At 43.7% G+C, this 71,943-nt stretch overlaps 4 protein-coding genes and 2 pseudogenes across 7 annotated transcripts; 1 reads left to right on the top strand and 5 right to left on the bottom strand.

Moving 5' to 3' along the window:
* Positions 1-2,685: 2,685 nt before the first annotated feature.
* On the bottom strand, positions 2,686-4,113 carry LOC136460184 (UDP-glucuronate 4-epimerase 6-like; annotated as a pseudogene).
* A 14,006-nt stretch (positions 4,114-18,119) lies between these two features.
* LOC136537570 (F-box/kelch-repeat protein SKIP11-like) lies at positions 18,120-23,349 on the top strand. Of its 3 annotated transcripts, none has more exons than XM_066529514.1 (3): positions 18,120-18,333; positions 18,545-20,057; positions 22,581-23,349. In XM_066529514.1, the coding sequence occupies exon 2, from the start codon at positions 18,685-18,687 to the stop codon at positions 20,011-20,013; it is 1,329 nt and encodes a 442-aa protein (XP_066385611.1). In that variant the 5' UTR covers positions 18,120-18,333; positions 18,545-18,684; the 3' UTR covers positions 20,014-20,057; positions 22,581-23,349. The 3 variants fall into 3 exon arrangements, with proteins under 3 accessions (XP_066385611.1, XP_066385603.1, XP_066385599.1); XM_066529506.1 differs by lacking the exon at positions 22,581-23,349 and adding an exon at positions 20,233-20,542; XM_066529502.1 differs by lacking the exon at positions 22,581-23,349 and having other exon boundaries at positions 18,545-20,542.
* A 17,822-nt stretch (positions 23,350-41,171) lies between these two features.
* Positions 41,172-42,845, bottom strand: LOC136460176 (uncharacterized oxidoreductase At4g09670-like; annotated as a pseudogene).
* Positions 42,846-49,533: 6,688 nt separating this feature from the next.
* On the bottom strand, positions 49,534-50,136 carry LOC136460167 (uncharacterized oxidoreductase At4g09670-like). The gene is made up of 2 exons (XM_066459981.1): positions 49,863-50,136; positions 49,534-49,664 (listed from the first exon to the last, which is right to left on the bottom strand). Exons 1-2 carry the CDS (start codon positions 50,134-50,136, stop codon positions 49,534-49,536), a joined length of 405 nt encoding a protein of 134 aa, XP_066316078.1.
* A 427-nt stretch (positions 50,137-50,563) lies between these two features.
* On the bottom strand, positions 50,564-51,115 carry LOC136460157 (U-box domain-containing protein 41-like). The gene has a single exon (XM_066459974.1). It carries the CDS (start codon positions 51,113-51,115, stop codon positions 50,564-50,566), a length of 552 nt encoding a protein of 183 aa, XP_066316071.1.
* A 1,217-nt stretch (positions 51,116-52,332) lies between these two features.
* On the bottom strand, positions 52,333-55,724 carry LOC136489328 (uncharacterized oxidoreductase At4g09670-like). Of its 2 annotated transcripts, XR_010767418.1 has the most exons (3): positions 55,236-55,724; positions 52,476-53,143; positions 52,333-52,389 (listed from the first exon to the last, which is right to left on the bottom strand). XR_010767418.1 is itself a non-coding variant. In XM_066486007.1 (2 exons), the coding sequence occupies exons 1-2, from the start codon at positions 55,722-55,724 to the stop codon at positions 52,526-52,528; spliced, it is 1,107 nt and encodes a 368-aa protein (XP_066342104.1). In that variant the 3' UTR covers positions 52,380-52,525. The 2 variants fall into 2 exon arrangements, 1 of the variants encoding a protein (XP_066342104.1); XM_066486007.1 differs by having other exon boundaries at positions 52,380-53,143.
* Between the last annotated feature and the right edge of the window lie 16,219 nt (positions 55,725-71,943).

The raw sequence follows: 71,943 nt of genomic DNA, 5'->3' as shown, positions 1-71,943 counted from the left end.
TACACGTGATTTCATTTTGGTAGTCACTTTATATCTAGATTCATAGTATGAACTTTGAAACCTCAGACCATGACACGCCATAGTTGTTTGCTCGCATGTTGGCTCCCGGCCCCCTCCCTCGCTTTACCTCTATTCAACCCTCCTTCCCTTGCATAATTTTTCACTGCATGTGAGATTTGGAGGGTGAATCTTGGTCAAAGGAGGCAAATGAACAAGGGAAGTTCAGTTTCAGCCTAGATCTATTTTTGTCCCCATGTCTTACCAGCTTGCATGCTACTCGTAACCACCAGTTTTTGAGCACACACTCATAACCACTATTGTTCTATAGAGAAAAATGCCACCGCGTGGAGAGAGAGAGACCAAGTGAGCTGACATGATGTGATGGCCATGAGTCCCTACACAAAGCAACATGCAACTTACCACCTTGCCGACCATGCTGCATGCACCCATACTACAACAGAGGCAGATGCTGCCACAAGCAGACAAGCACTCGTAACCACCATTTTTTGAGCACACACTCATAACCACTGTTGTTCTATAGAGAAAAGTGCCGCCGTGTGGAGAGAGAGACCAAGTATCAGCAGTGCACCCGCACACATAAACAGATAGCTCATGCATACATGCAAAGCAAGCAAGGCCCCAGCAACATGCACGCATGCGTATTCGCATGCGTGCCGACCACCATGCTAATTAGGGACCGACCATGCATGCCGAGAATCCACCATCCCCTGCTACGCGCCACCGTCCATTTACGTGCCGCATACAATCACCAAGGGAATGTGTCCACTTGCTGAGATGATAGACGTGCAATGCCTCATGGCAGTTATTGTCGCGTACCTATGTTTCAGGTGATAGAAGCAACATGGGAATTATATTAGGACTTTAAGGTTGCCTGCAAGATGATAAACACCACAGGACTTTGTGTCATTTATTGATTACTTTTTGCTTCTGTCCGTCAAGAAAATCACCTAATTTCTGATCCCTTTGACATCTAATTCCATCACTGCATTTAGTATCTAATTGAATGATCAACAGGTGGGTTAACACTAATATGGTCTTGGTTTGTCTAGGATTCTCTGCCTCTAGCTTTTAGGTAATTACTACCAACAGTCAATGTCTTATCTACATTAACTGTCCCCACAACACTAAATAGTAGCTTGGGACAACTGTTGGTGATATCCACAACCACACACCATGTGCAAACCTAGTAAGAGCTGACTTCCGGGCACATGCATTCATGCTTGGGTATTGAGATCGGTAGCTTCAATTTTGATTAATTATCTAGAATTTTGCATTGCTTAGTCCATTGGTGAATCACATGTCATTAAAGTCTAGAGCTGACAAGAACCACTCGGATGGATGCAATGGATCCACTACAATACGCACTCCTTTGGCCAACTTGTAGGTACGGGACATTGTTAACTTTGAAGGCACTGGCCAGTCGTCACCAACCCCAAGTTTTCATAAGCAGATGGGCGCACATCAGGGTAGTCGCTTGAGACACGCTATTTGGAGTGCAATAGATGTACAAACATTGTAGTTGATGATGAGTTATTGACACTTATCATGCCTATGTTACCAGCGAAGCTCTAATTTTTTATGTCCCACTAAATGGTTTGTGAAGGGACGGAGCAGCACAATGCATAGTTGCTAGGATCTGATGGATCAAGCTAACGATGGAGAGAGACAGCTTACTTCTATGTTGCCGCGGATCCATGAGTGGCCTTCTTTGCTCAAATATTAAAACATTAGAATAGATTTCAGTGGCCAATGCTATGGTACACTACACCCATTACCTAGTAAGAGGTAATACTTCAAAGCAATCTAAGCCAATGATTTATTGGATTTTTTTAAATTCAACAAATAAACAAATATGTAAGAAAATAAAGAAAAATTTACCAACATCCTGTAATCAGGGGAACCCTCCCCCTCTGTGATTTACACAAAGTGGGGCCCATCCCTTTCTATGTTTGTGTGTCATGCAAGTACAAGGCACGAAAAGTTGGCACGCCACTTTGTCGTGCTTACACGGCTCAATTTTTATACAGAAAAAGGTTATTCTAGATATTTTAATTTATTTCGGAGCTAACTATTTAGGTAACTATTCAAGTAATTTTGGCCATTTCCAATTACGAATAATTAATCTACACCAATTGTAAATCAAATTTACACCAAAACTAGAATAGTAAAGTATGATATACTAAGATGTAATATGCTTTGCAAATATAGGAGCAAGCTGACATGATGTGATGGCCATGAGGCCCTACACAAAGCAACATGCGCCTGACCACGTTGCCGAGCATGCTGCATGCACCCATACTGCAGTAGAGGCAGATGCTGCAGCAAGCAGACAAGCACTCGTAACCACCTTTTTTGACTTGCAGCAGCATGCACATGAATACATGATCCCGCACAGGGGCCTGACCGAGACACCCTGCCACCCTAGGCCCCGCGACCATCCTATCTGTTGTAGGGCTGGATCTGACGGCCGCAAAATCGAGTGACCGACAGCCGAATAATGGTCGGGTGAGGTATAGATTAATCGTTTTTCCATAAGCAATTAAGCCTAAGTTATCTATGGATCCTTTTCCATGGCACTAAGCACTACTATGGTAGCATCATGAAGAAGCAAAAGCAGCAAGGCTTAAACAATAGGCACCTTGCAAAGTTATAGTACACTGCTAGCTAGCTAGCCTCCAAGGACAATCGAATGCACACTTGGTGGTGGACGGCCACTGGCGAGGTTCTACCGAGGCTGTACATGCGAAGCAGCACGGGCATGTGCTTCCTGCTAGACTTGGAGACCATGCTCTTGTCGGTCGTGTTGAGAGCGCTGAGGCAGCCCCTAATGACATCGTCAATGTAGGTGAAGTTGCGGCGCACGTCAGCGTCGTCTGCGGTGCGGAACAATGTGATGGGCTCACCGGCGACGATGCTGCAGGCGAATGAGAAGTAGGCCATGTTGGAGCATCCCCATAGGCCATAGACGGTGAAGAATCATAGGCTAGTGATTTAGAGCCCATAGATGTGGTTGCACGCGTGCGCAATGGCCTCGCCGGCCTTGTTGGTGGCCACGTACAGCGACGCGGGGCGGCCCGTGCAGTGGTCCTCGGAGAAAGGTGGCTCGGTGTTGAGCCCGTACTCCGATGACGACAACGCCCACAAGACCACCGGCTATGGGTCAGCGTGCCTTGCTGTGGCCTTAAAGAGCACGACAAGGCCAGCGACATTGGAGGCCACATATGCCTACGGCGCTCGCATCGCGTGGTGCACGCCCACATGGGCCGCGAGGTGCAGCACGTGCGTGAATGGCACCATGGACAGGAGCCGCTCCAGCAGCGCGGCATCATTGATGTCAGTGTCTAGCACCACCATGCCACGGGACACCAACAGACACTATCGTGCGCGCTTCAAGGATGGGTCATAGCAGGCATTGAAGTTGTCGAGGCCGAGCACGCCATCGCCGTGAGCGCGGAGCGCCAGCGAGCAGTGCGAGCCCACAAAGCCTGTGGCGCCTGTGATGACCACGAATAGTGCCCCATCCTACCGTGGCCTCACACTCCGCCGCACCTCCCACTCCCACGCCACGCCCCACCCATACGACAATGATGTCCTTGAGCCTAGCAGCCTCCGGTGCGAGTGCCGAGGCCGCGGCGAGGAGGAAGAGGAGGAGCTAGAGCCGAACGTGAGCAACGTAGAGAGGCTAAAGGAGTGGGAGAGAAGGGACGAGTAGTGCATGACAAAGAGCACGACGAGCACGAGCGTGGCAAGCATGGTGGCATGGAAGAGTAGGTATGATGATGCCGACATGAGCTGCTTGGCGCCGGCCGCGTGCCGCAGCAGCAACGCCGCCCCGCCTCCATGTGGGATCCCACCATTGTTGAGGCCATGATACCAGGACACCACGCTGTTGTGCCACCACGCCCGCCACGTGCTCCCCCCCCCCCCCCCCGCACCTCCGCGCCACCTCCGTGTGGGGCCCGCCCTAGGTGAGGATGCACGTCGACAGCGTGAGCGAGGCTTCGCCCGCATTGGGGGCCTCCTGTGCCAGTGGCCGTGGCATTGGACCCACCGCGGCACGGCGTCACCACGCCCGCTGCGCGCTCCCCCCATGCCTCCACGCCACCTCCGTGTGTGGCCCGCCCTAGGTGAGGACGCACGCCGGCAGCGTGAGTGAGGCCCCGCCCGTGCTGGGAGCCTCCTATGCCAGTGGCCACTATGCCAGGCCCACCTGCCCACGCTAAAGCTACTGCGCCGCTACTGAGAGTGAGGGAGAGTGAGGGAGGGACTAGAGGAGCAAACAGCTGCTGCCGCCGGCCATTTACACGAGAGAGAGGGGAAGGAGCACCATTTTACATGAGAGGACCATGGTGGAGCCTAGCTCTGTTGATGCCTCTGTATCCTCCAGCATGCAAAGTACACTATCCTTGCATGCATGGCCATTTAATTTTTCATCTACCATGCATGCATGCAAAGCAAGCAAGGCCCCAGCAGCATGTATGCATGCGTACTAGCATGCGCACCAACCACCATGCTAATTAGGCACCGACCATGCATGTCGAGAATCCACCATCCCCTGCTACGCACCACCATCCATTTGCGTGCCGCGTACAATCACCAAGGCATCTATCTACTACCAAATGCATGGAGGAAGGCCGGTTGTGACGTGCTTCATCTAAACCGTGGAATTTCTATCTAACGCACCAACTAAACAGAACATACGTGGACACCCTGGGAGGCCACTGATTCAGCGTGCTTTCATATCTTTAATATCCTTTACATATATGCACCTTCACTGTCGGTTCTACTTACAAACCGATAGTGATATTAACTTTCACTGTCGGTTCTACTTAAAAATTGGCAGTGATGTCCATGCCCCCCTTTATAAAATAAACTGCCGACCACATACATTGATCCCACCCACCGACGAACTCTCACACTCTCATTTCTCATGTTTCACTCTCACTTCTCAAGAAATCCACTCTCTCTACGTGATTTGGTCATGGCTCCTGCATTTTTCAATGCTATTGATATGTTGTCTTCTCCTCTGTTGATCTATATTTATATTCATGTTTCTTTGCATTCTACATTTATATATATTCTTATTTATATTCTTATCTATATTTATTTGATCTATATTTATATTCATGTTTCTTTGCATTCTACATTTATATATATTCTTATTCCTTGCATTCGATCTATATTTAATTATGTTGCCACATTTTACTTGGAAGAATTTTTTTGCATATATTTTATGTTCATATTTTTTGGCATTTTATCGATCAGGGGGTATAAACAACGGATCTCCCCCACCACAAGAACCAGGTTTCCACCTTGGTGATGAGCCATTTGCTCCTAATGTGGCTATTCTACGGTTCTCTATTCCAGCTATTGTATGAAATATTTTCCAACATCTTTTGTTTTTTGATGCTAACAAATAAGTGTAATTAGTTTAATATCATTGTTGCATACATATAAGTCGCAGACTATATCCCCAATAGATTGGCTGTGGACAACACTTAGCTGGTTCTTTATCTCGAACATCATCGAGAACACGGCATCTAATGCAAGTGGTCAGTTATGGACGTGTGAACTCAGTTTTTCTATCCCTTTGAGGGGTGCAAATCATCGGAACTATATCCACGAGACGGGAAGACAGAGTCCGGATGTGATAAGCGCCCAATTCAGTGTCGTGTGCATCTGTTTAGAGGTACTTTTGACGTGTTTGCTATGATGTGCCTGATTTCTCGCACTTCAAGGCACTTGCTTTGAATGTTGGTGATATCCCCGTCCCGCAAGCAAGCGAATGGTTTGTGAGCTACAACCGTGCGGATATGGTAAAATGGTCACTATACCTGAGTCGTGGTTATTTGTTGTTTATTATTGTAATAACATTCTCTAATTTTTTTTCTTTTTCTCCGCATGCAGATTGTGCTCTAGGACCTTACCTATGCTGCATGTGGCTTGTGGGCTGTTCTAGACCAAGCTACAGAGCAACTCAGGTATGATTGAGACTTATGCAATGGTAACCATAGCCAGCTCACTATAGAAAGACGCCAGTACTACATAAGGATTACTAACAGGGACAGTGGTCGTTCAGTAGGTTACATCTATGGCCGACCATTCTTTCGGTGTTGTGAGTCACGAGAGAGTGCACTCATACGGGTATTGGACTTCATCATACAAGCAGATACATAATCCGTGACATTAATTACCATATATCACTACATAGGCATGTTAGTGTGCGTGGCCCGGTCGAACCCAGTAGTGATTCTGATAGTAATTAATATTTATTAGGTTGTTTCAAGGTCGTAGTTTAATTGGGTTCTAATTTTAATTTGTACGGCTTTGTGTGTTTAATTATTGTCATGCATGTAATTCGTGTAATATTTGTTGGGCAACTTGAAATATATATTCCGGTATAGTATTTGTCTCAAACTTTTTTTAGGCTTGCACATGCCACGTGTGAAGGAAACACCTAGTTTGGGATTTTTCGGAGATGGTTTGCTACTTTATGAGGTTTAATTGAATTTCCGCGCGACGACACCGTTTAATTATAGGTTAAACTGAGTCTACCCACGAAAACATCCGGAAGGGTGCTAAACTTTTACACAGGCTCTAATGTGCCCTAGAGATAAGAATTTTGTGGAGGTGGATAACAAAATCTATTGGGTCCAAGATGAAATTCATCCTCTTTTGTCTCATTCGGTACAGAGAAAAATATAATAAATAAAAAAACTAATCAAAAAAACCTTAGATCCTGTGTTGGGTCTTAATTTGGGTGTATATGCTTGCTAAAAAAATTTCATGCCATTTTGACATAGGCGGAGTATACATGCTTCACAGAGGTACATGTGCCCTTTCATCGAACCATGACTATAGACATAGGTTATTAAGGTTTCTATGGTTCATATGCATTCTAGTGTCGTATTAGTCTCAAACTTTTTCTTAGGCTTGTATGTGCCACGTGTGAAGGAAACACCAAGTTTGGGATTTTTCTGGAGATGGTTTGCTACTTTCTGAGGTTTAATTAAATTTCCATGCGACGAGACCGTTTAATTATAGGTTGAACTGAGTCTACCCACGAAAAGATCTGGAATGGTGCCAAACTTTTACACAGGCTCTAATGTGCTCTAGGGATAAGAATTTTGTGGAGGTGGATGACAAAATCTATTGGGTTCAAGATGAAATTCACCCTCTTTTGTCTCATTCGGCACAAAAAATATAATAAATAAAAAAACTTATCAGAAAACCTCAGATCCTGTGTGGGGTCTTTAATTTGGGTGTATATGCTTGCCAAAAAAATTTTAAGCTATTTTGACATAGGCGGAGTATACATGCTTCACAGAGGTACATATACCCTTTCATCAAACCATGACTATACACATAGGTTATCAAGATTTATTTGGTTCATACGCATTCCGATGTCGTATTGATCTCAAACTATTTCTTATGCTTGCACGTGCCACATGTGAACGAAACACCAAGTTTGCGATTTTTCGGAGATGGTTTGCTATTTTCTGAGGTTTAATTGAATTTTCGGACGACGAGACCATTTAATTATAGGTTGAACTGAGTCTACCCACAAAAAGATCTAAAATAGTGCCAAACTTTTACATGGGCTCTAATGTGCCTTAGGGATAAGAATTTTGTGGAGGTGGATGACAAAATCTATTGGGTCCAAAATGAAATTCACCCTCTTTTGTCTCATTCGGCACACAAAAAAATATAATAAATAAAAAACTGATCAGAAAAACCTAAGATCCTATGTGGGGTCTTAATTTGGGTGTACAAGCTTGCCAAAAAATTTCAAGCCATTTCGACATAGGAATACATATGCTTCTATTTATTCAGTATATAAAAGAAATTTGTTAATATATATAAACATCACTATCAGTTTCAAAAAACCGGCATTGATGAAAATAAACCGACAGTGATACTGGTTATCACTGTCGGTTTATTTTAAAAACTAGCAGTGATATTTAAAAAATTAAAAAAAATTTGTGCCAGCCCTCGGGTTCAAACTCGGGTCTCGGGCGACAGAGTTCAGAGACTTAACCGTTGCGCTAGTATAGGATGTGTGCTTAGGGTTATTTACTTTTTTCTTTTGACCTTAAGGCCGCTTAATAAATTATAAAATAGAACAAAAAAATTTGGGTCGCCTGGGACTCGAACACGGGTCTCGGGGGTTAAGTTGAGGAGTGTTAACCGCTGCGCCAGTAGGAGTTCGAAACAAAATGAAAAGTTATCCTACTTAACACCTAACTGCTACACCACATCACTACTGGTTTGGGGAATGACCCAGCAGTGATGTACCCCATCACTGTCGGTTTACAATTAAAACCTGCAGTGATGAGCTATTTCCCAAAGTAAATTAATAATTTATAAAAAAAAATTTGGGCCGCCTGGGACTCAAACACGGGTCTCGGGGGCTTGGTTGAAGGGTCTTAACCGTTGAGACAGTCGAAGGAGTTCGAAACAAAATGAAAAGTTATAATACTTAAGACCTAACTACTAAACCACATCACTGTCGGTTTGGAAAATGACCCGGCAGTGATGTACACCATCACTGTCGGTTTAGGGAGTTACCCAGCAGTGATATACCCCCATCATTGTTGGTTTTGACTTACAATCGGTAGTGATGAGATACTGGTATAAAAGAGGCATGGGTTGAAATTATCCAAATTCATTTCAACCCCACGCCAACCCCTCCCCTGCGCCGCCGAAGCTCCACCCCACGCCGTCCACCGCCCCACACCGGAGCACCACCCCATGCCGGAGCACCGCCCTAGGGGCACTGCCCCATGCCGTCCACTGCCCCAAGCTAGAGCACCGCACCGTCCTTGCCCTCGTTCGTCATCCACAACGCCGACCATGCCCCTCTTCCTTCCCGGTGAGTGCGTTCAGGAGCACTCCCACCGCCGAGGCCTTCAGGAGCGTGCGGACAGCTGCTTTTCCTCCCCCACGATGAGTGCATGGCTCACTACCCACTGTGTGTTTGATGAAATGTCCCACGGTGTTAGCGCCTCATAGTAGCGCTCATTCCTCCTGGTTCCTACCTTCCACCACCTATGGCTAGTAACATTGCTAATTTTTTTGTATCACCCACATCACAAATATAATCATGGTCATCTCAACTCCATCTTCCATGAGTATTAGTGGTCTCCTTAGACCACGTAGGCTCAGATGCCAGGTAAAGGAAAAAAAGCAGGGACCTCGGTGGCTTCGTGGATTGCTAGATAGAGCATGGGATGAGTAAAGTGACCGAGTCACAAGATGGCATAACATGGAGTGGTTGGGACAAGAAGAAAGTGACAAATATACACTGTGTTAGGAAAAATTAGTGTATGGGGAGCCCAGATCGATAATATATTGTATTGGGAGGAATGTACGGCACGTCGAGGATGGGAGCTTTAGCTCCACAAATGAACCCATGAGTGAACTCATCTAGAGGATCTCCTAGGTAACTGAGGAGGTGAGGCAAGGGACTCATCCTTCTAATAGGGAGAAAGATGTGCTCACCCAAGTACTCAGAACCAAGGAGCACCCTGGTCGCACTAGAGGAATCGGTGTTGTTCCTTGACTAGCATTCTCCCAAGAATCTAACACTTACAGAAGCCACTCGAGGGGTAGAATGGAACAGGAGGCAGAGTATTTGAGGCAACTAAAAGAGATGGAAGATAGAATGGAAGCACGGATTCAGGCGACTATTGAAGCGTGAGTCGAGCAAATTTTATTGTCCAAGGGCTTAGGAGTACCACAAAACCCTACTTCTACTACCTTTAGCCCACAGTTTAGGGGTCGCAGCAGCTACGGATCGACCCCGCTCGACGAAGAAGAGACGAATGTGTCTCATCTGGTGGACGGCATCACTGAACCTGTCAATGTCAAGTTGTACATCCGTCAGGAATGGACAAAGGACAAGGTGGCGCTTGGCCAGGCCTAGCCTATGGGAGACAGGACAATTAATGGCCGCCCAATTCCACAGAGGTATGCTCACATCACCATTGATAGAATACTTGATAAGAAGTATAACAAGATACCCATTGAGTACCCCGTAGCGAAAGACAGGCCAAAACTTGGTCAAAACAAGGGTTCTCAAGTGGCCCGGCGCAAGCACTTCATTAAGCTTGACCATCAATTGTCCTCTAATGATGAGGATGACTGTGAGTCTTCGCCCACCCGTGATGATCACTCACCATCTCCCAATAGAGATCACTCCCCTCCTCATCCGGAGCCATCACCCCCAAGAAGACAGACATCTCCTTCTATTCCTCCTCGTCCGACTCCATCTTCATTAGCTCTAAGAAAAGAGACTCCTCGTCCTCCTCCATCTTCATTAGTGCCAGGAAAATAGAATTCTTGTCGTCATCCTCCTCCTCCTCCTCCTCCACCTCAGCCCAAAACAAGATCAAGGATATCCTTGCAGTCGCAGAAAAGATCCTTGGATTCAGTCACTAATGCTCCCAAAGTGGACCAACAAAAAAGACAAAAGGTCGTTCAGTCACAGCGTTACCACCTTGATGAAAGAAAAATTTATAGCACACATCTCGAAGGAAGATTGTGTTAGTTTGTTCAATCTCTATGCCTCACTGCCTTCGTATTTGTTGAAGTTCGAATTCAAAAGGCAAACACAGAATAAATACGCTACAACAAGAGAAGAAGAAATACACAATAAAGATTTAAGAAACATATAGAAGTATGTCGAAGACAACCCAGGATTAACCATGGAAGAGCCCGCGAACATCTATTATGATGTACAAGGGACGGGAACACCGGCAATGAAGTATGAAAGGGGCAATCTTTTGATTCCCGATCATGAGTATAAAAATCTGACAACATATATGCGTCAGTTACATGAATATTACATGGCTCAAGCAATAGAGACAGACGACTTTGGTTTTGAGCTTATTATCTATTTGCCACATGTTTTCCATTATCCTGAAGAAGAGAAGTTTGATGTCGAGTGGGAGTGCTTGTTCCAGCTATACAAAAAAACGTTCTCTCGATGTTCAAATGTTTGACGCTATGGACTATGTAAGTACCCTACACGCACGATATTACAATTAACTACTCTCTCGAGACACAAATTGTTAACTTTTGAGCACTTAACATGATTTTATGTAGGTGTATAGCAAAATTTTGCATTCTAAAGAGCAAATGGGATTACATAGGCTTCTTGGACCCCTTGCGAGTCAATGAGAGGACATGTCTAGGCCTCCATGGATGTGACGTGGAAGACCTGAAACAGAGATTGATTGTTGTTTTCGATGAATTCGCGATGAAGAACAAAACCCACATACTTCTAGCCTACAACTGCGAGTATGTGTTCTCGGCTTTTAATTTTATGCTTCTTTTTTCATTAAGATTATTCGATAATTAGGATTCTATGATTGCAGCAACCATTTCGTCTATATTTGTATCAATCTTGCTAAAAATCTGATTGAGGTGTGGGACACAAAGAAAAAACCATTTCATCATTTGGATGCACTGGTGGCAATGCTGAATTAGTAAGCGATCCTAATAACATATTATTTTCTGATCACACATACCGCTTTCTAATGTTTCTCCCTTTAATGTTGCTTAGTGTCCGAAGAAGACATATCGGTGGGACGTAGGTCCCATTCAAGGTTGTCGAAATAGAGAGGAAGTACCTATCACAGCCGGTAGGAAACAATGAATGTAATGTGAGCAATGCTTCGCTACATCGGTGAGAAATCGAAAGAAGTCAATAAGTTGGTATGTATAATCCCCATTTCATTTATGTCTGTTAATAATTCAACAAAATGATTTATTGTTCCTCTTTGGATATCATCTTTTTTGAACGATAGCGCAAGAAATATAACCACAAAAGGCTGTTAGACATGGAGATCGTCGCACTGCAATCGGAGCTGGCAAAATTTATCTTAGCCGAGGTATTGGAAAAAGATGGAGTATTTTCCATTGCACAATCCGTGAAGTATAAGGACCAATATGGCCCAGAGTGGCTTGCTAGATTATTGTAAGAAGTCCGAGAAGCATTACACAATCTGTGAAGTCCGAAAACATTTTTTTTATTTTGAGAGATCAAGATCTGGATAAGAACATTTGAATTGTAACCGTAACATTTGTAATGTTTAATATTGATGGACATGTCGTCTACGTAGTGTTTATAAAGCAAAACCCAATTCCACAGAAAAATATAAATTAAAATAAATTATAAAACAATAAAATACGAACGGGCCCTCACTACCGATTAGCAATAAACTGACAGTGTTGTCATAACCATCACTGCCGGTTAGCAACAAACCGGCATTGTTATCGTAACCATCACTGCCGGTTAGCAACAAATCGATAGTGTTGGCTTGCTCAACACTGCCGGCTTGAGCCATGAACCAACAGTAATGGTTACGACAACACTGCTGGTTTGAGCCATGAACCAACAGTGTAGGCTTGTTCAACACTGTTGGCTTGAGCCAAGAACCGACACTCTTGATGCAACATTCACTATCGGTTGGGACTACAAACCGACAGTGTTATTTAACTGGACACTGTCGGATGGACCCAGGAACCAATACTGTGCCTGTAGATCAATGTCGGTTTTTAAGAACCGACAGTGATGTCAACCCCCATCACTGTTGGTATGCCACTTCAGTTCAAAATTCGATAGTGAAAGGGGTTTTTAACCGACAGTGATGTCCATATCTAAGGTAGTGAGGAGTGGCCCTTATTCCTCCTCTCAACTATAAATACCCCTCACTCTAGGCTTGTTTGGTTCTCTAGTCTATGGACTAAAGTTTTAGTCCACTTTAGTCCATAAACTAAAAGTGGACTAAAATGGTGTTTGATTTCTTGAACTAAAATAGACTAAAGTCATTAAATGATGTGGAACAAAAGACCCTTTTATCCACTCTTTTACCCTGGGAGAGAGAGGACAATAAATGAGGGGCATGGGTATCCCTAACACCTTTTAGTCTATTTTAGTCCAATTTTGTTGACTAAATGACTAAAGGACTTTAGTCCACTTTTAGTCCAAATGTTTGGCTGTTTAGTCCAACTAAAGTGCAGATTTTAGTCCAAAATGCTTTAGTCCATGGGAGCCAAACAACCCTTCTCTCTCATTCAAGACACTCACACACAAGAGCTTCATTTCTCCATCCTATATTTTGTAGTTGTGTCCCTCTAGGTGTCTCCCACCTAGTTGTAGTATAGAAAAGAGGGAGAGAGGCAAGCCGAGAGCCGAGGAGGAGCCGGGTCTGTCGGATTCTCCTTGACTTTGTACCTCGGCGGTTGTAGCTAATCTTCTAGCTACATCCGGAATACTACTCTGGTATTTCAGGTTTATCTAATTAAATGAGATTAGTTTTTATCTCAAGATTATTCCTCGGATTCCCGCTTGCATCAAGTGCTCTAGTCTTTGCAAAACTAGAGTACTACTCTATAGATTAGGTGTGGTGCTTAGTCTTACGGATTACCTAGAGTTGCACCCAGCCCCGCGGATAGCTGTGGTAGCCCTAGGTGGTGACAGCCCTAACGGCCGACGTAGTCCACCACATTTGGATTGGTGTTTGTAGGACCGTAGTCGGAGCTTCATAGCCCCCTTCACATTCCCGTCCGTGGCTAGTGTTCTGATGTCCCGAAGAGAGTAACCTTAAAATAATCTGATCCTTGATTCTTTAGATTGGTTAGGAAATCTTAGGAAATTCCTCTCTACCCACAAAAACACATTTTCTTTGGACGACCTTGATTCTTGATTAGTACACTTCACGTTCCCCGTGAAAATCTATACCTAGAAATACTCTCGGGTGAAAGCTATAGCGGTATCCGTGCGCTTGCAGATTTATCTGTTGGCGTTAACAAATACCAATAATCATGATTTTGAGAGTTTATGCTAAAGAATTAAAGAAACTACTTTCAGCCACAGAATCACTTCTCTCATAGAATCAACTTCTATAGAGAATCAAAATCAGATGGAGCTCTCCCAAACAAGGCTATATTGTACTCTTGGTAGACATAGCGGCTTCTTGCAAAACTAAAGGCTAGAAACCCAAGGGTAGCCAATTGGATGCAAAGCAAATATTTTAAACTACTTGATCATTAGTATTAGTTTAGTTAGATGCCACTTTTGTTTGCAAACAAGTGGACTGCTCGAGTCCTCCGGCAACAAAATATCATTTTTTTCCTTTACTTTTTCTCTAAGTAAATCTCAGAATGAGCAAAATAGTTTCATATATGGCTCTTAAGCTACATTTTTTTGAGACGAAAGAAAAATTATATTAGATTATAGCTGAGTATATCATCACATTATAAACACTCTGGAATACACTAGGGGTCCGTTTGGTTCGCACCCAAACTTTGCCGCACCGCACCTTCCGCGCCGTAAGTTTGGCGTGTGTTTGGTTTGCTGCGGCAGTTGCGGCATTCCGCGGCCTCGCCATCGCGTGCCAGGGCATTTTTGCTGCCAAAACATGCTGCAAGTGCGGCGAACAAAATTGGTGACGCAAGTTTGGTGCCGCTGCAGCTCTGGCGTGGCATGCACTTGCTGCGAACCAAACGGACCCTTGGTATATCTAGAAACTGGCGCTCGGGGGTGGGTGTGCGGCGGCCGCTCGACGCTCACGCTCATGGACTCAGCGCGTTGCCACTTGCTCGTCGCAACGAGACCGGGGGCAGGTTGCTCACGTGAATCGCGAAGATGCGCTCAGCCTTGAGGCTGGGCAACCGGGAGGAGTTAGAAGAAGTGGAGAACTGTTGCTTGTTTGCTAGGCCAGATTTTGTATGGGATAATGCTGAGTACTGAAAAATTTTGAACCAGATTTTAGGGTAGTTTAGGTCTGCCCGGACTATCCATTAGGCTCGCCCCTGTCCATCATGCTCTTGAACTAAACACCATTAAAAGCTGGATCATCTTCTCCCACCCAACACTTTGTCCAACCAACCAAACACACCTTAAGTATACTTAAAAGTAAAATTTGTTGAAAAAAATCACAAAATAAGTTTTTAACTAAGATTATTTTTGATAGATCACATAGAAGAGAATATTCTGAAACTCCAATAATTCACGGTTAGCACTTCCAATATATCAAAAAACCTCCCCCGACTCTTCGTCTTTCCACTACACAAACACCCTCCCAATCCTCAAGTTGCTGTTGAAAATCGGTTCATTACGCATCTTAGGGCATGTTTGATGCACATGGCAAGTTACTAGTTGAGACTAATAATTAGCCTAAATTAGCTATAGTTAGGGAGCAACTAGTTGAAGACATTAGTTTACTTATTAGCTTTCTTGGTTGAATACACTTAGTTAATTTAGGCTATTGTAGCTAGCCAGCGATTAGCCCGCGTGCCCTTATTATTGTCGTCCTCTAGCTTCCTGGTTCATCACGCATCTTTTCTTTTTTTTTGCCGAAAGTCACTTTCTGGTTTTCCACCGCGTATAGGTCCGCTGGCAGGCTGGCTTCCTGTTACTAGATCGACAGAAGTATCCAGTCGTGTGACAATGAAAAAACTGGAACAAATCAGGGATGACCGAATCAATGGTGATGTGGCAACCAATTCATTTTTGAGAACACAATATTGGAAAAATCGTTGGCGGAAGATAAATATTTTGCTCCTAACTCATTTTAACTGGTTGCTAAACTCAAGGTTTTAGCAACTCTTATTTGAAGAAGCTCTGCGATGGTCCTAAACTTAATTCCCCTATATAATAGTATACTCCCTATGTCCTAAATTATCTGTCACTTTTAGTTTCCGTATCACAAGTTTAACTCGATTTGTATAAAATACGTGCAACATTTATGTCTCCAAATAAGTTTATTAAAAAAAACTAGATTCAAAGATCTTTTCAATGATACCAATTATATACCATAAATATTAATATTTTAATATATATTTTGTCAAAATTATTTCTCAGAAAACGAAAACGACAAATATTTTGGGATGGAGGGAGTATGGTGTATCCTAATAACCAACCTCCCCCTAAATATTTATCTCCTCTAACGGTTCCCTATCTTAAATAACATATACTCTCTGTCTTGCAATATAATTGATGCTAGAGCATCTCCAATATAAAATGTTAAATATAGAATGTGAGAGCATCTCCAATAGTTTAAAAAACCAATTGATAAATCAATAAATATTTTAAGCCACTAAAAAAGTAGGGACTTTGTTGGTTTTCTTAATTATTTCTAATATCTTGCTCCTAAAATATAGAGGTAGAAGACTCATTTAGGTACTTTCACTATCGTCAAGGGCTTAGTTTCATCCCTGAAGTTTCAAAATGATTAAATTTTTCTTTTGGACTTAGTTTCATCCCAAAACTATCAAATTGACCATTTGAGTACTTAAACTTTGTATTTCTCCAGCACTATCCACGATTTGAGATGGACAATCATGGTTACTACCATTGTTTTGTGGCGTGGTCCTAGCTATCGAATCAGATAGCACACTTTCAATATTTAAATCTATATTTTAAAATAAATATAAATATAGATCTAAATCCTCAAATATGAATTATTTTTTAGCTTATGGACAAGAACATATTACTTTTATCCTCTAAAGACTTTTTAAACCATCCACTAATGATGGTTTTATTTGAATATTATTTTTTATCTCCAACCAACTGTGCTATTGGAGCTGACTAGGTTGTGTGACGTTCTACATAGGATGAGGGAAGAAGTTGAGCTCAAAAAAGAAAAAGTATGAGGGTTGAAATGAACTTCGGTACTTTTATGATAAAATTGAGCCCAAAATGTAAATTTGAGAACTCAAATGGCCACTTTGATAACTCTAGGATGAAGCCAAACCCAAAAGTAAAGTTTGAGAACTAAAACAACTATTTTGAAAGTCCAGGGATGAAATGAGCCTTAGACAATAGTTAAAGGACCAAAATGACTATTCCTTTAGGATAGATTGTAATTTTGTCTTAGGAATCTCTCTAAATCACCCCAGCCAATTGTATACTTTCTTTCTCTCTTGTAAATTTTCATTGGACTCATATCCATTCTCCTTATTCTTCTACACGTCCTTCCATCTCCACATCGCCCGATTGGATATGCATGTGTATCTTTTCACGTGATTAGATCGATTTTCCCAAGTGTAGAAAGATTGAGACTTGAGATAAGGAGTTGTTGAGAGAGTTTTTTTAAACCTTGCTAACAAAATCAAGATTTTTTTAGACGCTAAGAAAATCAATATTGTGGGTGTGTTTTGGAAATAATTGGAGATGCTCTTATATAGGGAGAATGTTGGAACTTTGGAGGGTGATGTTTGTTGGATACATCAACCCTTAATTTTGACTAAAAGATTACTCCCTCCATCCCTAAATATTGTTGTTCTCGGTTCCCGAGAAATAACTTTGACTAATTTTATATAAAAAGATATTAATATTTATGGTACATAATTAATATTTCATGATAAATTTATTTAGAGATATAAATATTGCACATATTTTCTATAAATCTAGTCCAACTACGGCACGAAAACAAAAAACGATGATTATTTAGGGACGTGGGCAGTAGAATGGAAGGATGCTTAAAGGTATCAAAATGGGAATAAAAAAAGGAAAGTCAAGTTATTTCAAGGACCAAGGAACAGAATGCACACCAAGACTTTATAAAAAGGAAGGTGAATAAGAAAAGCAGGTATATAGAAAACAGAACCAAAATAAATTTTAAAGCAGGGCAAAAAAGAGAGGAGAAAACGAATTAGAATAAATAAAAGAGAAGAATCCCAAGTACACATTTTAGCTACCTGCACACCGCATCGCAGAGGCGAGAGAGAGAGAGAGAGCGCGCGCGCGCTGCGGCGGCGGCACAGCAGGGTAAGGCTGTGTTTACTCTGCGAAATTTGGGAATTTAGCTATCGTATTATTTTTGTTTTTATTTGATAATTATTATTTAATCTTGAATTAATTAGGTTTAAAATATTTATCTCGCAATTTTCAATTAAATTGTGTAATTAGTTTTTTCTGTCTATATTTAATGTTCTATATACATATTGTGAGATTGGATATGATGGCTCCTCTGACACTTTTTGAGAAGTAAACACAGCCTAACCATCAGACGCCGCAGACCCGCAGTAGAAGAGGAGGGCGAGACCAGGCCACCTATATATAGCTATCTCTTTCTCTATCCATCATCTTCTACATATATACGCAGTTATAATATTTGGCCAATTAGACAGAGATTAGAGAGGAGGGAAATTTTGTACAGGGAAGAGAGAGAGGGTAGTTCATGGGAAGGGTTTGATGTGATTGCGCTTTCTTTTCTCTTTGCTTCCTGGATCCAGCCGCCGCCGCCGCGTCCTCTCGTCGTTGATTCGGTGTTCTTGGATCGGATGCCTTCATCTGCCTAGGTACGTGCGCCGTTCCTTGCGTCGGGGGATTCATTTCTCGGATGGGTTCGGGGTTGGGGTTCTTGGATTGGCGAAGGGGAGGGGGATTCGTGTTACTGGCCTACTGGGTGGATGGGTTCATGAGGGGCTTATCAGATCTCAGCTCCTTGATCTGTTCTTCTTCGCGATTTCTCGCTCAATTCGTTTACCTCCTCCTGTTTTCTGCCCGCAGATCGGAGCAAGAGCAAGGCGCGCCGTGTAAATCCCGAGAGGAGGAGGAGTTGGAGGAGGAGGAGGAGGAGAGGGGATCGAGGCCGCTCCCGCCTTGCTTGTTCTTGCCGCGTACGGTTCTTTCAAGAACCCGCGGCGGGGATGGATCTGTACGACAAGAGGGAGGACATGGCGTTGCATGACGGGGACTCCTGCCTCGCGCCCCGGGCTTCGCGGGGCGGATGCGAGGTGGACTTACAGTGGGCGGATGGCCTCGTTGAAGGCGCCGGCCGGAAGCGGCGCGCCCCGGAAGACTTCGAGGACGAGGTCCAGGAAATGGACGAGGTGGATGGTGGCGGCAAGCGCAGCAAGCCGCCGTCGCCGCAACCGCACACACCAGATATTCGTGAAGCTCATGCCCCCGGCCGCCGCACCGTGGTGGCCGGTGGTGGGGAACACAGCGGTGGTGGGGGTGACCTCATAGGGGAAATCGGCTGGGACCTGTCCGTCAACTGCCTCCTCCGGCTGTCTCGGTCAGAGTATGGCTCAGTGGCATCGCTGAATCATGATTTCCGGTCTCTGGTGCGAGGAGGGGAGATCTACAGGCTGCGACGGCAGAATAACATCGCCGAGCATTGGGTGTACTTCTCCTGTAATGTTTTGGAGTGGGATGCCTATGACCCCTACCGCAAGCGTTGGATCTCGGTGCCCAAGATGCCGCCTGACGAGTGCTTCATGTGCTCGGACAAGGAGTCTTTGGCTGTGGGCACCGAGCTACTTGTGTTTGGGATGGCACACATTGTCTTCAGATACAGTGTACTGACAAACTCTTGGGCACGGGGCGAGGTGATGAATTCTCCTCGGTGTCTATTTGGGTCAGCAAGCATTGGGGAGAAGGCATATGTTGCTGGTGGCACTGATTCTCTTGGCAGGATCCTCAGCTCAGCAGAGCTGTACAACTCTGAGACGAATACTTGGACACCTCTTCCTAGCATGAATAAGGCACGGAAAAATTGCTCTGGGGTGTTCATGGATGGCAAGTTTTATGTGATTGGTGGTGTGACAAACAACAACATGATCTTGACCTGCGGTGAAGTGTACGATACGCAGAGCAAGACTTGGAGTGTGATTGAGAACATGTCTGGGGGTCTAAATGGAGTGAGCGGTGCACCCCCACTTGTTGCAGTGGTCAAGAACAAGCTGTATGCTGCTGATTATAGCGAGAAGGATGTGAAGAAGTATGACAAGCAGAATAATAACTGGATCACACTTGGTAAATTGCCCGAGCGATCTGTGTCCATGAATGGATGGGGCCTTGCATTCAGGGCATGTGGTGAGAGGCTTATTGTCATTGGTGGCCCAAGAACACCAGTTGGGGGCATGATTGAGCTAACCTCATGGACTCCTGATGACAAGCCACCTGTGTGGACTTTGATGGACAGACGGCCATCTGGAAATTTTGTGTATAATTGCGCTGTGATGGGCTGCTGAGTTCACTTCATCAAGGGTCTGCACAGTGATGTTTACAAAGAGAGGTATGCACAAAGGCAGGCCTGTTGAGTTTCAGTGCTCCTTCTTGAGTTTCTGCCTTTGACCTGGTAGCTGATGTTGTTGGCATCAGCAGAGCAGCAGCAGGATCTTGTAACCCTTGAGTTCATACATCAGTTTCCGCCCCAGCTAATCCATTTCTTTCATTTACATTTGGATCAGTCTTATGGTCTAGAAGATGATACCATGCAAAAGATGTCATACCAATAATCTAGAAACATTAAACTTCAGAAGAGGCCTTCCATCATTGATGATGACACAGCAAGTTTTCATATTCCCTTGTCTATGTCTGCAACAAAAGAAGTGACCATCTTGTTATTAGAGTATTCCTAATTTTTGAGTTATCATATATGTTGCACTTTGATGCCTTCTTTATGCATTTATTTGGCTGAATGACCTTGGGATGGGTTCCCGTTAAACTGTTTGAGTGGAGCATGATTACAAATTGGACTCCTGTTTGGAGTTTGGACCATTATCGCTTTCCCTTAAAATTAGATCAGATAAACCTCTGGAAAGTTATCCTATGGTACACAAGCAGGTATTGAATGCATTTATTTGATTCATTCAATTATGGTGGAATATTTTACTTTACCTTATCTGCTATGAGACCCTGTGCTTCTCATGCACTGGATTGCTTTATTTGAACTTTGCATACTTGATGGTTGCTTTGGTGGAAACAACTAAAAAAATTTGAATCTGTTGATGTTGTTTATGGAATGCTTTGGTTATTTGAAAAACATCAATCTGTTGATGTTGCTTATGGATGATTTTAGTTGTTATTTGTCTTGTAGGTTCATTATTAATGTTTTGTCTTACATGGTGAATAACCAAAGTATCATTTTGATGTCAAGGTTTTGAGTGAGGATGATACGAAAAATGAGATGTAGGTTCCTTTCTATATTATGAAATATATCCTTGTAATCACAGCCTTAATTATCACTCTAAATGCCACTACTCCCTCCATCCTAAAAAAAACTTGATGTTCTAGCTCTTAGATGATAGATTGGACCCTTATCTGCTTAAGATTACTGTCCGCATGCCTCCATGCATTCCTTTTAACGAGGGGTTTATTCCTTAATTAGCATGGTTCATCTTTAATAATTAGGAGTAGTGGGCAATTTCCATTAAACACTAATCTGTCCTAAAAAATCCTAAAATATCAAGTTTTTTGGGACGGTGGGAGTATAATTTTGCAGAATCAGATCGTCATTATTGAAACCCATAACTTCACGTGATTGTTCCTCTATTTCCTTTTCATTAGTCACATATGCACGACATGGTTTTCTGTGTAGCCACTTTTATTATGTCTTTGTGGCCTCTTTTGAGTGTTAGTCAAGGTGAAGCATAATGTTTATTTGATAACTGCTCTTTTACACCTTGCAGAAGCTGATGTTCATGAACTGAATACAAACAAAAATGTTTCATGACACTTAAACCAGTGATTGTTGTGATTGCCGGGGGACAAGTACCTCTTTGGGACTGTTCATTGTGTAACACCTAGGAAGACAAATTTGGCCGATGAATTCAAAATGAAACATGGATTACTTGTGGGCGTCATATTTTTTAAAATTTTTAAAGGACTTATATGATACATTTTTCCTTTGTGAAATGTGAATATATGATACCTAAGTTTGAAGGGCGACTATGGAGATAGAAGTCTTACATGCATTGTTAACCACTTGGGAATCATTCATTATTTACTAATATGGGCCAATAATAATGATTTGGTAGCTCTGCGTTGCTAAAATATCCAAACTATTGAAACTTTTTGCTACTATGCATAGTTTACCTAGAAAGCTATATTGTTATTACATTGTGACTTATCAGGATTTTATTATGTCAACTATTGACCAATATTGGTTTGATTAAACCTTTTGTTTCTTAAGAAAATTGTGTTAATATACATGGCTTAGGCTGTTCCTGATCAAACATTTCCTATAAGCTTAATATATACTAACTTGTAAATTTGTAAGCTTGTAGTTTGGGATATTAGCATAGTATAGGTTGTGTTTAGGGTTATCCTTTGGGATACCATTTCAGTGAGTAGATTGGTTATTGTATGACTAATCTTATATATAGAATAGTTTAATTAATTTTGAACTGGCAACTAGTGTTGTTAGATGTCAACCTCTTAAAGTAAGGCAGGACATATAACAAGTTTAGTATCATGTGCTAAGGCAGGACATATAACAAGTTTAGTATCATGTGCAATTCGGAAAGTAATCCTTAATTTTTCGAGAAAGGAAAAGGGCACTAGGTTTCACATCGCAATCTGAATTTCAAAAGATTTTGATTCCTTGTTCTTGATGGAATTCTGACTGGTTTGAGATGCCCACCTTTTTGTTTGACAAAACAAACTTGTATACTTGGATCTCTGTTGTTGGAGTCTGACTTGAGTACTGCAAATAATTTCCATGGGTTTCCTGGGCAGCACATGGTTGTTGAACCTGGTAGAATCAGGTGCTGTTCCATCACTGGTTGTTTGACTCGAGATTTCCTCTGTTTTACAGAATGAAACGGTGAACTGTTGCAGCTTTTCGCTTTTGTTACCGGTTTGTCCTGTGGGATGGAAATACTTTCTGACAGAGGAATGTATGCAAGTTGTGCATGTATGCATTGTTCTTGCGTGTGCCTTAAGGTTCTCGACTCAGATTTAGTGCCTTCCTGTGCTCTTTGCAACATGTGACAGATCGCATTTTATTTGGAATCATGTCTTTACTATTTTGAGATGAAGTTCAATCTTGTGCATAGTCGGTTATTGGAACAGCAAAGAAGGTGAATTCAAGGTGAACTGTTTACTGGAGCTATATGACTATGAAGTATGAAGTGCATCCTTCATCTTGTGTATCCCAGATAGTTTGCCTCTGTCACATCTTGCACTTCCAGTTTCTATTACACTTGATTCTGGAATGAAAATTTTACATCTCTGCAGCAGCTAATCATTTTCAGAATTTCTAGAGTTTTACGCTGTAGTGTGAACTCCTTTTTTTTTCCTTTTCTTTTGTGGGAGTCTTACCATGGCCCATAAGCACTCGATTGTCGCACATATATGGCTTTTTTTTTTGGGTAGCGCAGGAATATCTTAGTGGAGAATTTCATTGAAGATAGATTAAAAAGCGCTGCCTGGCGGAATATCAGGATTGAAATGTGTGTGAAAGGCAACATTGGATGGTCTGGTCTGGAAAAGTTGTTTTTGCGCTCTTGCACGGGCGTGGAGAAGAGACGCACGTAATAGCTGCTGTTTCTGGTTTTGGTTTCTCATCGTCAGCGTCACCATCTTTTTTGACTTACTAGCAAATATGCCCGGCGTTTTAACGGGAGAAAAAACATCAAATGGTAAGCCATGATAGTTACATATCTATTTATGTTCTATCCTTTTCATAAAATGTAAAATCTATAATTTATTTTATTGATAACCATGACATCCATGGTATTAGATAGTTAATACTTGTAATAATATGTAGCTTGGAGACATATTTATTTAATAATAAAATTATAAAGTGGTCAAAGCTTATCTTACTCTAATCTTACCTCTTAATATACCTTAATATTAAATTAAAACATGAAAAGTTTGTTGCTAGTTTTATTATTTTCTATTTAGTTCAGGATTCCTATTCAGCTTTCCAAACTGCCCAAGCTAATTAATAACCTATCAAACATCTCATGTAGAACTTGATAAACCAGGTCGAAATCTACAAGATGGGAAATTAGATAAACGTAGAATGCACGCCAAACATCAATATAGTATTATGCTATAGGTCTAGAGTTGTCCTGATGTCATCTCTTCTCGGTAAGAAGACTAAAGAAAAAAATTGTTTAAGTAGTGACATGAGAAAATTGAAGGATATCTCCTGCCAATTTTATTCTTTTATCTGAACCAAGCAGCATTTAATTTTTTCATACTATACTTAGCCAGTGGACAAGCACATGCAACACAAACGTATTTAAAAAGTTTTTGTTTAATAGAAGTAACAAGGAGATTTGTAAAAAGCGATTCATGTAACAAATAGAAAAAATATCCACCATGCACACACATGGTATGTGATCATGTTGAAAGCCCTAGTTTGGTTTTGAATAATTGATAAAATCTAGCACTAACCTTTATCATGAGTTGTGATATGAGCTAGCTTGGTGCAATCCAAGTAATTAAACAAGATGAGGTCCATGGTGATAAAGGTGAACATGTGTTGATGATCAAGCTCAACTTAGAAACGAAGAAAGAGAAAAATAAAAACCGAGATGATCAAGGCAAAGATATATGATAGGTTTTTGTTTTGCACTCAAGACACCACAGAGGGTGTGAGTGACTTAGGATCGATAGCCGTACTATAAAGATAAAAAATATTTAGCTAAATGGTTTATCAAGTGCCACTAGCAGACATGACTCGTGCATTGCATTTAGGAATCTAGTGTGCTAATTTTGACCCTTGTAAAATGCTAACACACGTGCACATAAATTCTACATTTTGTGGTTAGCAAGTTGGAAGCTAGAGCGAAGTGGTTGCGGACTTAGAAAATGAAAAGGAGGAGCTGGACAGCGATCGGATGATGGCCACGTCTTGACCGGACGCTGGGGCCGAGTCCGGTCAATTTTAAAAGTTGGCGCGAAGTCGGCTGAGGGTGGCAAGGCGCAACCGGATGCTGGCGCTGAGTGGATCAGTGCGTCCGGTCACATTCTGCAAAGGAGGCGTTTCGCGTGATCGGACGTGTAGGGGCTGAGTCCCTTCGGCGCTGACGTATGGTGACGTCAGCATCGAGGGCGTGCGTGTATGAATAGTGAGAGGACCAGACGCTAGGGCGCGTCAGGTCGCCTCTGACCTGACGTGTTCGGTCAAAGAAAACCAACTCTGGATGCTCTCTAGACTTGATCTAATGTCAAGTGATCTAGAGTCTGGTCGTTTCATCTGTGAGTCCGGTCATAACTTAACCCTGGGGCGCTTGTTCAGTTGACCGTTGGAGATCGACGCTCGGTATTCAAAGCACTAACACATGCACAAGATCCATGACCGTACGCTGGCTTGAGCACGTTCGGTCAACCCGATCGGCCTGTCTGGTCAGTACGCAGGGCGCCCATCCTTGGCTCTAACGATTCTATTCGTTTGGGGACGTCTATAAATAGTGTTTGGCCGACTCCAAGGCAACACTCTTAGCATTTTGACATTCCTAACATTCTTGTGAGCCTAAGCAAACACCTTCCACTGGTCTTCATCATTGATTCATCATCATAGTGAGATTGACAGTGATTTCAAGTGCATTTGCTTGAGTGATTGCATCTAGTGGCACTTGGGGATCGTTGTGGCTGCAGATTTCTTATTTCTCTTGGTGGTTGCCGTTACCTAGACGGCTTGGAGCAGTGGAGGAGTTTCGGCACGAGTTGGTGATTGTTCGTGGCCAGCTCCGGTGATTGTGAGGGGTCTTGTGCCTTCCCCGGCGGAGAGTCGAAAGGTAATTCTAGTGGATTGCTTGTGTCATTAAGTTATGTCACTTGTGGGTAGATTCTTGCGGTGTCCAATTGTGTGGACAAGGTTCGTGCAACATCTCTTAGATGTCGAACCACCAAGTGTTGGTCGACACAACGGGGACTAGCGTGCCGACAAGCACGTGAACCTTAGGAGAAAAATCGGTTGTCCCTTGCCCCTTGGTATTCTCCCAGTGATTGAATTGGTATTCGTCTTATGATTGGTTCACTCCTCTACGCAACGGTATAATCACGTTACTTACTCATTTACATTCCTGCAAATTAGTTGTAGCAAGCTTTTTAGTGTAGCTAGAATTGAGAGCTTGCTTTGTAGCTTAAGTTCATCTAGTGGAGCTCTTTAGTGTAGCAAGTTTGAGAGCTCTTAGTGAGTAGCAACTTAGCTCTTGTGTGTGCCTAGTGATTATAGCAACTAGAATTGTTTGGATAGGTGATTTGCAACCTTAGTAGAGCTAGAGCAAAATTGCATTACATCGTTTGTCATACTAATCAAATTGTTTTAGTAATCTTATAGATTTTTAAATAGGCTATTCACCCCCTCTAGCCATATTAGGACCTTTCAAGTGGTATCAGAGTCGTGGTCACCATTTGAGTAAGGCTTAACAACCTTGGTGCACAAAAGATGACTCAAGTTGTGTTCAACCATGTGGGGGGCAAAGCACCGTTCTTTGATGACATAAGCTATGATTATTGGAAGAGAAAGATGAAGATGTATCTTGGTTCTATCAATGATCAAGTGTGGAAAGTGACGGGGAATGACTGTGATTCTTGATCCCGACAATCACACCAACAATAATAAGGCCAACAAGTAATGCAATATAATGGCTCTCAACTCCATCTACAATGCCATTGATTCAAAGGTGTTTGAGCAAGTCAAGGATCTTGACCATGCTAGTGAAGTGTGGAAGAGATTGAAAGAAACATATGAGGGCACGATGGCGGTGAAGAGTGCTAAGCTATATATCCTCAAGGACAAGTTGACAAGCTTCAAGATGAAGGATGATGAGAGTATCCCAGAAATGTTTCATAGGCTCTAAGTGATTGTTAATGATTTGAAGACTTTGAGAGAGAAGATAAATGATGATGATGTCTCTTATCGGTTCTTGATGTGCTTACCTCCAAGATTTGAGACATTGAGATTGATCATCATAAGAGGAGGACTGAAGCAACTCACCCCTAACCAAGTAGTCGGTGATGTCATGATACAAGAGACATACCATGTGGAAAAGGAGGGGGTTGACAAGGAAGACAAGAAGGAGGATGAAGACGAGAAGAAGAAAAGTGTGGCATTCAAGGTTTCTATCTCATCCAAGAACAAGGGCAAGTCAAAGAAAGAAGCATCAAGTGAAGATAAAGACGCAAGTGACATTGATGATGAGGCCATGGCTCTTCTAGTGCGCAAGATGGGCAAATTTATGAAGAGAGGCTATGGTGCAAGAAACAGAAGAGATCACATGTAGGAGTATGTGAGAAGATGTTACAAGTGCAAGACCCCTGATCACATTATAGCAAATTGTCTCTATAATAGTGATAATGATGAGGATGTGAAGAAAAGCATAAGAAGGAGAAGAAAGAAAAGGAGAGGAAGGAGAAGAAGATGACCTTCCAAAAGAAGAAGGGTGGAGGCTATGTGGTCACTTGGGATAGTGATGGCTTTTTGGATAGTGATGGCTCTAGTGATGATGACAAGAAATCCATCAAGAAAGCACTAGCAAGCATTGCCATCAACAACAAGCCTTTCATCTTCGACACTCCATCGACATGCCTCATGGCAAAGCCTACCAAGGTAAAATATAATGTGAGTGATGATGATGAATGTGAAAGTGATGCTTGTAGGAGTGATGATGATGAGGAGGAGTACACCAAGGAGGAGCTCTTGGACATGTGTGAGCAAGTGTACACTTACTTTGAGATGAAGAGAAAGGAGTACAAAGAATTACGCAAGAAGATCAAATTTCTTGAGTAATCCTTTGATGAGCTCAATACCACTCATGAGAGGCTAATAGAAGCCCATGAGAAGCTTGGCAAAGCTCACTCTAAGCTTGAAAAGGCTCACTCTCTCATCGAGGAAGCCAAGAAGGAGCAAGTGATTGTGTCTTGTGATGTGGGACTAATATATGATATTATTGATGAATCCTTTTATAAGCCCATTGTTGTTGCTCTCACTAACCCTTCTTGTAGCACTACTACTTCTACTTCATCTTTGAGTGATGGTTTCACTTATGATGCCTCACTAATGGTGGAAAATGAGACCCTCAAGAAGGAGATGAATGAGCTCACTCGTGCCTTAGGCAATGCCTATGGTGGAGATGCCCGCTTGCTAAAGTGCTTGGGTAGCCAAAGGTTTTCTCTCAACAAAGAGGAATTAGGCTATACCTCCAAGAAAGGAAATGTAGCCTTTGTCACTCCCAAAGCTAGTTTTGTTAAGGGAAATAGTCGATTTTGCAATAGATGCAAGCAGGTTGGGCATATAGAGCAATATTACAAGACTAACAAGAACAAGCAACCTAATGTATCCTCAATTAGATTTGATTCTTGCTACATACTTGTTAAGGGTGCCAATGGTGTGAAGGCTAAGTTTATTGGTACACCAATTGTGGACCCAAAGAAGAAGGCCATTTGGGTACAAAGACCTTGTGACTAACCTTCAAGGACCCAAGCAAGTTTGAGTACCTAAAAAGAATTGATCTTCTTTTATAGGTCAATTATAAAGCCGAAGGAAGACATTGGGTGCTTGATAGTGGATGCACACAACACATGACCGATGATTCAAGGATGTTCAATTCAATCAATGCAAATGAGAGCAATGGGATTGATAGTATCACATTTGATGATAATGGCTAGGGATGAAAACGGTCGGAAACGGTCGAAAAACCTCTCAACTGTTTTCTACTTCTACATTTGAATACGAAAACGAAAACGAAAGCGGTAAAGCCGGACACAAAAACGAAGACGAACTTACGGAATATCAAAAATTTCGAAAACGAACTAATTCGAGCGAAATTATATCGAACACAGTCGGTATACGAAAAATCAATATGAAATATTGACCCATAGAACCAAGTACATAACAATTAACAAGTACAAAATAATTAACAAGTCCTACAACTTTCTTAAAAAGTATTTCCAAGATATGATTTTTTAAGGCAACAAGAGCTTGTACGCGATTAATATATCGCTGACTTTGTTTAATTTTTTTGAACATCTTCAAGACATCAAATGAAAAACTAAGAACTAAAAAGTTGTAGATCTCGTCGAGAGCTACAATTTTCATATAAAAATCATCTTCATCCTAGATTGTATGAAAAAGATATGATTTTTCTAAGGTTGGACTTGTAGTGGGCCAAATTTGGTTCAAACCGAATTTCAAATTTGGGATATTCCGAATTAAAAGTAGAAAAGTAGAAAACGGTCGAAAAAATGTCTAAACCGTTTTCGTTCCGATTTCGAATTTGATGTTCCGAATTTCGAACCGAATTCGAATTTGTCCGAAAATACGAATTCGATCGAATTAAATGTAGAAAACGATATGGTTCGGTACGGGATATTTCCGTACCGTTTTCATCCTTAATAATGGCAAAGGCAAGGTTAAAGGTCTTGGTAAGATTACAATATCAATTGACTTGAGCATTTGCAATGTGCTACTAGTAGAGAGCTTGAACTTCAACCAATTGCCGATAGCTCAATTGTGTGATATTAGTTTCAACTGCATATTTGGTGTGGATGATGTAGAGATCATAAGTGTAGATGGCTCTAACATAATATTCAAAGGATTTAGATATGAGAATCTATACTTGGTTGATTTCAATGCTAGAGAAGCTCAATTGTCAATATGTTTACTCACTAAGTCTAGCATGGGTTAGTTATGGCATAGAAGGCTTGGTCATATTGGAATGAATCAATTGAATAAGTTGATCAAATATGACTTAGTTAGAGGCTTGAAGGATATCACATTTGACAAAGATAAGCTTTGTAGTACATGTCAAGCCAGAAAGCAAGTTGGTAACACATATCCTAAGAAGAGCATAATGAGCACATCCAAGGCATTTGAGTTGTTACACACGGATTTGTTTGGACCAACTACATACACTAGCATTGGTGGAAATAAATATGAATTAATAATTATGGATGATTTCACTAGATATATATGTGTGTTCTTTCTTGTTGACAAGAGTGATGTATTTGCAACCTTCAAAACATTCATCAAGAGAATTCACAATGAGTTTGAAACAACCATCAAGAAAGTGAGAAGTGATAATGGTAGTGAGTTCAAGAATGCAAGATTTGATGATTTGTGTGATAAGTTTGAAATTATGCATCAATTCTTGGTCAAGTACACTCCACAATCAAATAGCCTAGTTGAGAGAAAGAATAGAACTTTGATTGACATGGCAAGATCAATGTTGAGTGAGTACAATGTGAGTCATTTATTTTGGGCTAAAGCAATCAACACGGCTTACTACTATAACAACCGCCTCTATTGTCACCCTATGATAGAGAAGACACCTTATGAGCTCTTGAATGGAAGAAAGCTCAATATTGCGTACTTTCGGGTGTTTGGTTGTAAATGCTACATTTTGAAGAAAGGCACAAGATTGAACAAGTTTGAGAAGAAATATGATGAATATTTCTTGCTTGGTTATTCCACTACTTGCAAGGCATATAGAGTTTAGAATTTGGCTAGTGGTACTCTTGAGGAGGTTCATGATGTGGAATTTGATGAAACCAATGGTTCCCAAGAGGAAGATGAGAATCTAGATGATGTGAGAGGCACTCAATTGGTCAATGCAATGAAAAACATGGATATTGGTGATATAAGACCTAGAGAGATGATTGATGTTGAAGATGACAACAATCAAGTGTGCAAGCTAGTGGTTCTCAAGATCAAAGTCAAGCAAGTGCTAGTGTTGACAAAGTACAAGATCAACAACAAGTGGCTAGCTCATCATCTCAACCAAATGATCAATCAAATACAAGCAATCAAGTGCAAGTGCTTCAACCAACCAATGTTGCAAGAGATCATCCATTGTACTTTATTATTGGTGATATCTCTAGAGGTGTACAAACAAGATCTAGATTGGCATCATTTTGTGAACATTTCTCATTTGTTTCATCCATTGAACCTAAGAAGATAGATGAAGCTTTGAAGGATGTTGATTAGGTAAATGCTATGCATGAAGAGCTAAATAACTTTACAAGAAATCAAGTATGGGAGTTAGTTGAGAGGCCTAAGGATCATAATGTGATTGGAACAAAGTGGGTCTTTTGGAACAAGCAAGATCAAAATAGGATAGTAGTAAGGAATAAAGCAAGATTAGTGGCTCAAGGTTATACTCAAGTTGAAGGTCTTGACTTTGGAGAAACATATGCCCCGGTTGCAAGATTGAAAGCAATTAGGATCTTGTTAGCCTATTTAAAGGTCCTTGTGTGGTTTTAGTAATTGAGTGACAACCTAGGTGGACTAGTTGTGTTTTTGTGAGATATACATGTGATTAGTCCATAGGTATATGTGTGTGAGCAACATATGCCATGAAGGTGAAAATGGCTTGGAGATGTTGCAAAGCTCACACATGTGATGATGGAGGAGCTCATTACAAATGAGACATGACATTGAGTCATGTGATCAAGGTGGAGAAGATCAAGACATGACTTGGCTTGATGGACCGGTTGCAAGCATGAAGGGCAAGTTGGAGGCTTTGGAGCGATGGACCGCTTGGCGGTGAAGCTTAACCAAGACTTGGCGCCGATGGACGAAGGCAACGGTGAAAAGCAAGTGAAGTCAAGATTGATGAACCAATATGATCACGTGATGATATGAAGTGGATCATATCATTGTTGATCGTGTTGGTGCATGTGTTGCATCGACATTGGAGGAGATGGAATGGAATACGCAAGGCAAAGGTATAACCTAGGGCATTTCATTTCACCGGTCATAGGTGTGTAGAGAAGTTTATGACCGGGTTTAGGATAGATAGCCGTACTATCAAGAATGGCAAACTTGTTTGCATATCGGTCATCTAGTGCCACTCGAGTGATCTAACTTTGCATCGTCGCTAGGATTGAGTGGCATGACAAGTTGAGTGGCTAATCCTTTGGAAAATGATTGTAAAAATGCTAAAACACATACACATGGTGGTGTTGGCACATTTACAAAGGAGAAGTTGGAGTTAATGTAGATCAACTCGGTGAAGGAACGGAGGGACACTGGCGCTGAAAGTGACCGGATGCTGGCAGGACACGTCTGATCAAGCTGACGTACGGTGACATAGGCAACGTAGAGAAGTTGGAGAAGGACCGGACGCTGATGCTACGTCCGATCATGACCGACTGGACGCGTCCGGTCGTGACTGGAACCTTACTAGAAACGACCGGACGCTGGGGTCATGCGTCCGGTCACTTCAAGCAGTGCGTTCGGTCATCTCTTGACCATTGAGATTGGGTGAACAACATTTGAAGCCAGTGACACATGGCAGGTATCGGGCGATCGGACGCTGGGGTCCTGCGTCCGGTCGATCTGACCAGAGCGTCCGATCACCCTGAGTTTTGCCCAGTGAAGGGGTAACGGCTAGTTTAGCCCATGGGGCTATAACTAGAAGGGTGTCTCAGCCATGGCTAGTGTTGAGCACCTTGGAGACTTTGTGTCCATGCTTGTGAGTGCTTGGGAGCCCTCCATCTCATGTATGCTTGATAGTGATCATCCGATTGTGTGAGAGAGCGATTCTAGTGTGATTACATCATGAGGTTGCATCGAGTGGCACTAGGTGATCAAGTTGCAAGCCGATGGTGCTTGTTACTCTTGGAGGTTGCCACCTCCTAGATGGCTTGGTGGTGGTCTCCATCGAAGCCCGCAAGAAGCTTGTGCGGTGCTCCGAAGAAGAGCTTTGTGAGGGGCATTATGCTCGCCCTACGGGAGCCACAAAGAGTAACTCTAGTTGAGCGTGTCATTGAGCTACCCTTACTTATGTGGTATGTTCTTGTGGTGCCCAATGTGCAAGCTTGGCGGGTGATGCCAATTAGTCGCCGAACCACCAAGTGAGCGGTCGACACAACGGGTACATAGCGTGTTGGCAAGCACGTGAACCTCAGAAGAAAATCACCGTGTCAACCTTGTTCTTCCTGTTGGTTTTCAATTCCATTTACACAAGCTTGTGATTACTTTTATATACATTATGCTTGTGTAGTTGCTCTTGTAATTAGTTAGCTTGTGTAGCTCACTAGTTACCTTCTTGCTTGTGTAGCATAGAAGTAGCTCCTTTGTGTGGTTAATTTGGTTTGTGTAACCTTGTTAGTCATATTGTTTAGTTTGTATAGCTATGTATTTGCGCTCTCTAATTTGGCATTGGTTGCCTTATTATTGAGCATTGCTAGTGAGCTTAGTTGGTTTTGTGCTTTTGCTTACTAGCATGTGTAGGAGCTCCTTTATTGCTTGAAGTACTAGTGGCATAGGTTTGTGTGACCTTGCTCCTAGAATTAATTAGGTGAGCTCTAGCTAGCCCAACACCTTAATTGCTTAATTAGGATATTTGCAAGGTGCTAGAGAATATAGATAGAGGGGTGTAGTCTTAGCTAGACTGATAATTTTAATTCCGCATTTATTTCGGTAAGCCAACACGATTAATTTTAGTAACGACTATTCACCCCCTCTAGTCGCCATCTCGACCTTACACCTATGCTTGTGCCCACAACATCAAGTTGTACCAACTGGATATAAAGAGTGCATTTCTCAATGTGTACATCAATAAGCTTGTGTATGTTGAGCAACCTCCTAGTTTTGAAGATGAGAAGAAACCCAACCATGCTTACAAGTTGAGAAGGGCTTTGTATGGATTGAAACAAGCACCAAGAGCATGGTATGAGAGATTGAGGAATTTCTTACTCTCTAAGGGATTTAAGATGGAAAAGGTTGACACCACTCTCTTCACCAAGAAGCTAGGCAATGACTTGTTTGTATTACAAATCTATGTTAATGATATCATATTTGGATCAACCAATCAAGATTTTTGTGAGAAGTTTGGAAAGATGATGGCAAGTGAGTTTGAGATGTCTATGATTGGAGAGCTTAGTTACTTCCTTGGTCTTCAAATCAAGCAAATGAAGAATGACACATTTGTGAGTCAAGACAAGTACATCAAAGACATGCTCAAGAAGTTTGAAATGGATGATGCTAAGGCTATTAGTACACCAATGGGGACAAATGGAAGCTTGGATAGTGATGCTAGTGGCAACATATTGGATTAAAAGATGTATCGGTCTATGATTGGAAGCCTAATCTATGTGACCGCATCAAGGTCGGATATGATGTTTAGTGTATGCATGTGTGCTAGATTTCAAGCCTCACCTAGAGAGTCATTTGAAGGCAACAAAAAGAATATTGAGGTACTTGAAGTATACACAGAATGTTGGATTGTGGTATCCCAAAGGAGCAAGATTTGAGTTGATTGGATATTCGGACTCCGATTATGCGGGATGCAAAATTGAGAGAAAGAGCACATAGGACACATGTCAACTATTGGGAAGATCACTTGTGTCTCGGTCATCAAAGAAGCAAAATAGTGTAGCACTTTCAAACGCTGAAGCGGAGTATATTTCGGACGGTAGTTGTTGTGCTCAGTTACTTTGGATGAAGGCTACTTTGAGTGACTTTGGAATTAAATTCAAACAAGTGCCATTGCTATGTGATAATAAAAGTGTTGTGAAGCTCACCAACAACTCTATTCAACATTCAAGAACAAAGCACATAGATGTTTGCCATCATTTCATAAGAGATCACCAACAAAAATGGGACATTTGTATTGAGAGTGTGGGCATTGATGATCAACTTGCCGATATCTTCACCAAGCCATTTGATGAAAAGAGGTTTTGTAAGCTAAGGAATGAATTGAACATACTTGACTTCTCAAATATATGTTGATGCACCCCCACTAAATGACATGCCTCTCCTTCGAGCAAAGTAAGGTAAAGTTGATTGACATGTCATTCATCCATTGTTAAGAACTTGTGTAGTGCATCTAGTCATTCCTATCATATCTTAGGCTCATTCATGAAAATCAAATGAATTTGATGCTTGTATGGTACCACTATTGCTTATATGCTTTGAAATGATCTAGTGGTAGCATATGACATGTTTGTGGGCTTTGTGAACCTAGTGTTTGATCTAGAAAATGAGCTATAAGTGTTTAACTCAACATGGTGCATGATAACCCTTATTTGGAGGTGTGAAGAAGCTTGCCCTTGGATCAAACTGAGTTAAATATCTTTTGCAAGTGATCTAGATTGAACAAAATTAGGAAAATGATCCTCACTTCACATGGTTTCACCCCAACCTATCTAAAATTTGAGCTCACCTTTTGTGCTAATTGTTGACAAAGGGGAAAGAATTCACAAAGATAAGAGATAGGGAGAGCAAACAAATAAAATGACATTGTAAGGGGATCAATTAAAATATAAAGCACACAAGTAGGGGGAGCAAGTTCATAAACTTGTATGTTGCATTTGAACGTGCATTTACATATGTTTGCTTGCATGGCACAAGTTTTTAAATTCCCTATCCATGCTTGTGTGGTGTATGCTAGTAGTAACTTGAATGATGAATTAAAACTAGCATGCATAGAAAGAGTAACTAGACTTAGTGCTTATCATGTAAAACTAGACCCTTTCATATAATGTTGATCTCATGGGGTTTTCTAATTTTTGTGAATGTCTATTTACTAATGGTGCTAAGGATGGTGTATATTGGCAACTCCAATTGGTATCACGCTTCAAAGGTCCATTCTTTACACCTTAGCATCATTTGGTAGCTATTACTCTCCCAAACCTCTAATCCATGCATATGTGCAAGCTTTCAAATTCAAACTCTTAACACATATGTAGGGGGAGCTAATACTACCAATTTGGGTTGATGAAACTTGTCCATAACCTTTACACATGGTAATATGCTTGGGCAAGCAATATGAATCCAAAAAGATTTAATTGAATATCTTTGTAAATAGGTTGTCATCAATTACTAAAAAGGGAGAGATTGAAAGCTCTAGTTTGGTTTTGGATAATTGATGAAACCTAGCACTAACCTTTGTCATGAGTTGTGATATGAGCTAGGTTGGTGCAATTCAAGTAATTGAGCAAGATGAGGTCCATGGTGATGAAGGTGGACATGTGTTGATGATGATCAAGCTCAACTTGGAAAAGAAGAAAGAGAAAAATAAAAACCGAGATGATCAAGGCAAATGTATATGATAGGTTTTTGTTTTACACTCAAGACACCATAGAGGGTGTGAGTGACTTAGGATCGATAGCCATACTATAAAGAGGGAAAATCTTTAGCTAAATGGTTTATCGAGTGCCACTAGGTGGCACGACTCATGCATTGCATTTAGGAAACCTAGTGTGCTAATTTTGATCCTTGTAAAATGTTTTAAAAATGCTAACACACGTACACACAAGTTCTATACTTTGTGATTAGTAAGTTGGAAGCAAGGACGAAGTGGTTGCGGACTTAGAAAATGAAAAGGAGGAGCTGGACAGCGACCGGACGCTAGCCACGTCCTGACCAGACCCTAGGGGCCGAGTCCGGTCAATTTTAAAAGTTGGCGTGAAGTCGGCCGAGGGCGGCAAGGAGCGACCGGACGCTGGCGCTGAGTGGATCGACGCGTCCGGTCACATTCTTCAGAGGAGGCGTTTCGCGCGATTGGATGTGCAGGGGCTGAGTCTGGTCAGCGCTGATGTATGGTGATGTCAACATCGAGAGCGTGCGTGTATGAATAGTGAGAGGACCAGACGCTGGGGCGCGTTAGGTCACCTCTGACCTGACGCGTCTGGTCAAAGAAAACCAGCTCTGGATGCTCTCTGGACTTGATCTGATGCCAAGTGATCCAGAGTCCGGTCGTTTCATCTGTGAGTCCGATCATAACTTAACCCTAGGGCGCTTTTTTAGTTGACCGTTAGAGATCAACGCTCGGTATTCAAAGCACTGATACATGGCACGAGATCCATGACTGGACGCTGGCTCGGGCGCATCCGGTCAACCCGACCAGCGTGTCAGGTTAGTACGCAGGGCGTCCGTCCTTGGCTCTAATGGCTCTATTCGTCTAGGGACGTCTATAAATAGTGTTTTGACGGCTCCAAGGCAACACTCTTGGTATTTTGACATTCCTAACAACCTTGTGAGCCTAAGCAAACATCTTCCACTTATCTCCATCATTGATTCATCATCATAGTAAGATTGAGAGTGATTCCATGTGCATTTGCTTGAGTGATTGCATCTAGTGGCACTTGGGGATCGTTGTGGCTGCGGATTTCTTGTTTCTCTTGGTGGTTGCCGCCACTTAGACGGCTTAGAGCAGCAGAGTAGTTTCGGCACGAGTTGATGATTGTTCGTGGTCGGCTCCGGTGATTGTGAGGAGTCTTATGCCTTCCTCGGCGGAGAGCCGAAAGGTAACTCTAGTGGATTGCTCGTGTCATTGAGTTAACTCACTTGTGGGTAGGTTCTTGCGGTGTTCAATTGTGTACATGAGGTTCGTGCAACACCTCTTAGCCGCCAAACCACCAAGTGTTGGTCGACACAACGGGGACTAGCAAGCCGACAAAACGTGAACCTCGGAAGAAAAATCGGTTGTCTCTTACCCCTTGGTATTCTCCTGGTGATTGAATTGGTATTAATCTTATGATTGGTTCACTGCTCTACGCGACGATATAATCACCTTACTCATTTACATTCTCATAAACTAGTTGTATCAAGCTCTTTAGTGTAGCTAGAATTAATAGTTTGCTTTGTAGCTTAAGTTTATCTAGTGGAGCTCTTTAGTGTAGCAAGTTTGAGAGCTCTTAGAGAGTAGCAATGTAGCTCTTATGTGTGCCTAGTGATTATATCAACAATAATTGTTTGGATAGGTGGCTTGCAACCCTAGTAGAGCTAGAGTACAATTGCATTACGCCGTTTGTCATATTAATCAAATTACTCTAGTGATCTTATATATTTTTAAATAGGCTATTTATGTCGTATTAGGACCTTTCACATGTGCTAGCTCTCGTCGCCGTCTGGGCACGCGTTGCTGGTCGTCTGTCGCAAACACCATACCGTCCACGCTAGCGTTGACAGAAAACAACTTGGCCACCTACGCGAGTTCCGAGTTCCGACAATCCCTGTCTCGACCTCTTCTTCCATGTCGTCCCCGACTCGCCGGCGTAGCCCGTGTGCAAGCTCGTCAACATTGCGTGGGCACACACCCGCTCACTGCGCTCAAGCTTATCGCAAACCTCCATGGCGTGCCGCGGCCAAGTCCGACAGAGAAGGCTTTTCTACGCCGCCACGGTCTGGATGCACGAGCAACATCGTCCCAAGACGCTCGCCTGTAACCTTCCCACGCGCGCACGGCCAAAGCGTTGCCTCTCAGCCCGCCGCTGGAGCTCCCGTGCTTGCTGACTTTGTCAGCGCCGCGCTCTCCATCTCCAAGATAAAGTCCAAGAGATGCCAGTACAAAGGCCGGTGCTTTTATGAGCTTCCGTGTAGTATTTTATAGAAAGAAGAGTAGTCACATTCTCTACTGACCTGCTCTCCGTATGAGCTTCGGTGTAGTATGTAGTATTTGCTGAGAGAAGAAGTCGCGTTCGGATACGATACGACGCCGTTAGGCCGTCAGTTTCCAAAACAAATGCAAAACTGCACACGGACACAAATGAAGGAAAGGAAAATTATTAAAGGTTAGATCCAAACTGAACAGGATTTTGAAAAGTGGATTACCGGACAAAAAACCAGAATTCGAATAGAGACGAAAAAAATTATGGCAAAAATTTTGCCTCTTTAAAATTAGGTATAGATGTTTTTCTCAGCCAGTTTTTGAACTTCCGCTCTCGTCGGCGCAGCGCCGCAGCCCCATCTGCAACAGAAAGAAAAGCTGTATGTATACGTATCACGCTGCCAGGTTTGTTTGGCTACATATCAATCCATCCCAGTTTATGAGTTGGTGGGTATTGAGTGGATGTTTTCCATCCGACTACTTCTCAACCCATATAGATTAAGGTCGATTGATGTACAGCCCAGCAGTAGTGTAGTTTTGCTTGCAATGTAGTTTTTTTTTTTTGACAGCATTTGCAATTCTTAAATTTTCATGGTCCAGCTGAACGTGTTACTGAAGGGACTTGATGACGGACTAAAAGGGGGAGAGGGATGAATTAGACAACTTAATAAAAAATAATGATCTCTAAAGCCTACTTATCAAAATCTACGCAAGATACTATTTAGATGTGCACTATGCTATTTAGATGTGCACTATGCTTTTGCTAAGTAATGCTATCTTCACTATGAAAAAGTTATGCAATCTAGATTCTAATCCTATCAACTAGTCTATCAAGCTAAACTTGAAAAGGTAGGCACACAACCTAGAAAAATCTAGCAAAGTAATCAAGTGCGGAAATGTAAAGAAATGTAAAAGCGCTACAGAATGCAAACTGTTGATTTAGGTATCGAAAAGTTTATATTTCTCCTGGTCCTCGTTGGAGCCTCTCACAAAGATGGTCTCGCTAGGGCCAATCTCGGTGTTGGATAATTTTGTAGATTCCACTGGTCTTCACGCGCAAGTGGACTTCGTGTGGCCTTGTCTCGAACGGTTCCTCGTAGTCTTCACTATTGAGCTTCTAGCTCAAACGCTGCGAGCCTTGTTTCTTCTGGTCTAGATTCTAGTCCTATTAACTGGCCTAGGAAGCTAAACTAGGAAAAGTAATCACACAACAAAGGATGAAAACACAAGAGGTAGAGAATGCAAACTCCCATTGATAGTCGATTTAGGTATCCAGAAGCTAAACTGAATATATAGTCTCAGGGCAGCCAAGGGCACCTAGACAAATCCTTAAAGGACTACCTTGATACAAGGTACAATGGCTCAAAGGACGGTAACGTAGCACCCTGATAGATTTTAGGCTGTTTTGGCAATTCTCGTTAACTCCTAAGGTATTTTGAGGTCAGATCCATACCATTGAAAAGCTTATGCCCCTTGGCTATCCATGCATATGCAAAAATGTCAAAAACAGAGTCTTAATGCGACCGATTGGGCATCCAACTTAGCTTGGACACCCATGTTGCCCTTCTAAGTTGGTAGCCAAGGGGAAGGGTGTCCTAAAGTCCAAGATGGACCCGAACCTGATACTAATTGGGTTTCCTTGTGGTGTTTTAAACTTGGTTTGAGCATGCTTTAACTTGATTTAGGGTCGAAAGGGTGATTACCAGGCTAAGGCAACACCTCACCAACTGATAGAAACAATAGGAACATGTCATGATAATTTGGAGGTCTTGCCACCATGATATTGACGTGAAACTAAATTCATTTGAAAGTCCATTAAACACTCATGTACCAATCACACTCCGAATGAAAGAGTTATGGTCTTCCTAATCAAATAGTGTCGAGCTACCAACAAACTCAATGTTTGGTTTTGTTGAGCATTCACTCCAAGATCAGTATTGTACGTGGTGTATCCACACTACATCTGTTGTAGAGGCCTCATCATCGTTCTTCCTAAGCAAAATAAAAATAATGGCATTTCGTAATAACACGTTCTTATATCATGATGCAAACATAGAAATGAGTTCACTTTATTTTTAACTTTCAAGGTCGTATCTAAAGGCTGAATGTACTCATCATATATGTCCGAGCTTGGTGTGGAGCTATTACGGCTTGATGCGGGGATAAGGAGACCCTTTCCTCAAACCAAGCCATGTTGCCGAGGGCAACACAGATCTCAAAACACTGCTCCGGTGTAAGGAACAAAACTGAGCACCTGGTAATCGTTGATAAGCTTTGTCAGACACTCAGACGTGACGGAGAACTCCGATTTCTCATCCTGCTATAGATTGCTGAGCAAACTTACAATTGGTAAAATTTCTCTCCCTTAAGTACGAACTAATAATGCCACATTGGGCCAGATACAAGCGGATTGGGCTTCCGGGTCCTGCCGGGCCGAGCGGACAGGCCTGCTTGAGTTCCTGGAGACGTTTGTCTTTGTCGAACGGTCAATAGTTTTTTTTTTGAGGGATTGTCGAACGGTGAATAGTGGTAACACAAGAATGACGGCACACCATCGGCTGCCTCGCCGGGACGGAACCGTTGTTGGGGCCTGGGGGAATGCGCTATAACGTGTGGTTGTCGTCTGAACCATCAGTCTTTTGAGCAGGCACAGCATCCACTTCTTATGGAAACAGCAACAAAGCTAGTCGCTACCGCTAGTGAGCCGCTTCCGTTGGTACTCAGTTCTAATGTTGCCCAGCCCAGCATGTCCAGAAACTTTAGCAGTTTACTACGAAAACATGGAAGCATCAGCCTCAATATTACGACCTTCATTCATTTTGCATGGTTCAGCTCAACTGCCAGTCTACATTGCTTGCATACAGTAGCGAGCACACAAATATGTCTGATACATGAACCTCCTTTTTCTGAACAATCAACAGTGTATCGAACCATGCCCATCATTGGATCACTCAGCCACTCAGGGCTTCGACCAACCCTGATCTATGACACAATCTATTCGTGACAAATTACTGATTCAGTAGAGGCAATGTTCTCCTCAATTTGACCAAATTCCTTCAGATTATTACAATTACTAGTTTCATTTACGGGACAGCAAATACGAGTAGAAGCCATTAAGTACAAACTTAGCAGTACGAGCTGCCATCTGTTGTATTTAGCTGGCAACCTCAATTGGTTCAGATCCCTTGTCAATAGAAGCTTTCACGGCATCCAATACCACCTGCGTCTTCTGGGTGATAGCCGGCCACTTACCCTCAGGCCTGCCCCCAGCGTCCCGGATGTTCTGCACAAGCCTTGTGAATTCTTGGACCATGAGCGCCTCCTGTGGCAGATCTGTAGTAACAACATGCTTCCTTGGCGATGGATCCCATCCGATGGTGGGTTTGACAAAGTTTGACTTTGAGGCGACACTGAACTCCGCAGAATTTTCTTCATACGGAATGACCAAGTCAGTGATATGGAGAGTACCGTTTGTGCCATATAAGGTGACGTCAAAAGCGAGGTTAGTAAGAAATGATCAGTTGAAATTTGCAGTCTTGCCATCTGCCCAGTACAATGTCGCACCACAAGCAAGAAGCACACCAGCTTGGTTCTTGACAGGATGATGGTGAGCGATCACGGTCTCGGGCATCTCATAGTCAACAGCCCACAAGATTGAACGGATGCAGTACCATCCAACATCACCGGGAACACCCAAGGCATCAAGGTCTGGCTTTACCCTGATGTCATTCTTGAGGAATTCTTCGGATGCCTGAAAGCTGCACATACTGTTTATCTGCAGTGGAAAAAGAAAAGGCATGGTCTTTATTAACCTATAAAATTCTGCAAATAGTCCATATGAAGTGGAAACAAACATTGCATCACTCTTTTGTACATTATTAAGGCTACGAAGAACATGTTAACCTACAGCATTTCAAATGCACTTCCCAAATCACATACTGCAATACTAGTATGTGCAGAACCAACAATGTCTATGCTCGTTTTTAATGGTTCTGAGAAAAATTTCCATGTGGAAAAAAACAAGAATCACATTGATGTTAATATTTTTTAAGGCTCAAATAAAGCTGGAATGATATAGCCAAACTCTAACCATCAATTCACACATTAAAAAATCAGATCAAGTCAAATCATGAAGTTGAAACATGGTAAAAAAAGTTCAAACTGGTTAAGCTGCAACAGACCAAAATATCTTCCAGAGTTTCAATGCTTCATTATGAATGGTGGTGATTCATTGTGTTAAGAACAATGGTGGTTCATTGTGTTAAAAAAAGAATGTTTGTTCAATGAGAAAACGTTCAACCTCAACAAAGCTTTCTGTCAATATATCATAGGCATCCAAACACAAGAATGCAGTGACACTGAACCCCCAAGTACACACCTTTATACAGTCTTACCTCTGTTCCTACAACTTCTGATAAATATCAGCCATATATAGACAGAATTAAGGCAACACGACAATTTAGTTGATAAGCAAGCACCATCCGTCATCAAGATGGGGAGAAGAGTCTAGCTTTTTTTTTCCCTCTCGAAATCCAATTTTGGTCTTTCTTACTGGTATAATAAATGAATAAGGAAAAGGACCAAATTTTGTTTTTCTTTTCTACTAGAAATCTATTTCTAGTCATTTGTTGCCATACTGGCGACATACATTAGGCATTTCCAGATTCCAGCGAACTTTTAGCAACGAAGGAGCCATTCCAAGATCTCACCACTCTGACATCGCCGAAGGCATCCTTGTCGCTGATGATCTCCCGCATCTTGGCGGTGCGCGGGTTGTGGATCCACATGGTGGTGTCCATGAAGAATTTTTTTTTCTATTTTTAACACTTTTTGTAAATTAATTTTAAATCTAACACTATTTTTTTTTCAAAACTACCACTTTTGGCCGCCCCTATTGCCATGGCGCGGCGAAACGCCTGTGTCGCGCCATGCATGGTGGCGCGGCGGCAGGTTGACGTGGCGACGACCAGGGCTGCTGACCGGTGACATGGCAGGGCCTGCCGCGCCACCGATCTTGGCGCGGCAATAACGTGTCCTGATCGGTGGCGCGGCAGAGCCGGCTAAAAGGGTCGCGGCCTAGTCCTGCCTGCCTGCTGCGCCCGCCGCGAATTCGTGCCTATGTGCCTGCCGTCTCGCCTGCCCGCCGCGCTTGTCGCCGGCAGCGCCAGCCTGCCGCTCCTGCCGCCGGCCACGGCCGCACGTCGCTCCCGCCGCGCCACAAAACGCCGGCACACGCTACAAAACGCCGGCTGCGCCACAAACGCCGGCACGCCACGGCCGCAGGCCGCTCGCTGCGTCCGCACGTCGGCGCGCCACCCCATCCAGCCGCCCGTCGCATCCTCTGGCCACGCACGGCGGCTATCCGCCGCGCCACCCCCTCCGGCCGCTCACTGCGGCCTCCGGCCACCGCCCTCATTGCATCGCCCGTGACTGCTGCCGCCGCGAGGACGAGCGCCACTGACGCGAGGTACTCCCCTAGTGAGTCTAGTTATACATTAGTTGTTGTAATTAGCCTTGTATAGATGTTAATATTAGATTAGTTAGAATATGTATTAATATTACTTTGGACATTACGTACGACAATTTCGATGAATTGATGAAGTTTCTTGAAATGCTTTTGTAGATGGATTGTTGTTTTAGAGTTTTATATGGAGGAAGTGTTTGGAGAGAAGATGGTATGTTTGAGGATATGAAAGAAGAATTGGAATGGTTTGATGAACCTCCTAGCTTCAACGACCTTTGTGTCCGTTTGAATGCAAAGTTTGGCAGTGATTTCACTCTGAAGGGGAGGTTTGATATTAGGAAGACTAGGGTACACTATGTCCTCATGCCCTTGCTCGACCCTGCTCACTGGTCCCGCTACACTAGGGTGCTCCAAGGTTCCAATGTGCCCATGGCTGAGGTGGTGGTGGAGAATGGGTACAAGATATAGGGTGTCCAGGACGGGCCGTCCATTGACGGTGTTGGAGGCAATGAGCAAGAATTAGAGGTCGAAGGGGATGCAACTCAGGGTAACATGGATTTGGACGGTCAGTTGACACAGGAGCAGTTTCATTCAACTGTAGTAGGCTGTATAAGCAATGAGTTCGATGTGAACGAGTTCGAACGGGAAGAGAAAGAGCAGGAGGACATGATCGGTGATGTAGTTAGCAGTGATTCAGACAATTCTAATGATGACCAAGGAGGTACATATGCTATATCAACACCGATTGATGCCATGTCAGTACCGATTCATACTATGCCATTACCAGTACCAATTGAGGTTTTGTATGGTATGCAACCTCAGGGTAGACTAGTTACAGATTTACCAGCAGATGATACCCCCTATGATTCATGGGACAGAATTAGCGAAGCGCAGCAGTATGTTTCACCACCACCTTACACAACGACTGAGCTTGAGCAACTAAGGTCGATGAACGTACCTTTCAGAGGCATTCCAAACTATAGGGATGCCAACATGATGGATATGGCAGTTTGTGACGCCTGTCTCCAGTTGTGTAGGAAATCATTGTATGACCATGAGAAAGAAACTCTTAGGAAGGGGATGATATTCAATACAATGTCAGAGATGAAGCTCTTCCTTTAGGACTATGCTGTGTATCACCATAGTCTGTACACCGTCACTCATTCGGACCAGGAGTTGAGGTACCACATGATATGAAACGGTTGTATGTGGAGGTTAAATGCACGAAAGGGACAGAGTGATGGCAAGTGGAGGATAAGTAAAGTTGTCAAACCCCACACTTGCCTAACAAATAGGGGGAAGGAAAATCATCAGCAGCTCACTGCACGTTACCTTGCCCGTCGTATATTGGGGCTCGTTGATGACAATAACGATATTTCGGTGTCTTTTTTACAATAGTCCATATCTGGATTCATTAAGTATGATGTGAAGTACGGAAAGGCTTGGTGTGCTAAGCAAATTGCCCTAGCGATTCAATGGGGTAGTTGGGAGGAAGCATACAACAAAGTGCCCCGCATCTTATGTGCAATGCATTACTACAACCCTGGCTTGAAATGGTTTGTGGACACCAGAGGGATGTGTTTTCGGGACCCGGTGAGGCATGTCCTCTATCGTGTGTTATGGTTGTTCACACAAACGGAACATGCATTTTAGTTTTGTCGGCCAGTCGTACTTGTTGATGGCACTTTCCTGACAGGAAAGTATAGGGGCACCTTGATGATGGTTGCTGCTGTTGATCCTGAGGACCAGATAGTACCCATAGCATTTGCTTTGGCAGAGGGGGAGAGAACAATGAATCGTGGTCATGGTTCATGCGGCTTCTATGTATACAAGTGCTTGGCCCATCTCGCACTATATGTTTGATCTCGGACTGTCACCTAGGGCTTCTTAATGCTGCAACTGAGCATATATATGGGTTCCCGTCTCTAGTTAATGGATGGTGCATGATACACTTTACCGCTAATTTCTAACGGCTTTAGAGGAAGCAGGAGGTATGTGACAAGGTAAAGGCTCTATGTTGTGTACGTACAGAGCACCAGTTCAAGGAGACAAAGAGAGAACTAGACAAGATGGTAAATGAAGCGGGAAAGGCCTGGTTAGAGGCATAGATGGAACAGAAGGCTTAGTGGGCATTAGCATATGACGAGGGGGGTTTTAGGTATGGCATCATGACCACTAACTCCTCGGAGTCCTTCAACCGTGTATTCACTGAAGTTCGATCGTTGCCTGTGTCTTGAATTGTTGAGTTCTCCTTTTTCATAAGTGCAATGAATATTTTGTGAAGAGGTGGGAACTTGCGCAGAGGAATATAGCTGAGAAGGGGCGTTTTGAAAAGGCTAGAGCAGAACATTTGAAGGAGGTCAAGGAATTCGCCAAGCAGCACACCGTCGAGCTGTATAGACCCCACCACCATATCTTTAGTGTACGGGGCAAGGGTGGCACAAGCTTGGGCGGCGAATGTTATGGTGGATGAAACTACCGAGTTGATCTTGAAAAGGTAGAGTGTAGTTGCAATATCCCTTAGATCATGCATGCCCCTTGCTCTCATATGATCACGACCTGCAGGGTTCGCGGGTACAACTATGAGGATCTGCCATATATGTCACCCTTGTATCTCCATTCAAACACCGTTAGTATTTGGGAGATAAGCTTCGAGCCATACCTTGACCCGATATAGTGGCCACCTTATAATGGTTATGACTATGTGTCGCATCTGGATCTAATGAAGGTAGGGAAGGGTAGGAGGAAGAAGAAGCGACTCAAGGGGGACATGGACGCTATGAGAGGGTACAACGAAGACATGTACGGAGGGGGAGACTTCAACGAGACCCATGGTAGAAATCTTTGCTCCGTTTGCAAAGACCCTGGTCACAAGGCTAGCAAGCATAGAAGACAAGGGCAGCAAATGCTTTCATATTATGTTTGTATTGCATACCAAGTAGTTCAAATTTTGCAATGCTACATAATGTTAATTTGAATACTCTAACCATTTGTTTATCAATTTGTAACAGGATGGCCCCTCCCACACCGCACTAGATGTACCCCCTTCTTGAGGTGGAGTACGATGACGAGGTTTCCAAGAGGCGTCCGAGGGATCCTTACACTCCTGTGACTTAGTTGGTTATGTCGAACTTATATTGAACGAATATTGTCGTCTGAAACTTGTAGACTCATGAACCAATGAAAATGTTATGTGGCAACTTGTTAACTTGTGCACGGACTCCATTTATTTGTTTCATATTCATTTCAACTTGTGCACGGTCACGGCAACACTTGTTGTTGTTTACAACACCGACAGCAGCTCTTGTTTAGTTGCAACTAAGGCTGGTCGGCTTCTGTCTGTGTCCAGGTCCTACCACACCGTGGAGCATGGTGCGTCACTGTCGTGCCATGGGGTATGGCGTGGCAGAACCTGGACATAGACAGAACCTGGGCTTAGGGTTGGCACGTCGATTTTGTTCGTTTTAGAAATTCACAACGCATTTGCTATTATTAAAAAAACTTGGAGAGCGACAAACGGATAGGTCGGAGGGTGACAAACAGATGGGATCACTTAAGATCGACCATGGGTAATCCGAGTACATGATACATGGGTACAATACATCAATAGTTCAAATAGAAAACAAGACAACACAATGAAAGTTCTAGTACATAGGTACATTGATCATTAATAAAAGCATGGAACTAACAGACGGCGTAATTCAAAAACCCTCAGTCAGAAACATACTGAGTAAGCAACTCGTCGTCCGAGTACCAATCATATACCACAACCCTCTTACTGTGGCTAGGGTCACTTGCATTGCCTTGATCTGCCTTTCGCCTGTAGTAAGCGGCCTCCGCTTCATCTGTGGCCTCTGCGGCCTAAGTGAAGAACGTATCGTCGTCCTCCTCTGCCTACAAGCCTACCTCTGCTAGAGCGATGAGCTCGCTCAGTCTGCCAGTGTCGTTCTCATCCTCGTCTCCCTCATCAGACAACACAATCGGTGATTCAACGGTGCGATCAGCTCGCGTTATGTGCTCCTCTAACTTCTTTTCCATATACCTTGCACGAGTCACCTCTGTAGCATGTTCCTCGCTGCATCTAATCCCTTCATGTATAAAATACAATCAGTTAGCAACATGATTATATTATATTTAAAATCAGGCAACAAAAAAAGGCTTTCAAGCACTCACTGGCACATAATGCAACAACATGCTCGTTCAAGACCTGCATCTGTACTCTTGTCTCCTCCCTTGCCTCCTTCCTTGTCCTCTCCTCCTCTAACATCATCCGTGTCTCCAATTCCCATTTGTCAAGCCCAACATCGATCGGGTTACAAATACCGCGCTGTCTAGCAAACTTACGCATTTTGTCTTTGTGATGTTTAATAAATAGGTTGACGTAGTCAGGTCCATATCCCCTCTTCTGTGCAATTACTTACTTCCCCTTCAGTTCATCCAAGAACTTAGGTTGACCATCATAACATTCCCACCAGCATGTCCTAGTGCTCTATTCAAACGAAAAATTATATCATATGTCTTAGCAAAAGAAACAAAATACGATTTCATGTTTACCACAAAAATAACCAACCTCATCATAGTCAACCATATGGCCGCAATAATGGCCTATTCCAAGCTCCGAAGGGACTATAACATAGTTAGATTTAACACCACATTCGTACTTGACTGGAGGTGCTTTGTAAATTAACCTTTCTTTCTTCTTTTGCTTTGCCTTTGGCGGTTCTTTCGGCCATTGGTTCTTAGGACCATACAACCACTCCTTGAAACAACACTTCGCCATTGAAAACACCTAAATAAGGTGACATTAGTACATGAACACATATAGCTCAATATTTCAATACATACACTTTGCACTTATATCATGCTTGTTTGGACACACAAACTCCAACGTATTCACAGGGTTTATCACAGCTCGATCTCCGCAATCGCACAGAGGAGGTTCCTCGAGTCGTCTAACTGTGGCTAAGTGCTTCTCCTTAGCCGTCATTGGAGGGGGGTTAGGGGGAGGTGGAACCTACCACTTGAAGTGCTCTCGTGGATGTCGCCCTCTCCACCAATCATCGAAAAGGAGATACCTGGGGTCAAACTTGTCTGCACCGTCGATCCACTGAAAGAAAAGGCACCTCTCATGGGCCTACATAACAAAATTCCAACAAAATATTAATAACCTAGTAATATAAATGAAGAAAAAAACATACGGAAACAATTACTTACATTAAAACGACTGCATGTGTAGAAGCAACAAGTCGCTGTGTCCGGATGTCTCGATTGAAACACGTCAGCCGGACGACCACAGTCACAGTTAGGGACAGAGAGGTCAGGAGGGACGGAAGCATTTTTTCTAGACTCGTCGGGGTACAATTCTCTAGGATGACCCCGTTTTCGCCATAACTGCTCCCGAAACATGTCTTCCATCTAATAAAACGGTTCAAATTAAACATCAGTCGAAACAACGCAAATTCATGAAAAATATAATCATTTGCATTGCAAACTCAAATAATATAACAAACACTTATAGCAACAAAAATATACATGGTAAACATACTTCTAACTAAATAATTAGTTAAGGTGGGCGGGTAGGCACGAAGGTGGGCGGGCGAGCGCGGCAGCCGGCAAGCGTGGGTGGGCGCGGCGGCCGCGTGTAGGCGGGCAAGCGGGCACGGGTGTGCGTGCGGGCAGGCGAGCAGGCGCGGGCGTGCGTGCGGCAGGCGGCCAGGCGGGTGGGCGTGGGCGGGCGGCGGTAGGCGCGTGCGGCCAGGCAGACAGAGGGAGGCCGTCTCGCGGGTGATATATATACCGGGAGTGACATGTCGTGAGGGATGGCGCGGCAGTGCCGCGCCAAGATCGGTGGCGCGGCAGGCCCTGCCACGTCACCGGTCAGCAGTCCCGGTCGTCGCCACGTCATACTACCGCCGCACCACCATGCATTTGCCATGCCATGGCAATAGGCGTGGCCAAAAGTGTTAGTTTAAAAAAACAGTGTTAGATTTAAAATTAGTTTACAAAAAGTGTTAAAAATAAAAAATATTCTCCATGAACTGGATCCCAGAGGCGTTGCAGGCGCCGAGGATGGCGTCGAGCTCAGCGGCGTAGAGCGCGGTGTGCTTCTCGAGGAGCAGATGCTTGCCACGCGCGGCGACGGCTGTGGCCCAGGGCACACAGTGATGGATACAGGTTGTGAACAAAGAGGCTAAATAATGAAGATTTAGAGTTAGGACAAAAGATTAATAATAATTCGAAGCTAAGTAACTATGATCTAATAAAAAATTCATGATCACTGGGCTGTAGCCCCGGCAGGCCCTCCCTCCCTTCGGATCCGTCCCTAAGGGCACGTGGAGACTGGTGGGGAGTGGGAGGTACACGGCCTCCACGTCCGGGTTCCCTAGGAGGGACTCGTAGGAGCCGTGGACGCGCGCCGTGCGGAAGCCGATTTCGGCGAGGAAGCGGCGGTCCTTATCCTCGGAGTGGCTGCCTACGGCGGCAACGGTGGCGGCGCCTGGAGGGAGCATCCGCATTGCGCGCGAGATCTTACGCGCGATGTCAGCGCAGCCCAGGATGGTGAAGCGCACCGGGCGCGGTGGCGGCGGCTGCACTGGCGCTGCAGAGGATGACATTGGCGGTCGCGGCAGCGGCGGCGTCTGTTGGTCTCCGTTCGGTGCGTGGAGTGATCATCTGCGTCAGTGTATGTGTGGTCCGAGGTGTCCAGTTCAGCTTTCGGGTTCAGGATAATCTGGACAGGCTGGGTTCCCTGGCTCATAGGATGCAGACGTTGGATGTCTAGGCTAGTTCTTAGAGGGATAATTAACTTTTTACCATTATAATAGATGACGCATTTACAAATAATAGCTTTAGGTTTGGCGCTACACTTTTAGCAGTAGAGAGAGAAAAACGATACATATTTATCACTTGTGCTTGCGTGGCACGCCAGCTCCACTGTCCTGCTCGGATCCGAGTCAGCAGACTCAGGTAAAATGACCGCCCTTGCCCCTGGCTTCTTCCTCCCCATTACTAACACACAGGCCCCACAAGTCATATTCTTCTTCAACCTCCGGCCATCACCACACAGCGAGGATGGAGACAAGCCCCTCCGACACGACGCTGCCCGTCATCCCACTGCCATTCGAGTAGTCCGATCACCGTGACAGGTGCCTGGTCGTCCTCGCCGTGCATAGCCCATAGCGTGCGCCGCGCTAGGTCTCGCCCCACGCTGCCGTCGCCCTCGGCCACCAGCTGCAGCGCGGCCTCAACCCCCGTGGCGCGCGTGAGCCCGCGGAACCTCATGCTGCCACGGCTCATCCCGTACAACATGGATATGCAGTACTCCTGCTCCGCGCTCCCGGGAGCCGCGGAGCCGTTGCGTATCAGCCTAACGACCGCGGCCATGGTGCCACTGTTCATCAGCGCGGCACGCCCGTCGAGGCAGCCCGCGAGGTTGGCCAGGACCATGACGGCGAGCCTCCGGAACGCGACGGCATCGCCCTCATTCGCGCGGTCTCGTGCCTCCATGACGGCCAGCAGCGTCCGCACTGCGCCCCGCGCGAGCGCGATCTTGGACCGGTTCATTCCGGAGAGGGAAACGTGGTACAACGCCATCCTGGCCTCGCGCCGCGCGCGGTGCCCGGCGGTGCTCGCGAACAGCTCCAACAGCGGTGGGATAGCGCCGAGCACACTAATGGCGCGCTGGATGGAGGACACCTGCTAGCGCGCGGTGGTCAGGGAGCAGAGCGCGTGAAGCTGCGCAGGCGCAGCATGCTTAATGCCGGCCTAGGGCGTGCGCTGTGCGCCATGCACAGTGCTTTGCTCTTGAGCCATGACATCATGATGATGTCATATACGTTCTTTTTTCCTTTACAAAATAAAAAATAAATATCTTAAAAATACAAGTATACGTATCTCTGTCTGCGGCTATCCTGAGCCGTCCATCCTTTAATCTATATGGCAATAAGGGGAGGGGCATGACTGAGTTTTCACATGGGGCTGCTGTCTCGGATCCGAGCTAGACAGTGGAGCTGGCATGCCACGCGAGCAAAAGTGGTAAATGTGTATCGTTTTTCTCTCTCTGCTGCTAAAAGCGTAGCGCCAAACCTAAAGCTGCTATTTGAGGATGTGCCATCCGTTGTGATGGCAAAACATTAATTATCCCGTTGTTGGACCTGGCTGTGGAGGTGCAAAACTCGTCGTCTGGCTTGGGCTCAGTTTAGTTCTAAAATTTTTGGCAAAATGGGCACCGTAGCATTTTCGTTGTTATTTGGTAAATAGTGTCCAATCATAGTCTAATTAGGCTTAAAAGATTCGTCTCGTGGATTTCGTCTAAACTGTGTAATTAATTTTATTTTTTATTTATATTTAATGCTTCATGCATGCGTCCAAAGATTCGATATGACAGGGAATGTGAAAAATTTTGTAAAATTTTTTGCAAACTAAACTGGACCTTGGACCCGCAGAAACGAAATCGAAATCCGTTTTCTGGTCAATCTAATCAAGACTTCAAGCATGCTAGCTCTGTTTTGATGAGTGATCTCAGTTCTTGACTGCTAAGTCGTAGTGTTTCTGGAACAAACATCACTCGGTCGGTTCTGGCAGTAGTTGCAGCAAACCTGCCTTCCATCGTCATCACTGACATGTCATGCTGGAAAGTAGAAATGTTGCACAACCTGAACCTGTCCAAGATGTTCATGACCGAGAACATCACAACGGAAGCCCTCAATATTGTCTTTTTTAACCTCAGAACTTCCCACTGTATTGCCCTCCTTTGGCCGGGCAACCATCGATGGATTCGTTGATGTTTTTGTCTGCCCATATACTAGAACAACCAGTAGAAATATAATCACTTATACATTTCAACCTTCTTCTGAGTTTGACGACCCCTGTCCAAATTGTTACAAATAGTGGTTTACTGGTTTCATAAAATACAGAAGCACAGTATGTGTAAATATATCAAGCCAGCACAAACCATGCCATGGTGTTGAAACCTCTATTCAGGAAGTGATTCATTTGTTGCATTTAGCTAGCCACCTCAACTGGCTCAGACCCTTTGTCAATCGAGGCTTTCACAGCATCCAAAACCAGCTGCGTCTTCCGGGTGACAGCCGGCCACTTTCCCTCAGGCTTGCCCCCAGCATCCCGGATGCCCTGCAGAAGCCTCGCGAATTCCTGGACCATAAGGGCTTCCTGTGGCAGGTCCGTCGCCACGACATGCTTGCTTGGCAGATCCCACCCGATGTCGAGCTCAGCAAAGCTTGACTTCGAAGCCACGTGGAACTCCGCCGACTTTTCTTCGTGTGGGATGACAAAGTCAGTGACATGGATAGTTCCATTCGTGCCAACTAAGGTGATGTCCATGGTGACATTGGTGAGGAAAGAGCAGCTGAAGGTGGCAGTCTTGCCATCTGCCCAGTACAATGTCGCGCCGCGCGCAAGAAGCACGCCAGCTCGGTTCTTTACAGGGTCACGCAGTGCGATCACAGTCTTGGGCAACTCATAGTCAACAGCCCACAGGATCGCACGGATGCAGTACCACCCAACATCACCAAGTGCACCCAGGGCATCGAGATCTGGCTTTACTCTGATGTCATTCTTGAGGAAATCTTCATTTGCTCGAAAGCTAAACACACTGTTAATCTGCGGAAAAAGAACAAAAAAACCGATGATTTTTGTTGACCTACAAAGCTTTGTAGAACAGTAGAGATGAAGTGGAATCAAACAGTTAAAAATGTATTCTTCCACAAATATGTAAAATACTACTATATGTTAACCTATAGCATTTCATACATGTCTTGCAATTCAGATATTAACGTGTGCTAAGAGGTGTAATGACTGCAGCCAACCATTTCACCGTCTACTTCTAGTGATTACAAATTTGTGCATATGCATAAATGAAAAATAACATGGATGTAATAAAAGAACCATATCCTATTATTATTTTCTACATAGCTGGAATAAAAGAACCAAACTCAATGCATCACAGATATTCCCTGGAACTGATAATTTGGATACACTGAAATTTTATAGGAACTAAAATATAGTGTTTAGCTTTCAAAATTTTAATCTTTCAGAGCGCTCATCTCAATTTATAGATGGATTGGAAGTGGTCCACTGAGAAAGAATTCAAGCTCAACTCAGCTTCAACACTTCCAGCAATGTTAATATGTGATAATTTACAAGAGATTTTGAAAACCTTAGAACTTTATAAAACTACTAAAACACTATATTTATATAATATATGTTAATATGCAAGCTCAACTCAGCTTCAACACTTCCAGCAATGTCCATATGTGATAATTTATAAGAGATTTTGAAAACCTTAGAACTTTATAAAACTAAAACACGGCATTTATATAAATATATGCTAATCTGTGTTTGTGTGATGCATCATCTTTGACGAATTGTATATCCTAGCAGGCTGGCACATAAAAAGGGCAAATGTCCAGTGGATGACTACATTGCTCAGTCAGAGAACCTATAAAACAAAAGCATTAGGTCCATTTGCCAGAGAATAAAGAAGAGTGGTGAACCACCATGTGGTTATTGTGCCTGTGCGTCCATGTATGTAAATAAAACGGTGCATCCTTGGTAAGACCTTTACTAGGAAGACAACTTTTTAAGATTTTTTGGAAGTTCTATATCCCAAATAAGATGGTTATTCTAACTGCCATGCCATCAGCAAGATATTGTAGTGCTAGTTGGAAGAACTGGTCTGCCAACTTGGTCAATAACAGCTTATGATTGTATCCATACCTTGGAGACAAGAACAAACTAACAAAGTTTTAATTTAAAATAGGATAGTAGTTCCATGCTGCTAGATACAAAATGACACCATTCTTTTGCTGTACCCAGCATGACAAGGAGACAGTGAAAGGTACCTGACATATTTTGCTTAATAGCTCTATCACCATTTTTCTTTGTCCAGCCCATGCCAATTAATCATGGTTCTGTTGTTGGTTTGTAGGAGAACCCACTTAGGGCCTGTTTCTGTTTGGATGAACCCATTCACTACAAATACATGTGGTTTGGAGAGACCTGAAAAAATACGCCTTAAGGGAATCTCCAATAGTTGGAGTCAGCTGGTGGCTCTTAGACACCATCTCATCCTATAGAGCGCACATGTAAAGTGTTCTTTATTCTATATAATCTCTCCTATCATCTATGCAAGAGATAGATAGAGGCTCACATAGAGGTGCATCTTTCATGCATGGGGGCACACAAGAGCCTAGCTCTTCTCCTCACACGAACTCAAAGGTTTTTTGGCCACTCTCTCCTCCATGTGGAACCGAATGCTAGTACAAATGTGGAAAGAGTACTCTCTCAATATTGTGCTGGCCGATGGGTTCATTTCAGAAGTTAAGTTAAACACCCGCGATCACGGCACACATGGCTATTCCCAATGCTCCTAGCCTTTTTTATGCTAGTATACACTTGCTCCAATCATAAATAAAGTTTTCACTTTTGACTGCCAGTATTTAAATAAAGTGTAAAAAGATGCACTTTACTAGGGAATCTTATCACACTTCACGAGCATACAAATTAATGCTGCTGAACCGTTGAGCATTAACAACTGGGCAAGAAAAAGAATAGTCTTTTCCTGTAGAAATTCAGTTATTGATAGTCTGATAATAAAGGGAAAAACGAATTCCATTTCTTGGTTATGGGTAACAAAGGTTGCGTATTTCTAATCCCCATTCCAGTCTTGCAGGAAGGTTTGCAAATAACTCACCGTTCTGATGTCCCCAATGGCGTCCTTGTCGTCGACGGTCTCCCGCATCTTGGCGGTGCGCGGGTGGTGCATCCACATGGTGCAGTCCATGAACTGGACCCCCGCAGCGTGGCAGGCGGCAAGGATGGCGTCGAGGTCGGCGGCGCACAGCGCGGTGGGCTTCTCTAGGAGCACGTGCTTGCCCCTCGCGGCGGCGGCGGTGGCCCAGCGCACGTGGAGGCCAGTGGGGAGCGGGAGGTAGAAGGCGTCCACGTCCGGGTCGTCAAGGAGCGCCTCGTAGGAGCCGTGGAGGAGGGTGGCGGCGACGTCGAGGCCGTTGTCGGCGGCGAAGAGGCGGGCCTTCTCCTCGGAGCGGCTCCCGACGGCGGCGTCGGCTGCGCCGGGCGCGAGCCGCATGGCGCGCGACAGCTTGCGCGCGATGTCAGCGCAGCCCAGGATGCCGAAGCGCACGGGGCGCGGCGGCTGGTCTGGTGCCGCGGCGGACCACATGGGCGGCGGTCGGGTGCGCTTTTGCGTGGGCTTTGGTTGGCGGCTTGGCGCTAAAGTTGGCCATGCAGCCCTGTGGCCCGCCGGCCCGCCCCGTAGCCCGGCGTTTTGGCCTGGCACGGCCCGAGGCACCAGGCCGTGCCTGGGCCGCCACCCCAGCCCGTGGCACGGCACGGGCACGGCCCCGTGCCCCAACGGCTACATTTGGCCCAGCAGGGGAGGCAGCCCACGAAGCCAGCCCACCCCGCTGCACATATAAGCCGCTGCCCGTTGCCTCCCTCTCCATCCCTAACCCTAAGTCCCTAATCCCCATTCCTCCCCCGTCGCACCGTCTGCTCTCGCTCGTTGCCTCGCTCTCGCTCTCGCATTCGTGATCCACCACCGCCGCCGCTCTCCATCGACCATCGTCGTCCGTCCTCTCTGGCACCGGTGACCTCGCCGGCGCTCCTCCACCTCGCACTGAGTTCGCTAACCCCGTCTCCTCCCTCCTTTTCCTCTTCTGTTTCCTTTCGCGCTCGCTCGGAATCGGTGAACCATGTGAGTTCGTGTTCATGTCACTCCCTCCTCCCCCACCTCACCGTCGATTCTAATCGGTGTCTATCTCATCCTCTGGTTGGCTCGCTGGCTTCTTCATCTCCGGCACTGAGCTCTGGGAAAGCAGGTTCGTCACTTTCCCTAACCCTAGATCTGCTCTTCTCTACTCTGTCTCTCAAGTGTCATCTCTCACTCTTCTTCTTCTTTGCGTGTAGATTGGTGCCTGACGCCGCGTCTTCCTCCTCTGGAGTAGACATGGCCAAGCCGCCAAAGCCCCCGTTGAGGGACGGTGCTGGCGCTGCTAGAGGTTGAGGTCGTGGACGGCTGTCCGGCTCATCCACGGGCGGTTGCAGTTCCGGCCTCGCAACGTGGGGGGAGGATCAGCATCCCCTCGGTGACGGCGAGGACCAGGTGCCACACCCGGACGATGAGCTAGAAGTCGAGGACGACGACGACCTACGTGATGATGCAGCCGGTCTGTTCGGCATCGACCTCGATGACGGCAACCAGCCCATCGATCTCGATGGCGACGATAGTGATGGTGGAGTTGAGGTCTCCACTGACACTCATGGTACCTCAACCACCTCTGGTAAGAAAGTTTCTGCTGTTTGGGATTACTTCCATGAGATTAAGGAGAATAAAATTCGAGTTGCTACCATCTGTAAACATTGTCGGGCATGATACACTGCTAGATCGTCTGCTGGCACTAGCCATTTGAGATGGCACATGTATTCCTGTATGAGAAAACGTAATCATGCTAGTATGGTCCAGTCTAAGTTTGCTCTGAATCCTGATGGTTTGAAAAATTGGGTGTATGATCCTATGCTTGCTCGCACTGAGTTGTGCCGTTTGATTGCTAGGCTAGACCTTCCTTTAGGAATAGGTGAGACACAGGCTTGGGAGGATTACATTAAGCGTGCTCATAATCCTCTGTTCGAGAAGGTTTCTAGGCAGACCACCACTAGAAATATGTGTAAATTTTTTGATGAACAATGTGCTATGCTTATGAAATCTGTGTTGCCTGCTGCATCTTCTATTTCTTTGACATCTGATATTTGGTCTGGTAATGCTAAGGAGGATTATATTTCTGTTGTTGCTCATTATGTTAGTGCAGATTGGGAGTTACAGAAAAAAGTTGTTGGTCTTAGGCTGATTGATATTTCACATTTTGGTGAAAACATTGCTGATAGGATTTCTAGTGTGGTTGAGGAGTTTTGTTTGATTGACAAGGTTTTTTCTGTGTCTCTAGACAATGCTTCTGCTAATTCTAGGGCTTATGAGATTTTGCAACCTATGTTCTTTGGTTATTTGGGTTCTTATCCTGCACCTACAAGAGATGATCCTAACAAGGTGCATATCAATGCGGGACCCATAGGATACCCCGCAAGGAAGAGAGAGGATCTAATCCAACTAGGATTCTTCCCATGTAATCTTAGTAGTAGAACTATTAAGTAATCCTACTAGGAAATCTCATTGCAAACCGACTAGGACTCTGGCTTCCTAACTATATAAAGGAGGGCAGGGCTCCTAAGAGAGAGGACAACAATTGTACAACACAACACATCACGATCAATCTAACGCAAAGGCTAACGCCGACTGGACGTAAGGTTATTACTCGATCTACGATCGAGGGCCTGAACCAGGATAAATCGACTGTCTTTTGCGTTAACCATCGAGTTTAGCATACGCCGAAGCCCGAATATACTGCCCCGGGTACCCCCGTGGTAGGCTATCGGTGGTGAAACATTGACAGCCCGAGGGATGCTCTACTTCACAAACTACCATGTTCATAACCACGAAGGTTTCAACAGAATGTCCAATGGATGAAAACAAGCACTCCAGGACAGTATTTATAGACCAAAGGAGTGGCGCACATGGACTAGAAGTACCAACGAAATAAGCCTAACAAAGGACACAGTGAAAAGACAGGACTCAATAATGGATGACTCAGGCGAGAGGAAGCAGTACTCAAAGACAGGCATATTCGGAAGAATATACCAGCACAGTACAACCCGTGAACAAAAAGCATTTACACTCAACCACCACCATACAACTACATCTGACAACAGCAGACTATCAAAGAATGCACCAAGACCTCACATCCGAGTTCTTCCTAAACGAAACAACACGGATATACGCTCGGGGGCTCGGCCAGCATCATAGCCTAATCAACACTAAGCTAGGGAGCTCGACCTTCATTTCAACTACGCCCGAAGGCTCGGAACCAAAAGACAAAGGATCAAGAATACAAGAAACTCAAGACTACAACAACGACGACACATCAAGACTCTTCATCCGACTTCTTTTCTAAAGGGAAGAACTCGGACAAAGCACGGGGCTGTGGGACACATAGCCCCAGAATTTTTTGAAGACAAGAACCTGGACCCTCCAACTTTTGCAAGTAAAAGCAAGAGGCTCGGGGGCTACACTCAGTAAGTGCAATTTTTACAAAAAAATTGCACCCACCCAAAAAGAACTCGGACATAAGCTCGGAGGCTGCATGCCACGAAACTACTCGAATGATGGTTTAATCCAAGACTAAAGGGCCGCTACGGAAAGATGCCGCAAAACTACTCGGATGATGACATAATCCAAGTCTTGGGGACTACTTAAGAACACAAATTTTCAAACAACATAAAGGATCAAGACCCTCCAACTTTTTGTTCCAAATAGCAAGAGGCTCGGGGGCTACACTCAGTGAGTGCACTTTTTCTTCAAAAAAGCGCACGTCACCAAAAGACTCCATCAACGCAGACCACTTCAAGACATTACGACAAAAAGAACCCAGAACAAGCCATATTCGAGTTCTTTTTGATAAAACTTCAACGAACAATAAGAGCAACTTCAAGACAAGATCCTCTAGCTCCTTGTTCCAAATAGCAAGAGGCTCGGGGGCTACAACCAGATGGATGTACTTTTTCTTCAAAAAGCACTCACCACTCGAAGATCCCAAGAAGCGCTACAAGGTTTCACTCCAGAAAGCACTCGGATGACATTTTGTTCCTACTCAACAAGACTTGAAGGAGCAAAGCGAGACTTTTAGAGCTCAACCATGAAGTGCTCGGGGGCTTATCGATGCGGGACCCATAGGATACCCCGCAAGGAAGAGAGAAGATCTAATCCAACTAGGATTCTTCCCATGTAATCTTAGTAGTAGAACTATTAAGTAATCCTACTAGAAAATCTCATTGCAATCCGACTAGGACTCTGGCTTCCTAACTATATAAAGGAGGGCAGGGCTCCTGAGAGAGAGGACAACAATTGTACAACACAACACATCACGATCAATCTAACGCAAAGGCTAACGCCGACTGGACATAAGGTTATTACTCGATCTACGATCGAGGGCCTGAACCAGGATAAATCGACTATCTCTTGCGTTAACCATCGAGTTCAGCATACACCGAAGCCCGAACATACTGCCCCGGGTACCCCTGTGGTAGGCTATCGGTGGTGAAACATCGACAGTGCAGTACTTGCTTGTGCATCAGCGCTGTGCATGCCATATCATTAATCTAATTATTAAATCTGGCATGAAGAGGTTGAAACCTTATAATGAAGATTTCAGAACTGCAATAAGTTTTTTAAATTCCTCTAATCAAAGAATTGTATTGTTTAAGAACTACTGCACTGCTCAGGGGCTTAGACCTAGAAAGTTTGGCTTGGATATGGATGTTAGATGGAATTCTACTTATTTGATGCTCAAACACTTGCTGCCATACAAGGAAGTCTTTCATGTGTTCATTACCTCTAATTATGGTTCTACTTTGTTGACTACACAGCATTGGTATGTTGCTGAATAAATAATGATATTCTTGGAACTCTTCTATAATTCCACTATTATCCTATCTGGTGTTTATTATCCCACAGCTCCACTTGTTTTGCACCATATGCTTGACATGGCTGAACATTTGCAAAATGCTGAAAGAGATGCTAATTTTAGAATGAGTGTTACTCCTTGAAGCTTAAATTCCTTAAATATTGAGAGAAAATTCCACTGATTTATTCATATGCATTCATTCTTGATCCTAGAGCTAAGATGAAAGGGTTCTTTAATGTGCTTGAATTGCTTGGCTTCCTTGGTCTTCAAATGAAGCAATTGAAGAATGGTACCTTTGTAAGTCAAGGCAAGTACATCACCGATGTGATTGGTCATCATTGTTATTCATCTTCATGATTGATTGGTTCATTCATCTACACGGCGGTATAACCCTCTTGATCACTCTCTTTACTTTACCGCAAACTAGTTGACAAGCTCTTTAGTGTAGGCAACTAGATGCATTTATAGTGTATACTATGATGATGTGAAAGATGAATTGTATAGATTGTTTGCCAAGTATGAATAGAAATTTGGTGCAGTTAGGTCTCAGAGGGTTTCAGTGCCTTCAGCTCATACTGGTAAGACAAAACAGGCATGGAGAAGGATCTTTGGAGGTCCTGGTGAATCCCCTGTCGGTTCCCCCTCATCTTCATCTACTCCATCTGCTGTCAGTGAGCTCAAAGTTTACTTGGACAGTGACCCTATCACATGTTATGAGGAATCCTTTGACATACTCCTCTGGTGGCGTGACCACAAGCTAACCTATCCAATCCTATCTATTATGGCTCGAGATATCATGTCTGTCCCTGTATCTACTGTCTCTTCTAAGTCTTGTTTCAGTTGTACATCCAGGATACTCGAAGACTAGCGGTGGCACTTGTTGCCTGAGCATGTGGAGATGCTCACCTGCATCAAGGACTGGGAGCAAGGTGCAAGAAGGGAACAACATACACCTGAGGACCTAGACCTGGAGGAGGCATTCAAGAACCTCTTCCTCGATGAACAAGGCGAAGGCAGCGGCACCGGTAGCGGCAGTGGCGGTACTGCTGGTGGTGGATAGAAGAAGAAGAGAAGAGGAGAGGTAGTCACTCACTCAACTGAAACTTCCATATTGCTTCTTTACATTCAAGTTCACTAACATTGCTTGCTTCTATACAATTTTGTAGGTACTTTTGATGTGATAGAGTGAGATAGTGAGTCACTATGAATGTTGCCACTAATGTTGGCAGTTGGCTATTGTAATAGAATAGAATGTTTGCTGCTGTGAACTCACTAAGTCACATTGTCACAATGACTTTGCCACTGATGTTGGCTATTGTAATAAGATAGAAGAACTAAGACTTTGACACTTTAGAGCTGGCTGTACTCTTTTTTCCTTTCTAGGGTTTCTCACAAGGATGAGTTTTACCTAGAAAGATTTTTAATGAGGCAGCATTGCACAAAACAGCTCATATTCATATAATGATATAATCTTGTCTTTTGTCCCTTGTCCTTGTGTTCTGAGTTGTGAGTTTGAGATGTAACACCCCGATGTTATGCCAGCATTTAGGCACTGCAAATCATGCATATTGTGCATCATCAAGCATCCTAAGTATCCATGCCTAATCATGTAAATAATAACTGAAACCATGCTTCAAAACATATGAAACATGCTCGTGAAACATGAATGTTGCATACACTTGTTTAGAGTTGTTTTTGTCCTAATTATGCTTGCTATGTTAGTAAAACATGATTGGCTATAATTGTAAATCATCTAAAATTATTTAGCATAATTTTTGGAGCAAAGTTTGTATTCAAACTTATGACAAAGTATGCATTGGAAATTTTTATTGAAAATGGTCAAAAATCCTCCCTATTTAGCTTTTACTTCCCAATTCAAAATCTATGCAAAATTTTTAGTTGGTCCCTAAAGCAAAGTTGTAGAGGATTAAATTCTAAGCAACTTTTATTTTTGGGCCATTTTCAAAAGAAGTCATTTTCTTGCTCAAAAGGGTATTTGAAAACTGATATTTGGAAATTCCTTGAAAATAGAAATTGAAAAAATGGTTTCTCTCCTTTCTTGGGCCGCAACGTCGCTTTTGGCCCAGCCACTCACGCCGGCCTGGCCTGCCTCCGCGTTGGCCTGCTCACCCGGCCTGCCTTAGCGCCGCGCTGCGCCGTTCCCGCGCGCTGCGCCTGACTACGTCAGGGCGCGCTCGCCGCGTGGCCGCCATGCGCCGGCGATGCACGCCGTGCGGTAGCCCCAGCCTGCCTCGCCCTCCACGCGCTCGCCTTCATCTGCTGACCCCGCTACGCTCCCCACTTCACTCTCCCGCTCGCTCAGCAGCAGCGACAGCAGCTGCGCACGCCCGCCTTCGCCACCGCGCACCGCGCCTCGCTGGAGCTAGCTTGCCCGGCCATTCCAGTGCGCCTGAGCCATCTCCATCTCGCCCGCAGCTCTGCCTCCACCTCGCGCACCCCGTGCTCGCATCACTTCACCATGGTAAGCGTCCCTTCCTTGGGAATCGCTCGCTAGAGCATGGCTGAGCTCACCGGTGAGCTCCGCTCCTGTGGACTCCCTCGCTCCGCTTCCCTTCCCGCCTTTCTTTCTCACGCTTCGGGTCCGCCGTCACCTTGCCGTGCTCACGCGCGCCTCACCGGACCGCGCCATAGCCGGTAATGGCCAGCACACCGCGAGGCAGCGCCGCCGCTCCGCCATTGCCGTCGGCAAGCCTCACTCCGGTGAACCGCCCCTCCCTATTCACCTCTATTCGACGTGGTTTGACATGGGGAGCACGTTGGTGCCCTCTGTTTCGTCGGGAACCTCGCCGTCGGCGAGAACGCACCGGTCAGCGCCGCCCCTGTTTCGGTCTGACCGATAGGTGGGGGCCATTTGTAACACCTCTGGTGTTTTGACCTAGCACTAAAATTTGGCATGTCATCATATGCATTGCAAAGCATTCATAAAGTAGAAAATTTTGAATACATTCACTAAATAAGCCTTATTTAGTAAGTTGTTATTTTATGTGTGATGTGATTCAAAACCCTAAATAAAGATCATTACCACAATGGTCAAATTTCATGTGATCATATGAGGCCATGTGTCATTTGACTCAAATAACCCTAATGGGCCATGTTACTGGTCAAAAACCAAAGTTAAAGTAAAAGGAAAACAAATCAAATTTGAATTTAAATTCAAATTACAAAAGTCCTTTTTGCCCCTTTTGACTAATTCAAAATCTATGTGGAATTTGGGGTTCTGGCAAAAAGCAAAGTTGAAGTATATTTTATAAGGATCAACTTTGGTATTCAAAGTTTTTCAAGTTTACATATAAAATTTGGAGTAATTTTGAAATGATTCAAATGCTCAAATGCACCCCAAATTCAAATTTCAAAATGGAGGCAGAATTTGAAAATGTTCCTAGAAGCAAAGTTGTAGAGTTTGAAAAATTGAGCAACTTTCATTTTTGGAGATTTTCTACTTCTTTAGAAATTTTGAGAGTAATTTGCAAAATGAACTCAGTGGCAAATCTGTAATTATTCAGAACAGTAGCACGACCACCGCCCCACCGCCGGCGTCCTTTCTCCGGCCTTCCAGGCGCGTCTATGACCGCCCTTGGCTTCGCGTTGGCATGGGGAGCACGCTGCGTGTTGATCCCGCGCGCTCCTGGCCGCGCTATAAAGCCCAGAAGTCGCCGTTTGTTTTTCTTCCTTCTCTCTGTTTTCCCGATGCTGCCATCTCAATTCCGGCGAGCTTCTCTCGTTTCCTCAGCGCGAGCAAATCCTGTAAAAGCCATGTTCTAGTTCCACCTACTCCTCGCGCATCCGACCGAGCTATTGCTATTGCCTGATTTTGCCGAGAGCTCACGGTACACGTTCATCTTCCTCGCGGCCGGCGACATCAACGGAAGCTCCGATTCAACGTGGCCAGCCTCGTTCGGTGAGCCGTTGCCCTTGCTGGTTGACTCTATGGATTTCTCTCGATGCTGTAGTGCTCATTCCACTCTTGCCTACTCATTTTGCCCACTACAGTCACCGGAACGCTGTCGTCGACGAGGTCCGCTCCGCCATGATCCCGGTCACCGTCGAAACGCGTCGCCGTAGCTTCTCCGGTCTCGCCTGTTGCTTCAACGCGATCGGGGTGAGCCACTGATGCTTCCTGTACTCTCTGTTTCACCATTACTAGCCTTGTTTCGCCGGCGTAACGTTGCTGTGCCACCACATCCGCCATGGTCGGCGTTAGCTTTGTTCCGTGTCGTAATCAACCTCTGTAGTGCCATAGATCGATGCGCCTAGCTCTTGTGAACATGTTGGTACTTTGGCTATCGCCGTTGGGCTCACCGTCGGCGAGATAGCGCCGGTCAGCGCCATCTAAGCCATGGTCAATGACCCGAGGTTGGGGATGACAGGTGGGGGCCGGCTGTTAGTGAGAGCAAGAGAGAGAATAGTGAGTTTTGTTTATTTTCTGATTTTGAATAGTGCTAGATCTTTGGAAATTTGTAGAAAAATCATCAAAGGTCCAAAAATTCTAAAAATTTGTGTGTAGCTTCTATACATGTTCTAGTATGGTTCAAAAATTTGAAACTTGAAATTTGAATAAATTTTTAATGTTCAAATATTCAATCCATTAATTGATAAATGCAATTTCCATGATTTTTGTAGGCCACTGTATAATTCCAAAAATTATGGAATTTGTTTTGGTACACTAATTTGTCATGAAGAAGCTTACATAAAATTTTTAGGTCATTTGGAACAAGTTCATTTTTGGGCTTATTTCCAAATTAATTCGAAAATAAATAAAAGCAAACCCTAAGTGTTTGATTAGTGTTTGATCTTGTTTTGTCATGTTTTGTGACTAGTAGGATTTCAAGATCAGTTGGGTCAAATTACATGTGTGGTTCTTGACGATAGGATTATAAGTTGGTTTTGTTGGCTTGCAACTGTACCGTGAAGGAAAATCTTATTCGGGGTGTTTTTACATTTCATGTACCATGAAAGCATCATGTTTACATTATCATCATGTTAAAGAATATGTTATCATTTCATGTAGAATCCAAGAGTGAAATGATTCTAGTTGAGCAAGTTCTAGAAGAATCCCCGGTTGTCATGGGATTCGATAATTGTGGTACCGATCCGGAACTTGAGATCGTCAACGAAGGCAAGCCCCAGTTTATGCATTAAACCACTACCTTGTGTACTTTGAAAAGTTTATCACCTATGTTACTTATTGCATTAAATTGATTAATTCAAATGTTACCTACTTGATGCATTACCTACCTTGATAATTATTTACCATCCTTGAAGATGTTTTCATTTACAAAGGCGTAGAATGCTTAGTATGCTTTATGATAGGCTTTCAAAATAAAAGTTTTGATACAATCAAAGATGGCATACTGGCCAAAGAAAGAAAGAAGGTAGAATGAACTAGAGACTAGTCGGGTGATTTATCTTGAATGTTGGGTATTGTTGCCGACTATGTCGCTTAAAGGCCACTCATTATGGATCTTCTGAACAAGACAATTTGTAGTACTGGTCACATACTTCGGTAAGCCTACTTCGGCTAATCCGATACTAAGATGAATGCCCACGCACTGGGAGTGGAGAGATGGTGGGAGTAGCATGTACCCTCATGGCTAGAATGTGGCCGGATTTGAGGTGTGCTGTACTCTCAGGTGGCATGGAGATGGCTTAGTATAGGAGGATCCGGTAGTGAGGTTGATATATGCAAGATTGAATTCTACATATGTCGTGTGATAAGGAATCCCTAGCTGAGACTTGAATCAATTCAAATTGTCGGTGCTCCACGGATATGGAGACTCGATTCATTACAGAAGCAATGCAGGACTGGTGAATTACTAAAATATGAGAAAAGAATGGAATAAGAAGGAATGGAATATGGGAAACATACATTTAGTTTGAGATAATGAACTAAAAGGACTTAGGGGTAAAACTTGAAATTAGGATAAGAATAGTAAGCTTTTGGCAAAGGACTTTGAATTTTGCTACATCCTTACCTTGCCCCAAACCCCTGCATATTTAAAAGTCTTACACCCCTGTTATGTCGGGTTAGTCTTGTTGAGTACTTTCGTACTCAGGGTTTGTTAACCCTTGTTGCAGGTGAGTCGCATGCGCAGGCTTGTTTTGGTCCCTGCTGCATGCCTGTGTTTGAAGTCAATGACGATGAGGAATGATGAATGGCCTTTGGACAAGGCACTAGTTTGTTTGATAAATAAAGTTAATGTAATATTATCCTGCTACTATGGTTGTATAACACTTATGGTATTGTAAGTTTGAAAACAACTGGTTTGTAACCTATGTTACCTTAAGACTTCCGCTATCTTTTACTCTGATGTATATATTTGAATAAACTGTTGTAATTTGCAATGTCTGTGATTAGGATCCTGTTTGAAAAAGAGAATCGTGGATGATTCGGTTTCCCGAGGACACTCGACAGACCTTTTAAGTTGTTGGGAACTCATGTATGCTATCAAAGGTCTGTTGAGACAATGATAGATATACGTGGGCCCAATTTCTCAGGAGGTTCTACCACAGCTGGTATCAGAGCAGTTCCCATCTAAGATCATTATAGGTTACTTTGGAAAAACCTTCAAATTGATTTGGATCAAAGAAAGTAAACTTGATATTTTAAAGTTCAAATTTCTTTCTTCTCACCTTTGATCTAGCCCCAATCCTGTCTTATTTGAAAGTTTGTGGCAGATAATATGATTAGGTTTGTCCTATGTATTAAAAATCTAGTACTTATGATTATATAAATCTTTTGTACCTAGATTCGTAAGATCAATTCATGCATCATGCTTGAACACTTTGCATAATATTCCCCTTAAAAAAAGTGGTTGGGTAAGTAATGTCAATCCCATTCTTGCTAACCTCCATTATCCTCAAGGTATTCTTATAGTCATACCCTAAATCCTATAGGCTATGGCAAAGACCAAGAAAACCGCACGCAAGTCCACCAGACCTCATGGAGTCCCTCGTCATTAGTTGGCACCAAGAAACCACGAGCTTGGTGAAGGAAGTGCCAAGAACCTAGGAGATGAAGGATCTTCAAGCAACCTCGCCAACATTGAGAACCTGACCAAGGAGCTCAACACTCTTCGTCGAGCTCATGCCAAAGATCAAGAAGAGCTAGCGGAAATGCAAAGGGGCATCACCATGACCATGGAGCTGCGGAATGAAGCCTGGACATGAGAGGATGCAGCCAATGAACACGTCCATGAGTTGGAGTTCTATGTAGAAGACCTAGAGATGGACAACGCCATTCTTCATGAGAATGTTCACATGATGTACGCTCAACTTCATCCTCCTCACGGGGATGGTGAAGTTATAGATGAAGAAATGATTGTAGATCCATGAGAGGTCGAGAATGAAGAGGAGGAGGATCCTAAGGAGTTAGTGTACTTCTCAGATGAAGATGAGGTTTCATCCGATATGGGCACGGATGCTGAAGATTGAGAGCTCAGAGTAGTAATAGTTCCTTTACTGCTTTCCTAATGAACCAGGGTTATCTTGTGGGATACAAGACATGTAATTTAAATAAGTAACCCTTTGTAGCAAGTAACTGTTTAAATGTTTTCAATAAAGAATAATGTAAGTAAACATGTTTCTCTAACAGATGCCTCGTCCTATCACCCGAACTGGTGCTAGTGGCTCACATGACGATGATGAGTGCCCAAATCCTTCACCAATGCCTTCGACTATGGTAGATGCCATAGCCGCACTCGTCAACGCAACGACAGAGAATGCTAGGCTGTTAAGGGAATTGGCACAGAACCAGCAGGCCCCATACCCTAATCGTGGCCGTCGTAATAATGGAAATGACGAGTCAACCTATGTAGATTTTACTGACACACGTCCGCCTGTGTTCTCTAAGGCAGAAGAACCTTTAGAAGTAGACGATTGGCTTAGGACAATAGAGCAAAAGTTCGAGCTGATTCACTATACTAAGGTTCAGAAACCAAGGTTTGCGGCACAGCAACTCCGAGGAGCTACTGGTGCCTGGTGAGCAAATTTGGTAGTAGTGCAGCTCGCTGGTCACCAAATCAACTGGAGGGAGTTCAAGGATGCCTTTAGGGCACACTATATTCCAGCTGGTGTGATGACCATGAAGTTAGAAGAGTTTTTGGCTCTTAAGCAAGGGGAGCACCCGGTGATGCACTATGTCGGGCGCTTCAATCACCTGTCGTAGTATGCTATAGAGTATGTGAATACTGACAGGAAAAAGAAGAATCATTTTCTTAGAGGCCTAAACACTAAACTTCAGACCATGATGGCAACTTGTGGTAACGCAACTTACCATGAGACAATCAACATTGCTATCGCTTCAGAGGAGAATTACCGCCGACACAAGGAGGCGAAGAAAAAGAAAATATCTGCTTCTGGATCATCAAGTGGCAAGCGTTAGAAGATAGTCTACCATCCTCAGAATCATGGCCGTGCACCATTCCGCCCACAACATGGCCAAGGCAGGCAACAAATCTTTATTCGCCCTACAACTAACACGCCTTATCCTCATCAAGCACCGCAGCAGCAAAATAATACAAATAATGCAAACCGCAATGCTACTCCCTAGAATCACAATTATCCATGCTATAATTGTGGTAAACCTAGATAGTTTTCCCGAGAATGTCCGTATCCCAGGAAGAATAATCTTGATGCACCCAAAGCCCCGGTTACTCAAGCTTAGAATCAGTACAAGGGCAATGCTCAGAATAATCAGAAGGGACAGGCTGAGAAGAAAACTAGAAGAGTCTTCTATACTCAGGTGGAATCCATTCCAAAAGGAGAACCAGTGATGATGGGTATGTTTCCCATTGCTAAGCATCCTGCAATTACCTTATTTGATTCCAGTGCATCCCATACATTCATCAATCGTATATTTGTTGTGAAGCATGGGATAACTATTGGGGAAACAAAAGAACCCTATCATATACAGTCGCCCGAGGGACGAATCTATACAAGGGAGGTAGTTCAGCATGTACCTATTGTTTTGGTAGGTTATGAGTTCCCTACCAATATGCTGATATTAAAGGATCAAGATATAGATGTGATCCTTGGTATGAACTGGTTAACCCAACACGGGGCTATCATAGATGTCCTGCATAGAATCATAAGGGTAAATGCACTGACAGCAAAACCCAACTTCTCATCCAACTTCCCTTTCCTAAGAGTACAGTGGAAATAGTCTGTGCAACTATTGTTGAAGAAGCCAAGAAAATTTCAGTGGTATTTGAGTTTACGGATGTCTTTTCCGATGTTCTGCCTGGTCTGCCACTAGACCGAGACGTAGAGTTCAGAATTGATCTGAAACCAAGAACAACACCAGTGTCTAGAAGAGCATATAGAATGCCACCCAAAGAACTAGCAGAATTAAAAATGCAACTACAAGAGTTGTTAGACAAGGGTTTTATTCAACCCAGTTCATCACCTTAGGGATGCCCTGCTATCTTCGTGAGGAAGAAGGACCAAACCTTAAGGTTATGTGTTGACTATCGGCCGTTAAATGAAGTCACCATAAAGAACAAATACCCCTTACTCCAAATTGATTTGCTTTTTGATCAACTTGCGGGAGCTAAGGTGTTCTCAAAAATAGACTTGAGATCAGGCTATCACCAGATTAAGATCAGACGAGAAGATGTGCCAAAAACATCATTTACTACCCGATATGGTCTATATGAGTATCTAGTCATGTCTTTTGGGCTGACTAATGCCCCGGCTCATTTTATGTACCTGATGAACTCAGTTTTCATGCCTGAGTTGGATAAGTTTGTTGTGGTGTTCATTGACGACATTCTTATCTACTCTAAAAGCAAAGAGGAACATGCGGAACATCTCCGCATTGTTCTACAAAGATTAAGAGATCACCAACTATATGCCAAATTCAGTAAATGTGCATTTTGGTTGGAGGAAGTACAATTTCTAGGTCATGTGTTATCTGCTGAAGGTATAGCTATAGATCCGAGCAAGGTAGAAGAAGTCCTTAACTAGAAAGCACCTACAACTGTTTATCAAGTTCATAGTTTTCTGGGGTTGGCAGGGTATTATCGTCGGTTCATCCCTGACTTCTCCAGAATTTTGAAGCCAATTACTGGGCTATTGAAAAATCAAACGAAGTTTGTATGGTCAACAGAATGTGAGAAGGCCTTTCAGACATTGAAGAAGTTGTTGACAACTGCACCAGTATTAGCACAACCGGATATCGAGAGGCCATTTGATATCTATTGTGATGCATCCAGAATTGGTATTGGCTGTGTTCTTATGCAAGAAGGTAGAGTCATAGCATACGCTTCTAGACAACTCAAGAAGCATGAAGAACATTATCCCACCCATGACCTTGAATTAGCTGCTGTTGTTCATTCACTCAAGATTTGGTGACATTATTTATTGGGCAATATATGTCATATCTATACGGATCACAAAATTTTGAAATACATCTTCACTCAGTTAGAGTTGAATATGAGGCAAAGAAGATGGTTAGAACTTATCAAAGATTATGACTTAGAAGTGCATTATCATCCGGGCAAGGCTAATGTGGTTGCCGATGCCCTGAGTCGCAAGAGTCATTGTCATTGTTTAGTTGTAGAACCTATGCAACGAACATTGTGTCAAGAGATGGAGCATCTGAATTTACAAATCATAGAACAAGGTTCCCTATCCAACATTGCAGTTGAGTCCACTATCAAAGATCAGATTATTGATGCTCAATGGAAAAGTAAGGGCATAGCCCATATCAAGGATAAAGTCAGATCTGGAAGACCAACATATTTCAAGATTGATGAATAAGATGTCGTATGGTTCAAGGATAGATTGGTAGTGCCCAAAAGTCCGGAGCTGCGAAAGCAGATTCTTGATGAAGCTCATTCTACAAGATACTCCATTCATCTAGGTAGCAACAAAATGTATCATGATCTGAGAAAGAGATATTGGTGGACCAAAATGAAAATAGAAATAGCTCAATATGTAGCCAAGTGTGATATTTGTCAGAGAGTCAAAGCGGTTCATATGAAGACTGTAGGTCCATTACATTTGTTGCCAGTTCCATCTTGGAAGTGGGAAGATATTTGTATGGACTTCATTGTGGGATTGCCTAGGACGTCTACATGCTATAATTCAATATGGGTTATTGTTGATCGCCTAACCAAGATAGCTCATTTCTTACCAGTCAGAGATAAATATTGAGCAAAACAATATGCTAAGCTTTATCTTGATAGAATTTTTAGTCTACATGGGGCACCCAAGACCATTATCTCTGACAGAGGGTCATTGTTCATATCCAAGTTTTGGAAAAGTCTATATGAGTCTTTAGGAACTAAACTTATCCGTAGTTTTGCTTATCATCCGCAAACTGATGGACAGACTGAAAGGGTAAATCAAAATCTGGAAGATATGTTAAGAGCATGTGTCCTTTCCTTTGGTGCTAAATAGGATGAATGCTTTCCCTTAGCTGAATTCTCATATAACAATAGCCATCAAGAGAGCATTAAAATGGCACCATTCGAAGCACTGTATGGCCGTAGATGCCAAACACCTTTAAATTGGTCAGAAGCTGGAGAACGTTGGTTCTTTGGACCAGATGTGGTCAAGGAAGCTAAAGAGAAAGTTAAACTCATACAAGCTAATATGAAGGTAGCTTAATCCCGACAGAAAAGCTATGCTGATAAGAGGAGACAACCGCTAGAATTCAAAGTGGGAGATTATGTCTACCTCAAGGTATCACCAATGAAAGGAGTTCATCATTTTGGGATTCGGGGAAAGTTGGCGCCCCATTATGTAGGTCCTTTTCAAATCCAACAACGATGTGGACCGGTCGCCTATCACGTCAAGCTACCAGATCACATGTCAGCTGTGCATGATATCTTTCATGTATCTTAG

This window comes from Miscanthus floridulus, chromosome 1, assembly GCF_019320115.1.
Source record: "Miscanthus floridulus cultivar M001 chromosome 1, ASM1932011v1, whole genome shotgun sequence".
Taxonomy (NCBI): domain Eukaryota; kingdom Viridiplantae; phylum Streptophyta; class Magnoliopsida; order Poales; family Poaceae; genus Miscanthus; species Miscanthus floridulus.
The sequence above is the reverse complement of the archived record's forward strand: the minus strand, read 5'-3'. Positions and strand labels throughout refer to the sequence as shown.

Excerpts from the sequence above, each read along its gene's own strand:
- LOC136537570 (XM_066529514.1), top strand. The coding sequence starts at position 18,685 with ATGGATCTGTACGACAAGAGGGAGGACATGGCGTTGCATGACGGGGAC.
- LOC136460167 (XM_066459981.1), bottom strand. The coding sequence starts at position 50,136 with ATGTCATCCTCTGCAGCGCCAGTGCAGCCGCCGCCACCGCGCCCGGTG. Across the intron at positions 49,665-49,862 it reads GTACCTCCCACTCCCCACCA|CCGTCGCCGCGCGTGGCAAG; the intron begins GTCTCCACGTGC and ends CCTGGGCCACAG.
- LOC136460157 (XM_066459974.1), bottom strand. The coding sequence starts at position 51,115 with ATGGCGTTGTACCACGTTTCCCTCTCCGGAATGAACCGGTCCAAGATC.
- LOC136489328 (XM_066486007.1), bottom strand. The coding sequence starts at position 55,724 with ATGTGGTCCGCCGCGGCACCAGACCAGCCGCCGCGCCCCGTGCGCTTC. Across the intron at positions 53,144-55,235 it reads CCATTGGGGACATCAGAACG|ATTAACAGTGTGTTTAGCTT; the intron begins GTGAGTTATTTG and ends CTTTTTCCGCAG.